Source organism: Monodelphis domestica, chromosome 1 (genome assembly GCF_027887165.1).
Source record: "Monodelphis domestica isolate mMonDom1 chromosome 1, mMonDom1.pri, whole genome shotgun sequence".
In the NCBI taxonomy this organism is placed as follows: Eukaryota; Metazoa; Chordata; class Mammalia; order Didelphimorphia; family Didelphidae; genus Monodelphis; species Monodelphis domestica.
In genome coordinates, this window is record NC_077227.1 from 116,243,260 (window position 1) to 116,315,348 (window position 72,089).

Below are 72,089 nucleotides of genomic sequence, written 5' to 3' on the forward strand. Positions count from 1 at the left end.
CATGGCTTCATCAGTGTGAGGGCTCCTGCCTTTTTTATGAACTAGTTTCATGAACTGCTCTGACCAAAAACAAATAAACAAAAAACATCATCTGCCTTAATCTTATGGTGATGAGATGTTCATTGTTATTATTGTTACTGGAGTTCAAGGCTCTCCTTCCCTTCTCACTGTTCTCCACCCCCACACCCCCAGGCAGCATAGATAGGATTTAGGAATGGATAGTCTGCAGTTTTTTGTTTTTTTTGTTTTTTTTTTTTTTGGAAACAGGATGATGACCTTTGATCCCCTGAATCCACTGTCTTTTTATTTTTAATAACAATTTTTTAAAAACTCCTTACCTTCTGTCTTAGAATTGATACTACTAAGTATCAGTTCCAAGATAGAAATGGAGTAAGGGCTGGGCAACTGGGATTAAATGACTTACCCAGGGTCACACAGCTAAAAAGTGTCTGAGGCCACATTTGAACCCAGGTCTTCCTGTCTCTACCCCTGGTTCTCTATCCACTGAGTGACTTAGCTGCCCTTTGAATCCACTGTCTTTTATTTTCTCAATTACATATACTAAAAAATTTCATCATTTATTTTCCAAAATTATAAAATCCAAACTGGAATCCACTGTCTTGCAGGCAGTATCTGGAGCAGAATGAAAACTCAATGGACATAAATTTAAGGGGAAAGAGCTATTTGGTCTTGGTCCCTTTATCACCTTTCAGTTGTTTCTTGTTATGTGTATGTTTGTGTTCCTTCATTCAACAAACCTTTTGCATCCCTAGAATATGGTAGACTATGTGTAGATCTAATTCCTGTCTGCACATACATGTAGTATGTTGGGCCATGAAAAGAAGAGTCTATAGAATGTCATGAGATCAGGAGAGGGACTAAATGTGGTGTTCCTGAACCCGGTCCATGTTTTTCTGACTTTAGGAGTGTTTAAAGGACAGGGATAGCTACTTTAAGGTAGGGAGTGATAGGAAATAAGGTCAGATTTGATGTAGATCCCAGTGGGACAAGGTAGGCTGGAGCCTGGCTGTGAGGGGCCTTAAATCCTAGGCTAGGAGGCTGTGTGGTTTTCTGGGTGCTCGGGGGAGATGAGTGTTTGCAATAAGTGTGTGGTGAGAACGATGGACGTGGAGGATTTGTCAAACGCCTTAGCCTGAGCCCGAGTGTGAGTGCAAATGAGCCTGTGTCTCTGCTTGGCCTCTGTCTGGATTCTGTAGAGTTCCCTCGGTGTCCCCCTGCCTTCAGCCCCGACAGGGTCTTCTGGGGCTGGGGGGGCGCGGGGGCGGGAGGGAAGGCTGCCGGCCTTCTGGCCTGGATGTGAACAGAGTAGTCCCAGGGAGTTGAAGGGGCCGGGGCTGGGGTTAGGCTGGGGAAGTTCCAGGGGGCAGCCGCTGAGAGTGGGGCTGGAAGGGAGGGGATCGAAGAAAGGATGGGGCGTGAGTGGGGGTGGAAAATGGAATTGCCAGCGAGGGTGGAATGAATGGATGGCGGGTTCTCTTTTGTAACCGCGAATAATTAAGATGGATGTGCGGATGGATTAGCTGTCCTGCAAGGTCAGGAGCGGATTGCCGGATCACTCTATTATTCCGCTGCGCTGCAGCCATCGGGCTAACGCCTTTTTCATGATATTTTGAACATCCGCACGGAAAAAACCGAGGAGTGCGCGAGCGATACAAATGGATCGTGCAGTGGAGAAATCCGTCTTCGTCACCGCCGCCGGGGGCCGCCGGGATTAATGCGGCTGAAGGCTCCTCTGGGCTCCGCCAGGGAGACGGGCGGAAAAGCAAGAGAAATTGGTTTGTACCCCTGGGGCTGCGATTGATGGGCCGGGCTGGGCTCGGCCTGGCGGGGCTGGGGCCTCAGTCAGGGGGAGGGGAGGGCGGCCCACAACCTAGAGGAAGAAGCGGGGCCTGGGCCAGACCCCAGAGTCTCCCACCTCCAACCCTGCCTGGAGCATGGAAAGGGAGAGGACCCTCGCCCTCTCCCCAGTCTCCTCTCCTGACCCACGGTGACAATTCACCCTAAAGTGAACCCCTCCCCTTTTGGGCTGGATCCTTGTTAAGGGGAGGGAGTACCCTAAGGCCCCAGGGGGAAATTGGCCAACAGGAAGGGAGGAGCAGTTAGCCACAAGGAATTCTCATTGGGATGGTGAGCCCACACTGACAAGTCAGAGAATAGGGGCCCAGATGTGTACAGGCCAAACCAGCTGTGAGACACACCTCGCGTGAAGAGAGCTCCAATGGGAGGGAAGGAGGAGATGCTACCAATAACTCCCCAAAGACCTTCCATTTTAAAGGAAAGTAAGCGACTTCAAGTCCTGGAGAGTTAGCCCAGTCCCCCAGAGCAGGGAGCTGTAAAGGAGGAGGTAACCATTGATTAGGGAATGCCAGGAGTTGAGGTTGGGGCTATTTTAAAGAAGAGAAAGTCAAACCAGTGGTGGAAGGGGGAGAGTCAGTTATGACAGGTACCAAAAGATGGGTGAGCAATTCCAAAGGGCTAACTTCCATTCCTGGCCAAGTCCCCCTCTCTCGGTTTTCTGGGGTCTTTTATAAGAGCTGCTTTGGGATCATCAGCAATCTGCTCTGGCAGGCTCTGCTTGAATCACTGGTGAAGATCTCTGGGAGGTTGCAGAAGGGGTAGCTTTATTTAACAGAGTGCCATCCAAGGGTAAAGGTTTATGAGGATTGCTCACTCACTTAGGTTAGTCTGTGGGAATGGCTGAGGGTCCATGCCTCTGGGGATGATGGTCTGTTGCCCAATATCTATAGGGATTGTCTGCTGTCTGACTTCTACGTGGATGGCCTGTTGCCTGAGGTAGCTTATTCCCAGTGAGGGTGTCCCTGAGGAGAGGGGTTGCAAATCTGGATAATTCTATCTCCCCGATATCTTACACTGGTCTCCTCTCCACTTATTTGACTATCACCCTAGTTCAGGACTTCATTATCCCTCCTTTGGACCATTGCAGTAGTCTCCCAACTGGTCTGCTTGTCTCCAGTCTCTCCCTTCTCTAATCCATCCTCCACACATGTTGATATTCCTAAAAGCACAGGTCTGACCATGTTATTCTCCTGCTCGAGAAACTCCTGTCTTGTCTATAAGATAAAATGTAGAATACATTTTATATAAATATGTGAAACTTTGATATTAAACAACCTTCACAATATGGTTACAACTTGTCGTCCCAATCCAATTACACATCACTCTCCTTCCAAGTTCTACATTTCATCCAAATCAACTTGCTTGCTCTTTCTGGAATATGACATTCAATCTTCCATACTTGTGTCTTTGTGTAGGCTGGAATGCATTCCCTCCTCATCTCTGCCTCCTAGAATTCCTAACTTCTTCAAAGCTGAGCTCAAGAGCCTCCTTCACCTAAATGAGGCCTTTTCTGATATCTTCAGCTGTTCATCACCCTCCCTACTCCCTAAATTCCTTTGTATATATTTTGTTGACTTACTTATCCTCCTGGTTGAATGTAAGATCCTTCAGGACAGGGTCTATCTTATGCCTGTCTATGTATCCCTAGCTGCTGTTGAACTTAGCAGGCACTTTTGTAAGTGACTGCTGAATGAATGTGGAAAGGGAGACATTGAATGAATGTAGGTGAAATGTGGGCCCAGAGGAGGGAAGGCTATCTCTGGGCTCTGAGCATTAAGATGGTGAAGGAAGGCTTTATAGAAGAGGTAGGACTTGAGTTGGGTCTTAAAGGATCAGAAGGATTTGGAAAAGGAAAGTAGAGGGTGGAATGAATGGCCTCATCCTGGCCCCCCACATCCTTCAAGAAGGCCAGTTAGTCTTCCCCTGAAAGGTAAAGAAAGAGAAGACCCCTGAATCCATATCTCATAGACTCAGCATTGTTAGCTCAGCTGCTGGACCCACAGAGATTTAGTAGCATCATGGTATATACTGTGTTAAACCAGGAGCCAGGAAGACTTAGATCTGGATAATACTCTCTGGCGATGCTTACTAGTTATGGGACCATAGCAAAGTCAGTGGACCTATTTGAGCCTCAGTTTCCTTATCTATAAAATGGAGACAATAGTATCTATAGTATGTACTATCTAAGGTTGTTATGAGGCTCACATGAGATGATATATATGAAGCTCTATATGGTTCCTGTAACTGAGCTCCACCATGAAACACCCAGCTAAATGCTTTGGTTCCTACTATTCTTATCTTGGTTCATAATTGCCCGTGATCTTCAGGAGGCATTTTGCCATTCCTCCTCCAAGCATGTTCCTTCCTTCCCTGATACACACAAACACATAGTGCCTTTTCTTTGAAATTATCTTTTATTTGTATTGTACTTATTTTGGTTGTACAGTCATTTGCATGTTGTCTTCTCCATTTGAGTTTGAATCTCTTAAAGGAAGTGATTTAATTTTTGCCTTTCTTTGTATATCCATCTCTTAGTAGCTAGATGGCACAGTGGATAGAGTGTCATCGGGCCTGGAGGTAGGAAGACTAATCTTCTTGAGTTCAAATCTGACCTTAGGCATTTACTAATTGGGTGACCCTGGACAAGTCACTTAATCCTGTTTGCCATTTGTAAAATGGACTGGAGAAGAAAATGGCAAATCACTCCAGTATTCATGCCCAGAAAACCCCAACAGGGTCATGAGGAGTCAGACATGACTGAACAACAACCCTTAGCATAGTGGCTGGCTTATATGCTAAATGCTCGTTGACCAATTGCATAAAAGGAACCTTAGAGACCATCTAGTCCAACCTAATTTTACAGATGAAGAAATCCAGAAGTAGGGAGGGGGGTTACATGACTTGCCCAAAATCACACAGGAAGTAATCACTGGAGGTAGAATGGGAGGCCAGGGCCTCTGACTCCAGAGGCAGTGCTCTGCCAAGAGGTTCTTAATGAACATCGACCTTGTCTGCCTCTCAAATGGAGTCCTGCTTTGAACCCAAACCACTATGCCTAGATCTTTATTACCTGTTGGTCCAATGTCCCTGACATCTGTGGTTGTCAGACTCCTCTGCTGATCCATCCGTCCATCCATCCATCCAGATAGTTTTCCAGTTACTTTTTGCCGAGTCTTTGTCAGGCATACTGCTCTCCCTTGGGAGATATGACCTTAGTGTCCAGATCCTGATCCTTGTTTGTGCAGAATCTGAACTGACCCATTGCCCTTGGAGCCCCCATACTGGAAGATGGAAGAACTACAGACAGGTGGTTTGCTATAGTAGACTCTTAGCTGGAACTTAAGGTACATAAATTAGTCACTTCCTCTGTCCAAGGAAGGAGGTGATCTCCAAGGTCTCCAGCTCTCAATCTGTGCTCTTTTGAGTCTATAATCAAGTATCTGTTATGTACCAGGCACTATGCTAGGATTCAGACATATGAAAACAAAAATGAAACAAGCCTTCCCTTCAAGCAGCTTATATTCCATGAAGTAAGAGAGCTTATATATAAATAAACATGTACAAAAATACACTCAAGATAAATGGGGGGGGGGTGAAAGGAAGAGAACTAACAGCTAGGAGGGCTTGAAATTGCTTTATGTAGAAGTGAGTGCTTGGACAGCTTTGAAAATAACCAGGGGTTCTAAGAGGTGAGGAGAGTATACCATATATGAGGGATAACTGGTACAAAGGCTCAGGGGTGGGAGAATATACCAGGGTCAACTAGGTGATACAGCAGATAGAGAACCAGACCTGAAGTTGGGAGGACCTGGGTTCAAATGTGATCTTAGACACTTCCTAGCTATGTGACCCTAGGCAAGTCACTTAACCCTGTTTGCCTATCCTTTGCTCTTCTGAATTAGAGTTGTTACTAGGATAGAAAGTAAAGGTTTTTTTTTTTTAATTAGGGAAAAACAAACAAGTAGGTCACTTTTGCAAGGTGAGGTTGGAACCTTTTAAGGCCAAATAGAAAAGCTCATATTCTAGAGCAACAGGGAACTCTTGAAGTTCATTGAGAAGCAGGGTGGCTGGTCACATCTTCACGTTAGGAAAAGTCATTTTGGCAACTGTGTGTGAGTGGTGGATTAGAGGGGGAATATTCTGGAAGTACAGAGAACAATTATCAAGCTATGACAATGGCTCAAAGGTGATGAAGGCCTGAATTAGAGTAGTGGTTGGGTGCATGGAGAAGGCAATGACTGTGAGTGATTTAGGAGTGGAAACAATAAGGTCTGGCCACCTGAGTAGACATGTCGGGTGAGTAAAAGTAAGGCGTCAAGACTAATGCTAAAATGGCCAGCTTGGGTGGCTGGAAGAACAGTGGTGCCTTTGACAGAAATAGGGACTTTGGAAATGAGTGGGCCTGGGGGGAAACCAATGAGATCTATTTTAGATAGGTTGAGACTGATATGTCTTTGGAACAACAAGTTGGGAATAGTCAGTAGGCAGTTGGAAATGCTTACTTGGACCTCAGGGAGAGAATCCAGTACCCAGCATGATAGACTCTAGACCTGAAAGAGACTTTCTAGGCAGATCCCCTCATTTTTCAGATGAGGAACCTGAGATCCAGAGAAAGGAAGTGATCTACCTAATGTCAGGTAGGTACCAGAGCTTGAGTCGTCTGACACCAAATCTAATGCTCCTTCTATTACACTCGGTCTCTAAGCTTGTAGAAGAATGATAGAGGAATAAAATTAGCAAAGATGATTGGTACCAGATTACTGAAGACTTTGGATAGCTGGAGAAGTAGATTTAATTTACCCCTCCAGGAAATGGTTCAGCAGTGGAAGCTTCTTAAATAGTTGAGTGATATAATGAAAACCATGTCTTTAGACAATTCATTCTGGAAGTGCAATCCTGAAGCTGGTGTACTAGAACATGTATGAAACAATTAGGGCCCAGATGAGGACAGTTTCAGTAGAAAAGAGGATGGATTTCAAAGTAAGACATGACAGGATTTGGAGAACTATCAATTCTTTTAAAAACATATTTATTGCATGTTTTGCATAATACACGTACAAACCAGATCAAATTGATTGCCAGCCCTGGGAGGGGGGAAGGGAAGGGAAAGAAGGAGGGAGATAAGTTTTATCATATAACTTAAGAAAACTTGGGTGGAAATTTAGTGCATGTAATTGGTTTAAAAAAAATAAAAGCTGAGTAGTTCAGTAGATTGGGAGCCAGGCCTAGAGATGGGAGGTCCTGGGTTCAAATATGGCCTCAGACACTTCCTAGCTAGCTGTGTGACCCTGGGCAAGTCACGTGACCTCCATTGCCTAACCCTCTTCTGCTTTGGAAACAATTCATAGTATTGATTCTAAGGTGGAAGGTAAGAGTTTTAAAAAATCAAAACTAAAATATACAAATTAAAACAAGAAAAATAAAATATTTATTTCAGGGACATCTTGGTGGCTCTGGGGATTGAGAGCCAAATCCAGAGATGGGAGGTCCTGGGTTCAAATTTGACTTCAGTTCGAGTGATATTATATAGATGAATAACACAAGAGAATTGCTTATGAACTCCAGGAGTGGGGAAGGAGAAAACATGAATCATAGAATCATGGAAAAAGTTTAAAAGTTAAAAATTTAATAGAAAAAAAAATCTGACCTCAGATACTTCCTAGCTGTGTGATCCTGGGCAAGTCTCTTAACCTCCACTGCCTAGCCCTTACCACTCTTCTGCCTTGGAACCAATACACAACTTGATTCTAAGACAGAAGGTAGGGTCTAAAAATATGTATTTATTGCTATCTTATATCGAGCAAGCAAGCAAGCATTTGTTAAGTACTTACTATGTGCCAGACATTGTGCCAAGCCCTAGGGATATTTTTTAAAAAAGTAAAAATAGTCTTTGCAGGGCAGCTGGGTGGCACTGTGGATTGAGGGGCCACACTGAAGTCAGGAGAACCTGGGTTCAAATCTGATCTCAGACACTTCCTATCATGACCCTGGGCAAGCTACCTAATCCTATTTGCCTAACTCTTGCCCTTCTGTCTTAGAGTTACTATGTTACTTAGAGTAACTATGTTACTAAAACAGAAAAGAATGGTTTAAAAAAGAAAAGAATCCTTGCCCTCAAGAAGTTTGTGCACTAAAGAGGACAACATGTAAATAACTAGGCATATGCAAGATATGTAGAATAGATGAGAGGCAATATCAGAGGAATTAATTTATATTTATATATAAATACATTTAAAATAATTTATATCATAATTGTGATATAAATATTTATCTATAATTTCTTCCCCTCTGATTGTACTCTCATCTACTTTGTGTGTATATATGTATATATAAAATCTCTCTCCTTTTCCCTACTGAGCAGGCATTCCTTGTAACAAAGAATGAGAGAAGAAAAAAAAGGTTTAATAAAATTAATATACACACATACACACACAAAGTTCAACACACTCATTGTTTTTTCACTGTACAAATAAGGGAAAGGAGCCAAATTTCCTTATCCTTTCTCTCTGGACAAGCTTGGTTATTTATAATTGTAAAGTGTTAGGTTTCATTTTTTTGTTCTTTCCCTTTACATTGTTGTAGTCATTATGTATATTTTTTTGGTACTGTTTATTTCATTCTGAATCAGTTCATGTAAATCTTCCTAAGATTCCCTGAATTTCCTTATTCTTTCATCCTTTCTTTGCAGTGTAACACTACCCTTATATTCAAGTACCACAATTTACACTCATCACTTTTTCCCTTTCTATTATACACACACCCCAAAACTGAATTTTACAGCCTATGTAAATGGGAGAATGGATGTATCATGGGGAAGACAGGGCATTCGGAAGGAGTAGTGGTTTCTGAGATAAGATGCTTGGTTTGGGGCATGTTAAGTTGGAGGAGTTAGTCAATGAAGAGGAAAAGAGAAGAGATGTTTGCTTGAGCAAGGAGTAGAGTTGAGACAGGCATTTTTAGAATAAGGGACATCTGGATATGGTTGTAAATAAAGGGAGGGCAAGGTTAGGAGGACAAGAGGAAGTAACTAATGAAAGGAACAAGATCTCAAAGGAGGGAGGAGGATGTGGGGTCACCTCAAGCACCTACTATCACTAGGCTAGGCATTGGGGTGGCATGGGATAGAAAAGAGATACAAAATTAGTTAAGAACAGGTAGAACTAAACACTATAAGGAGCAGCTAGTTGGTTTAGTAGAATGAGAGCTGGCCTAGATATAGGAGGTCCTGAGTTCAAAACTGACCTAAGATATTTCTAGCTGTCCAACTCTGGGCAAGTCACTTAATCCCCATTGCCCAGCCCTTAATACTTATGCCTTGGAACCAATACAGTGTTGATTCTAAGACAGAAGATAAGGGTTCAAAAAACAAACCACTGTAGTAATGGGGTGGGGAAGGGAATTAATACAGAGAAGTATAATATGCAATATTACATGACAAGTCTTGAAGATATGAAATACCAAGTGTTCAGTTTGGTTATTCTGAGGAGGAAGGTGACTACTCACTGGAGCATGGGGGAAAACTTTCTTTATAGAGGAGGCACAATTTGGGGAGGGGATTAAAAATGGTTAGGAATTCAGTCAGTGAAGAGAAGGAGGAAGGATCTTACATATCTTGAGAACAAAGACTAAAAGTACAAAGATAGGAAAGTATTATTCATGTTTAGGAAGGGCAAAAAGTCACCCAGTCTGGCTGGAGCAGAGAATGCATGTAGGAGGAAATGCCTGGAAAAGTGGGATGGTACCAAGTTGTAAAGATCAAGCAAACAAACAAACAAAAACCCAAATAATCTTCCAAAAGCACAGATAGCACCTTTTCATTTCTTGCTCAAGAAGCTTCAGCAGAGTCCTGGATTTTCTTTAGTCAAGTCACTTCATCTCTATGAGCCTCAGTTTCCCTTAACTTTAAAGTAGGGGTGGTAATCCCTCACCTACCTCCCTTCATGGGGATGTTGGGAGAATCAAATGCGGGGGTGTACAGGTTTGACAGTCTCCCTATAGGGGAAAAAACATACAGAGAGCAATTTAAAAAATTTAATCTGTATTATTAACATTTTATTAAGTCTAGAAATCAACAAAATAATAAACTAAACCCTGATTTGTAGCACTTGTCAATTCCCAAGATATAAATGCTCCAACAAGGGGGCAGGTAGGTGGCTCAGTGGACAGAGAGCCAGGCCCAGAGACTGAAGGCCCTAGGGTCAAATCTGGCCTCAGACATGTCCTAGCTGTGTGACCCTGAGCAAGTCACTTAACCTCAGGGCCTAGCCCTTGCGGCTCATTTGCCTTCTAAGACAGAAGGTAAGGGCTATCTTTTTAAAAAGAAATTTCAGTAGATCTCTCTAAATCCCTTCACAGCCTAGCTCTCATCTACATTTACAAATTTCTTTCCCATTATGCCCCTTCACAAACTATATATTTCAGCCAAACTAGCCTGCTTACTCTTCCCTCTAGATGCTGTTCTATGCCTTTGTGCTTCGGCAGAAGTTATTCTTCATGCCTGGGAAGTAATCTCTTCTCTATTCTATTTCTTAGATTCAGTTGTAGAAGTGGAAATGATATGGAAGTTGGTAGTTGTGGTGGTGGTGATGGTAGTAGTGGCAATAGGCAGCTGGATGGCACAATTTAATGGAGAGCCAGAAGCTCAAGGAAACATGTGTGACCCTGGGCAAGTCATTTAATCTCTGTCTGGCTCAGCTTCTTCATTTATAAAATAAGGATAATAACAACCTCTAACTCCCAGGGTTGCTCTGAGAATAAAATGAGATAATCTTTTTTTAAACTCTTTTAACTTCTGTCTTAGTGTTGAAATATTATACTGAAGCCCATTTCCCTATAACAGTATCAGTTCTAAGACAGAAGACTGGTAAGGACTAGGCAATGGGGATTAAGTGACTTGTCCAGGGTGACACATCAAGAAAGTGTCTGAAGTCAGATTTTAACCCAGTATCTCCTGTCTCTAAAGTTTATAAAGTTTCTTAGTCATTCTTGAATCTTATAGTTGCAAATTCTTTCTCCTTCCTCAAGTTACCTTGTATTCACTTTTCTGTATGTATGGTTGGGAATAGAATACTTGACTCAAACAGGATTACCTAGTTTTAAGATCACCTCTGATAGGAACTAGCTGTGTCAACTTGAACCAGTCACCTTATCTTAGTGTTTCTGATAACTTCTCAGATTTCTTGATTAGCAAAAAGTAAATCTGTATTGGTGGAAGAAATTCCCCCTCTAGGACCTCTTAGGTGCCCTCCCAACTGAATATTTTCCTTTGTGAATGTTTTATTCCCTTTTTTTTTGTCTTTGCATGCCCTTTGGCTGGAACATAAATTCCAGGTTAATTGAATTAAACATATAATTTCCCAGGGAGGCATCAAATCCCTCCTTCTGCCTTGAGTCCACACAGTTTGTGTCCCAGCCTGACCCATGAAGAGCCTGAATAACACATGCCTACTTGGAAGTTCTTCCTCCTTTCTAACCTCTGTCCCTCTTGCTGCCTTCAGCAGAGATGAGGAGTGGATTCTCTTCCTCTCTCTTACTAATGGAGCAGAGAAAACAGTCAGTCAATCAAAGGACAAGTCTCTCCTGACAATTGCCCCCTTCTAAGCCTGTATGATGAGACAGAGAAGGAGAAACCATGGCCCTTGCCCTCCAGGATTACACAGTCTAATTGTGAACTCATATGCCACAAAGCTGTGCCATGTTAAGTGCCAACCAAGTGGTACAAAAAGTAAAATCCATGGGAGCCCAGAGGAAGGCTGGGATGGTCCAAGAAGACTTCCTGGAGGTAGAGGTACTTGAACGGGGTTCTGAAAACTAGATAAGATTTGTTTGGACCCCCAAGGGGAGCATTCTGAGTGAGGAAGCATCTTGAATAAAGGCACAGTCAGGAACTGTCATGGTAGAGGGCAGGGAGCAGAGAGGAGGCCCTCCATGCAGGAGCAGAAAAGAGTAAAAGTAGGTTTAGAGTTCTCAGTCTCCTTTGGTCTTCAAAAAAGCCAGGGAAGGGAGTAGGTGGGGAGGGAATAGGCATTTCTATAGTGACTCCTCTGTGCCAGGCCCTGTACTGAGCACTTTTCCCAAATATTATCTCATCTGAGATAGTCAGGGAAATCTCTGATATTTCACTGTCTCTTGAGAATCCTCCTTCATCCCAAGCCTAGGAGTGTGGGAAGGCTGCTGATCATGGAAGCAGTCCTCAGGTGCCTTGAGCTCCCTCTCTGGCCACCCCCAGACCAGGCTAGCCTCACTGTGCCCCGGTGCTCCCCCAGCCAGAGACCCTGTGCACAAATCCCCATCCATCTGTCCTGGCTGCCCTGCGGGTCACCGCCTCCCCACTGCCGGGCAGCAGCGGCAGGCTCCTTCGATGATGGATGGCCCGCCCCAACGTACATATTATTATGAAATGGGTTTATTACACTCTAAATCTCCCGCTAATGTGCCGCTGTTTAATCCCCTTATCCAATTCTCAGTCTCTCAGGCTTGGCCGAAGCTCACTCCACCCAACTCTGGGCCTGAAGGGTTTATTGGATAATTCCTGACAAGGAGGGGAAGTAAGAGGAGGAAAGTTGGGGATCAGGGAGACCAGTAGGGGTGGGCAAATGGGTCACAGCAGTCCAGTACTGACATCCACTGTATGGGACTGGGGTTGAGGCTGAATCCAAAAGACAAAACTGAGGACCCTTGTGAATGTGGGGACTCCTGGGGCCTGGATCTCAGGAGCTCAAGGCCATTGGTTCTTTTTTTGGCCCCTAGTCTCTTACTTTTTGTTTCTGAGTGTACCTCTCTGTCTCTCTGTCTTTCTGTCTGTTCACCTCCTCCTTTTTCTTCCTAAGAAACTCCCTCTTAAATATAGACTATGGCCTGGATGAAGGGGTCTCATTCTACTAAACTGGGGTGGGGAGGATTGGTGACCCCTGATTCCCCCTCATCTTTAACCAAGTTCCCCACTCCCCTGGGGCTCATTTATCTATGGATGCCATTTTGTGTCATTTACAAGCACTAGGGCCCCACACCCCATTACCAGCTCCCCCTTACAATTCTCTTTTCCCAACTCCTGACTTCCTCCTCTGACACCAGCAGGTTTCCCCACTCCCTCTTTCCTCTACTTACCCATGCTATTTCTTTTATCTGATCTCTGCTCTCCTTGCCTGTCTCTGGCCTTTCCTCTCTTCTCTAGCATCTTCCCTCTCTTTGTCTCACAATCTCTTTCGATCTCCTTCCTTCTCTCTCTCTTTCTCTAGCCTTCGACGCCTTTTCCGGTCTCTCCCTCTCTTTTTTTCCTGGAACAGTCCCTCTCTCTCTTTCTCTCTGGCCCTCCTTCCTTCCCTTTGGCCCTCCCTCCCTCCCTCTCTGGGTGTCTCTCTCCCTCTGTCTCTCCCCTTGTCTCTCTGAGCAGTCCCTCTCCACTCTGACACACCAGCCTGTACCACATCCAAGGCTTCCTGCTGTCAGCTGGGGAATAGATAAAGATAAATGATATTATGTTAAATTCCACTTAATGACAAATTTTTAATTTTCTGAACATGGTCATTTTCTGGCTAGTGAATCAAGTGTAGGGAGCTAATTACATGAAGATCTGAACAAAAATAACTCCTAATTTTCAAGGATAATGGAAGAGAAATGTTGGAGATTAATGGCACTATTTATCTTTTTTAAATTTCTATCTTTCTCTGTGATAGCCGTGCTCCCCAAGGAAAATATTCATAAAATGAAATTGAAGTCGTAACTTAATAGGTTATTAAAATTTTTGAGTGCATATCACTTTCCTTCCGCAGCACTGTAAATTTAAATTGAAGTTTGCGGCTCCCCGAGTCACCAGCGGAGTTTTTTTTATGATGGCACAATAGAGGGAAACATGCATCTTTGTCAAGAGGTATTTGCTAGTCTAATTTTATGGCAGGCCGGATTATCAGACGGGAATGTCAGCGCCGGGGGAGGCTGACAAGCCCGCAGCCGCCAGCGATGTGTTTCCATTAGCGCCCGGAGCCGTCCGGGGTTTCTCCGGACTCTTATTTTCCATTTCAGTCTTTTATCTTGATTTAAAGTGAGGGCGCCCAATATTCAGGGCCTGTCATTTTTCTCCCTCTCCCTCTTCCTCACTTTCTCCCCTCCCACTCTCCTCTCTGCTTCCTTGCTCTCTGCCCCTCTCTCTTTCATCTCTGTCTCTCTCCTGTTATCTCTCCGTCTCTACTCCGCGCCCCCCCTCCCCCCCCCCACTCCCGGCCGACTCCTTTCTCCTGTTTGGGAGATTCACTGTGGGGATAGTGCCCCAAGGGGAAGGGGCGACAATAACAGGAGAAAGGGGGAAGAGAAAAAAGAAGGAGCACCATGAGAGTTGGTTATAAATTTGAGGACTGCGGCCCCCTCCCCTTGGGCCTATCAAATGGACACTCTAATGTGAGCCGCCTGTGTATTTGTTCGTGTGCCTGTGAGGGGCTCTGCAGACAAGAAGCCCATCAGGCCCCCTAATTGAGTGTTAATGGAGTTGGGGGGAGGGAGGGGAGCGCAGCTGGCGGCTCAGGGGACCTCGGGGCAGTGAGAATTATCACCATTCTCTGTCTCTGTCTCTATTTCTGTCTCTGACTATTTCCATCTCTCTCTCTGGGGCTGGCCCTCTCTCTCCATTCCCATCTCCATAGGGCTCTCTGTTGCTCCCTCTTTTTCCATCTGTCTCTCTCCATCTCGATTTCCATCTATCTCAGGGTCCCATCCCTTTCGGAACTTGCTTGGACTGTCTCTAGCCCACCCAGCACCCCCTTCTGAACTCCCTCACCTCTGTCAGTGACATCATCTCCCACTCACTAGGGCTCAAAGTTCTGAGTAGTCTTGCAATCAAGCACCCATTCTCATTGATTCTACTTGATTTCTCCCACCTGTCTGCTTCTCTCCTTTATCCAGGCCAGTCTGTTTCACCAACCTACCTGGTCTAGGGGGATACTCTAATCTTTGGTCTCCCTGATTCCAGCCTTTGTTATTCCCAGGATTTTAGAAATAATCCAGGCCAACCTCTCTTTCTGCATGGCAGGAAACTAAAGTCTGGAGAGGGGAACTGACAGCCGAGCCAAGATCTGAGTTCAGGTCCTCTGACTCCAAATCTACCTCTCTTTCTAGTGCTGCACATGAATACTGGCATTTCTGAATATATTGTCAGATTAACCTTTTTATTTTAATTTTTAGACTTTTTCCCCATGGTTCCATGATTCATGTTTTCTCCTTCTCATCCCTCCCCCCTCTCTGGGTTCACAAACAATTCCACTGGGTTATACATACACACATAAATACATTTAGATTAGCCTTCTTAGTATACTGCTTTGCTCATGTCATTTCTCTGCTTTAAAATGTTCAGTGGCTCCCTAGTAGATAAAGTTCACTTGTCTTAGGAGTGTCGAGTTCAAGGCTCTCTTCAATCTGATCCCAGTTCACCTCTTCTGCTGTTTCTTTGGCTCTCTTGTGTGCACTCAGCTCTAATTAGGTTCATGGACCACCATTCCCACAGAACATCAGCTTCATTACCACAACTGTTATGCCTTTACTCATACTTCACTTTCCTCTAACTTATACCCATGCTTCAAGGTCCAGATTAAGTTTCACCTCTTCCATAAAGCCTTCCCTGACCACTCGCACACACACTGATCTCTCCCCTTCCTTGGCTCCTAAGGCACTGAGAATCTATGCTATTTATTCTATATGATTTATCTATACTATATCTATACTAATTATTCAGTACTGGTCATATGCTATGTGATGCCTCATATTGTCAGATAAATGTTTTGTGGTGTTGGCCTTCTCTCTCCAATTAGATTGTGAGCTCTTTGGGGCCAGGAGTGAGGTCTTCAGAGGGGTCTATCTCCTCCTCTTCTTTCTTCTTCATATCACAACTGACCCCAAGGCTGGGCATACAGTAGGCATCAGAAAATATATGTTGAACTGAGTTAGCTTATGCCCATTCCCTCCAACTAGACAGACTGTGAGCTCCTTGGGACCAGGAATGGCATCTTCATAGAGGTCTATCTCCTTTCTTTCTCCCTTCTCTTTCCTTCTCTTATTTCTCTTCTATATCACAACCAAATACGAGGTTGGGCATACAGGAGATATCAGAAAATAACATGGACTACCGGTTATGCCCATCACCTCTAGAAAGTTTCATGAACTTAATCATGTGTGAAAGCCATTATCACATATCACATGAGTAATAACAATAATAGCCAGAACTTACATAGCACCTTAAAATTTTACTTTATATATGCTAACTCATTTGAATCTCACAACAATCTTAGGAGGTAGGTGCTATTGTTATCTATTTTACAGATGAGGAAACTGAGGCTGAACACAATTAAGTGACTTGTCCAGGAACACAGCCAGTATCCAAACTTGTGTCATCTTGATTCCTAGTCCACTACATCATCTACCTACCATGTGTTACTGCCATTCATGACTCAAGCACTGTATGTGGCATTTTGGTAGAACCTTGGAGTGGAAGTCAAAGCTCAAAAAATTGTAAAACCATAAACTATGAGGGCTGGAAGAAACTTTAGAGGTGGTGTTGGAGAGTCTTTTCAGTCATATCCAACTCTTCATGACCCCATTTGGGGGTTTTCTTGGCATACTCACTAGAATGGTTTGCCATTTCCTTCTTTGTGCTATTCCATTCTCCTCTTACTTTAAAGGTAATTTAGCCTGAGTACTTAAGTTTACAGAGGAGCTGGCAGTAAGTCATAAGACAAGTCATATGATGATAGTGTTGAGATTAGAATCCAGGTCTGTTGACTTTCAATTGAGAACTCTTCACTCTTCCATTTTGGCTTCTAGGCCTTGGTTCTTCTTCTGACTCTGCATGTCTCTTGGGGCTCATCATTTCCCCTCCCTTGCTGCCTCAGTTTTCACATATGTAAAATGAGGAGAGATGTCTATCTTCTATGTTTGACTTTGAGAGTTGTGTTGTTGAGTTGAGAGTTGAGAGAGTTGAGAGTACCTCCTTGAGCTTTTTAGGACTTTCTGGGTTTCTTGCTATTGCTAGCATCATAGGATCATGAGTCATAGCAAGTTGCCTGGCATATAATAGGCACATAATAAATACTTGTTAAAAATGTGTTTAAACCCAGACATTAATATTGAAATGGGAGCTTAGAAATAATTTGATCCACTTTGATCATTTTACATATGAAGAAACTGAGGCCCAAAGGGGAAGTATATGGTCATAGAGGTCATAAGTAAGAGTTGAGATTTGTAACCAGGGCCTCTGACTTCCTGCTGAATAACCCAAAGGCCTGCTGAGCTCTGTCCATTTATTGAACAGGGCACAGGGGCCACCCTAGGTGTGCCAGCTCTACCATATTGCTGACCCACTGTGACAGGTTGGCTCCTGTGTGGCAGTCTCTGTCATGCCCTGTGTCGTGGGCCTGTTGTTGGCTTATGCCATTTCCACTTGGCTGCACGTGCCACACAGGTCAGGTGGCTGTGGCCAAGACTGCCCCCACTTCGTGTTTAGCAGTGGAGCTGAGCAGAGTCTGTGTCTGGTTCCCCAGCCACAGTCTCTCGTTAGAAAGAAATTAAAAGCCACTCAATTTTGGCTAATATCCCTCTGAAGGCCTTTAACTCCACCTGTGACTAACCCATTCATAATCGCTCCCGTTTAGTGGCTCAGGCTGATGGAGCCGCAATTAATTTGGGAGGAGAGATAAACGGCCGTTCCTCTTTGTCTCCCTTTCCTTCCTCCGTCCCCTTCTTCCTCTCTACTGCAGTCAGCCCCTCTCACATGGGCTCTGTCTCAGTCTGTCTCTAACAGACACACTGTCTCTCCATCTCTTTTTTGTCTCTGTTGGTCCCTCTTCCCCCCCTACTCAATGTCTGCCTTTCTCTCTGTCCCTCTCTTTGTCTCTGCCTTTGACAGTCTCTTTTCATCTTGTCTCTTTCTCTCTTTTGATGTCTTTCTTTCTGTCCATTTATTTTACAAATACCTATCAAGTTCTTATTTTGTACAGTGCACCATGCTAGGCTCTGTGAGGTGACACAAAGATAAAAAAAAAGAAATGATTCCTGTTTTTCACAAAGCTTCTACCTCAGCTTCTGTGTGCTGGGTCTCCATCATTCTCTTGGTGTCCCACTTCATGTCCCTCTGTCTTTGCCTGAGCTGTTCTGTCTCTCTTCCATCCTAAGTCTCTTTCCTTCCATTTCTTTTCTTTTAGTTGCCTCCCTATTAATTCTACCTCTGCCTCCTCTGTCTTGGTTTATCTCTTTGTGTTTGTCTGTTCATCTCTGTGTCTGTCTTTCTGTCAGTTCTGTGTTTCTCACAGTCCTCTCTCCTCCCTTGTGACTATCCACTCTTCATCTCTTTTCTGGGTCCCTCAGGGCCCCCTTTTTTTCTAGACACATCTCCCTTCTCCTATATCCACCCCCACATCTACCCCTCTGTGCCCCAACAATACAGGTCCCTTTGTCTCCCCCTCCCCCCTGGATGATTATTAATGATAAAAGCTCAAACATCACATCAGTAATTTCTGAGTGAGTTTTGCAATGAAACTGGGGCCTCCTCAGCCCCTCCCGAGTCCCACAAATTCTACTTTTGCAATTTCACGCCTTTGGTTATCACCAGGCTGCTCCGTCCCTCTCTGCCTCCCCGCTCCCCGCCCCCCCTGGAGAGAGCACTTAAGCTTGTTTTCATTCCCTTCTTCTTTATTTTTTTAATGTCCACTCTCTCCGGAGTCAGTAATGTTCTCCCTCTCTTTCCTCTCCCATTTTCTGCTAATTCTGCGCCATCTGCCTCAGCATCTGTTAAAAATAAAATTTCACTCGCACACTGAGAAAGCCCTCCCTGCCCCTCTCCCCCCGCCCAGCCCCCCAGCTTTGGTACTGGGCCGTCAGATGCTGCCTCCTCTCCTGGGATCCACCCCCCAGTCCCTAGTCTGGACTGAAGAGAAGAGAACACCACAGGGGGTGAGCTGGTGGGTGGACCAGAGGGTGGGGTCAGCACCAGGAGGGAAGGAGATGGGGCAGGAGCCTTTACAGTCCCCACCCACTTACCTGTGCTTCATCTGGCTAGGCAGGACTCTAAATTGCAGCAACAGGATCACCTGGACAGGTGGGTGCCAACAGGTTGGGGTGGGAAGGGTGGCACAGCCAATGGGATGGCCCTGCCTTTTCCAGGACTGTCTTTTTGTGAAGGGGATGGGGTGGGTGGGCATGGATACACTTAGACTCCTTTTTACAGTGGTGTGGCCCAGAGATAGTCTGTTTCTGTGTTCATGACTTTAAGGAGGTTAGAGGTGAGTATATCCTTAGACTCCCCTTCCTCTGTGGATTGGGTTGGTTGTGGGACAAGATCTCTGTGTGTGACTATATAACTATATATGTCCCCAGACTCTTCCCCAGAGGGGCTTAGAGTTTGGCTGGGGTGCAGGGCTCTCTGTGCCCAGCTGTTCCTCTCTAGTTCCAGAGCTATTTGAGGTTCAGGAACCACGGGGAAGAGGGAGAAAGGATTTCTCATAACCCATGATTTTTAAGAGGTAGAAATCTCTGGATATGACAGAGCAGGCTCTCAGGTTTTAAAGGATTGCTGTGTCAAGTTATGTGTTGTATCTTTTGGTGATTGTGTACATGCCTAAAATTATATTAATTCCATATGACTCTGTGTATGTACCAATGAGGTTTTTATGACTGCACATATATTTGGGGGAGATATTTTTAATTTTTTTGGTGTATATTTTTTATGGTGGTGTGTACTGTTTCATGTAATCATATGAGTATATTGTTATATGTGTATATGTGTAAATGTGTATCTGATTCCTTCCTTGTATGTTTGTATGTCTGCGGCCATCATTGCCTGCATTACATATGAAAGAACATGTGAAAGAACACATCCAGGCAGCTAGGTGGCACAATGGAAAGAATGCTGGGCTTGGAGTTAAGCAGATGTGAATTTAAATTCTACCTCTCATACCTACTAGCTATGTAAACCTGGGTAAGTCATTTAACCTCCTTAAGCCTCAGTTTTCTCATCTGTATAATGGGAGAGGGCATACTCAATGGCCTCTAATTCAGCTCTTAATCTATGATCTCATGATCTATGTGCTATATTACATGAGCCTAGCTATGTACATAGTTTATTAGCTATAGAGAACATCTTCACAGTGTACATAGCTATGTATAGGCATGTCAAGAGAATTTCGCTTATTTACAGTCTTAGCAGGTTTATAGAGACCTTGTTATGGGTGTTTACAAATATGTTGGGCTTGTCCAAGCATATGAAGTATGTTGGAGGGGGTGGTTGTCAGACTTCAGAAACTAGAGCATCTCACTATAGAAAGAGTAGCTATATAACAACCTTATTTGATGTTTGTATTGATCTCAGAATGCTCCTCTAGCCCTTACTTCCTCACTTCAATCCCCTTCCAGTCATTTTTCAGCTTGGTCTGGCTCTTTGTGACCCCATTTGTTTTGGGGGGGGGGGGTTGGCAGAGATACTTCAGTAGTTTGCCATTTCTTTTTCCAGCTTATTTTACAGATGAGGAACGGAGGCCAATAGGTTTAAATGACACACCCAGGGTCACACAGCTAGAAAGTGTCTAAAGCCACATTTGAACTCTGGTCTTCCTGATTTCAGGCCCTGCTCCATATTCACCCAGTCACTTAGCTGCACTCACCACAAATCCTTTACTTTTATTTTCTATATTCTAACCTAAAAACTCCTGTAGTCCCTTCAACCCCAATCCCAATCCTAGGTCATCAAAGCACCTGATGTTGTCCTCCCAATACATCAGCACAGCCCTGATCCCCCACAAGAGTAATCTCCTGCCTCAGCCCTTAGTCTATTTCAGTTCTCTAAATAAGTGCCTGCCTATTACTCCTCCAGTTCTCTTTATTCCAACTGTACATCCATCCATCTCAGTGTACAGGCTCTCCCATTTTGGCCCCCAGTTCCTCCTATGGCCCTGCATTTCCTCAAGCCAGTCATTAAATCCCAGAATCCAAACTCCTAAAGCCCTCCACAGGCTCACAATTTCTCATCCTGTTTCATAATCCCTTCAACCACACCATCTCTCAGCTCTGTCCTTTAAATCAACCTCTAATTTCTCAGCTGGGCCCCCTAAAGAATTTACTTTTTGAGTTAGGCTGAAGGAGTCAGTAACAAAGGAGAAGGGGCCCAAGGAGGATACTCTTAAAGATGCTTGGAGACTCCCTGGGGACCACAAGTCTTCCCCACTGCTCATCTGGTTCGTAGAAAGTTTCACAAGTGTTTTATGTGAGACAAGGGAAAGAAACAGTTTCACTTCTCTTTCATTTTCCTTACTCCTAGTTTTGGAGTATCATGGAGGTGGCATTTTAACCACGCCCAACAATAGCCCTTTTTCTCTCAGCCGGTCTGAATTTCTTCCAGGCTCCCTCTCCCGATTCTTCCTTTGGAGCTTCATGGTAGGACGGAGGAGAAAGCTGCCACCGGGCTGAAGAAAAATCATCCATAAATGGGAAAATGATTTTCTGGCGCTTCCGAAGAAATTCAGACTAACCTTTTGGAGCCGGATAACCTGGGAGCCCCGGGCACGTGCCACGAGAGCCTATTGGATTATCCACTTTCCATCCCTTGCTCTACCCAGCTCCACTCTCTTTACACAAGCGTAATACTTGATGGACACGGAAGACACTGTAATCCCTTTATGCCCCGAGGGGAGCAGCCGCATTGGTGAGACAGATTTTTACAAAACGTTTTGACCCTGTCTCTCTCCCTCGCGTCTCCCATCCTGACCCCACCCCCTCGCATCAGTGTCAAGTAATTAAATCAGCCTCCGCGGGGCGGCGGGCTAGGCTCCAGGCGAATGGCTCAGATGGACCAGGCTTGGCCCCTAAGCCTGAACAGACGAGCCGTAAGGAGGGGCCTTTGGGGGACCACGAACCCAAGCTCCGGGGCTGCAGGAAACCACTGAATTCTGGCAGGGCCCAAGCCAGAGAAAAGCTTCACTTGCTGCTGACCCGTTTGACTCTTGATCCGGCCTCCCTCAGACCTTATTATTTCTTTCCGCCCCAACTACCTAACTCACTCCTCCCACCCCCGACCTATTCTTCAGACTGGAAGACTAATGTATGATTCCTTTTCCTCTGGTATCTTCAGTCCATCTTGCAGCCTGTAAAACTGAGGCTCAATAAACCCTATCCCCTCAAGTTCCTGCATGAGCTGGGGGCGAGCAGTGTGGTGGTTAGAGGAACGAGACAATTCTAGAGCGATTTCTCTGATTTAGGAGCTGAGTGAGAGCAGTTGTCTCTGAAAGTGCCTTGTGACTGCTCTGGGAGATCAGGAAGTAGGTAATTGGGGTTGAGGATGTAAATAATCCTTCCTCTCTCAAAGCCAGCCGCACCCCCGCCTCTGTCCAAGGTGCTGAGAGCCTTTAGCGGCACTACTCTCCAAATGTGTGTATCTGACATTTTTATCACTTTGATTCCTAAAAGTGAAATTCATTGCCCACAGTTAGACAAGCCCGTATGTGAATGTGTGTGCAGGGGGAAGGTGGGAGAGAGGGGAGAGAGGGGGGGAAAGAGAGAGAGAGAGTGTGAGAGAGAGAGAGAGAGAGAGAGAGAGAGAGAGAGAGAGAGAGAGATTGAGATTTACTTAGGCTTCCTTATTCCACTTCCTTTCCACTGAACCATGCTGTGTATGTGTATTTGTGTGGCACTGCCATCAGTTCTGGAGGATGGATGCCTTTATTTCCTCCTTGTTGTTTCTGGTCCAGGAGTCTACCCAGTGGAGTCCCACCTGAAAATACCAGAATATGGCAACACACAGAACCATCCCTTCAGCTGGTTGGATATTCTCAAACTCAGAGCCAATTCTTTCTGTTGATTGTTGGCCTTACAATGAAAATGGCTAAACAATGGGCCAGTTGCAATACAAACCCAAAGGTTAGAACCTCAGCAGTGGCTTACTGAAGGAAGGGAGTATTTAATAATACTAATTTTACATTTGATGGGATAAACCTAGGAATTAAAGCTAGAAAGGATTTTAGACAAGATCTAGTTCTGATCCCCCACACCTGCCTATTTTACAGATGAAGGAACTGAAGCTCAGGGAAGTCAATGTTTTGCCCAAGATTATAGAATCAGTAAGTGATATCATTGCTTTTTGCAATACAATTCTTTAAGTTTACAAAGCACTCAGGTTAACAAGGTCCATTGGCGAGGGTTTAGGAGCCTTAAGTGCAAGATTTTTTTTTGGAGGAAGGACTAGGATCACTGTGAGGATTAGGTGAAAGATTAAAGGTGGAGGTCTGTGAAGGTCCTAATTGAAGGTCTCAGAGCTGAGATTCTGACTTTGAGACTGTTGCCCCCATTTTACAGATGAGAATACTGAAGTACTGAAAGATTGAGTGGCTTGTTCAATGTTATTTAGTTAATAGTAAAAAGTGTAACTGACATTTGAACTCAGGTTTATGACTCCAAGATCAGGGCTTCTGGGATATTTGGTTGTGTCTAGATATGCTGTCCTCATGCTGATGCCTACTCTATACATTGTTTATTACTACAGGGTATTCAAAGAAGATTAGCAACTCTGGTGTGAGGACTCCTTGAGCCCTTTTCAAGGCAATTCCCTCTTTTGATGTCCATCCAGCTGCCACCCAGCTCTCATCTATGGCTTCAAGAAGCTTTAGCATGCACAGTGGCCACCCCCTGGTAAACCATCTCAGGAAGTGTGCTAAAACAACTTGAGGGCAACTGACAGCTTCAAACCTGTTGGTGAGTTAGGTGCATGTCTACCCCAGGCATGTGAGACCTCCCCTAGCAGAAGGAGTAGATAAGAACAATTTGTTCCAATGGCCATGAGGGCAGCCGAAACAGGCACTGTTTAGTACTTAGAGTTTCGTTAGACATTGAAGAAGCCATGGTCATCCCCTGCATCTCAAGCCATCACCAGTTGTCTTGATTTCTGTCTTGCTACTGGACTTCAATGACTGGAAGAGAGAGGCTGACAATTTTGTGCAACTCTGCCTCATTTAAAATCAATCTATGTTCAAATCAAGAGACATCACCAATGATGTAATTTGGGTCCTCGTGGAGTACAAAAGACAACCACCACCACAACATTCTGTCAAAAGGTATGAGACCTGAAATACTCTAATCAGACAGTGCTTCTATTATCCCCCCTTTTTCCTTTTCTCTACCCCATCAGACTTCATAGAAATTTCAAAGATTCTGTCCCTTCCCTGACACTCACTTTTCACCATATACATTCCCTTCTTTTCCCTAAACTCAATCCCTGAATCCTCTGGGCTCTTCCTTCAAGTCTCAGTGTTATCCAAATCCATCTTGATAACACTATACTAGTTGTTCTGCTTTCCAAGCTTGATCTGCATGTTTCTTTGTAAGCCAAAGTCTCATTCTCTCCCCTCTCTGAATGGCCAACACAAAGAAGCTGTTAAATCAATTTCCATCATGTCTTCCTGGCTACTGGCTTTACCATCACTTACTTCTGATGGTCTGATTCTGAGTGGTTCTGGAATCTCTACCCTGTCATCTTCATCTGTCTAGGTCTTAGTGGAGCAGCTAGGTGGCTTAGTGGATAAAGTCAAGAAGACCTGAGTTTAACTCCAGTCTCAGATGTTTACAAGCTGTGTGATCCTCTGCAAGTCATTTAACCCTGTTTGCCTCAGTTCCTCATCTGCAAAATGAATTGGAGAAGGAAATGGCAAACCCCTTCAGTATCTGTGCCAAGAAAACCCCAAATGAGGTCATAAAGAGTCAGACGCAACTAAAAAAGACTAAACAACAAGGTCTTAGTATCCTAATTTTTTAAATGTCAAGGTGGTGCTAGGTGATCTATGAGCTCTTCTAGTTCTAGTGCTCTATGATTTTGTGGCTATATGTATAAGTGTGCTTATCCATATGCATGGGTGTTTGTGGTAACAGGATTGAATTTAAAGACAGGTTTAACTACTAGTCCTAACATTACTTGTATGATGACCTTGGATAAGTCATTTAACTTCTCAGGTTTTCAATGTCCAAATCTGAAAAATTGAGGTAATATTTTTAAACTTACAAACTTATCTTACAGTGTTCTCATGAGCAAAGTACTTTATAAAGACATAAATATGACCTATTACTATTATGTTGTATTGTGATGTTATTGTTTCAAAGGGTTTGTAATAGTGCCTGCAACCATGTGTGACTGCTAAAGTGCATTGTGGGTGTGGATGTGTAATCATGTGTGAACAATGCAGTGTATATGTGATTATATATGACTAACAGCTACAGTGTACCTGTGGAAGTGTATGCATGTGACTGTTGGAGTGTGAGTGTGATAGAGTGTATATGTGCCCCTGAATGGGACTCTCTGATTGTGTGATTGGCTATGATTGTGGAAATGTCAGAGCATGTATATGCCTCAGATTGCTAGTGCATAACAGTATATATAAATCTATGTGTGTTCTAGTTTAGTAATGTCTAAATATTTGTGAAATTGGGGGAGAATTTATGTAATAGTTTGTATTCTCTTCTAGTAGGAAGGACAGGTTGATTTGAAACACAGTGGTAGAGGCAACTAGATGGCACAGTGGATAGAGAGTCAGGCTCCCCCCTTCAGACCTTCTTCCAAGGCTAATTTGAGAGTAGAATTATCCCATGGATTCCCTGTGTTTGAAGTATTTGGAAATATGCAAAAAGTATACCTATATATGTGTCCACATGTGTCTACGTATATGCATTCATATGCATATTTATAAATTTTGTATGAATGACTGGTGCTGAGGGGGAAAGAGAGGAATTGTTCTAAAGTTAAGCAAAGGAGAGGATAAAACTTAGGAGAATCTCTTTTGGAGTGCAGTTCTCTATGTTTAAAAGAGACCAGAGTTGGAAAGCAGGGGGCTTGAGTTCTAGGCCTTTTTTCACACTTAGAACAAATTAATTACCCTTTCTGGACCCCAACTTTTTCATATAAAATCAAGGGGCCATATGGTGGTCTCTGAGTTCTCTTCCAGCTCTGTTGGTATGAGTCTTAAGTTTCCATCAGGTTCCAGTTTGAGGCAGCTGCAGAATTAACTGGATAGATCTAGAGATGCCTCAGAGACCAAATAATTTTCTTTCTCTCTCTCTCTCTCTCTCTCTCTCTCTCTCTCTCTCTCTCTCTCTCTCTCTCTCTCTCTCTCTCTCTCTCTCTCTCGCTTTCTTTCTTTCTTTCTTTCTTTCTTTCTTTCTTTCTTTCTTTCTTTCTTCCTTTCTTCCTTCCTTCCTTCCTTCCTTCCTTCCTTCCTTCCTTCCTTCCTTCCTTCCTTCCTTCCTTCCTTCCTTCCTTCCTTCTTTCCTTCCTGTTGTATCTCTCCAAGTCCTGGCCTCTGGCTCCTCTGCCACAGGAAGTGATATTAACTATACTAGGGGAAAGTGTGAGTATCTATGTGGAAGAGAAAGTGCTCCTGAGTGACTATGTTTGACAGTGAATTGTGCAACTGACTGATTGAGCATGTGATTATACAGGTAAAAGTGTGCCTTCCTTGTGACTGTACAGCTGTGAGTATGTTAACATACAATTGGGTGGGTCTGTTTGCATGGATGTTGGTATGCCTGAGAGTGCCAATGGCCCTAGAGTGAGAAGTTCGTATGAGTGAAGCTGAGAGAGAGGAGGGAAGATACTGCCAGAGAAGTCTGAAATTGGAGAACTTTTCCTTCTTTGTCTCTTCTTTCTTCCCTCAGAACAAATTCCCTTCATTTCAGACCTTCTGGCTTTGGTTTGTGAAGAATGACTTTTCTGGATTCTCTTCACATTTAGCCCAGGCACACCTCAGTCTCTGGGAGATCCAGTGTAAACAGTCCCAATCCTCACCTGCTGCTGGGTCTGACAGAGTATAAAGAGACGATGTAGTGCTCACACAGACTCCATGGGCAAGGGAGACACTTGGGTGGAGAATGAGGAGAAGAGCTTGTGAGTAGGGTTTGAGAATTGTTCATTTTAGAGAGAGGGGGCTTCCATTTTAGGTTTGACTTAGTATTTATATGGAAGATATATGCAAAATCATATGTTCTGACAGTCACAAATATATATATGTATATATACTCACAATCATTGCAAAGTGTAGATACATTTAACCATATGCAAAATCACAATTGTACAAGAGAAATACACAGGACTATTCAAAGAGAACTATATAATCACTCACACATGCATACATATAGACTTACACATAGTTATATCACAATTACACAGTGACACATTCACACATACATAAATACATAAACACAGCAATATAATTATATAATTCATATAGATACAATGTTATGCCTACATGTTTGGAAACACTAGAGAAGCTACTTTTTTATAGGAGTAGCTAAAGATTATAATAAATAACAGTAGCATTTGCAAAATTCTTGCACATGTTATTCTATTGGAAGGCCTCACACAGAAAGTATTAGAAGGAGACATCATAGCTGAAGTCTGGACACTGGCAGCATTGAAATGACAAAAGCCCATCTTGCTCATCACTCCTATAGGAAATGACCTTCTTTCTACTTCCTCCTCCTTAAGATCCTGACAGCTTCTAAGAAGCTTCCAGGAAAACCAGGGAGAAAATATTTGAAAGACTCTCTGGGTTTATGAATGGAGATTGGGAGAGGGGGGACAGATAGGTAACTGAGTCAGGCCTAGAGATAGAAGGTTCCAGGGTTCAAATCTAGTCTCAGATATTTCCTAAACTGTGTGACCCTGGGCAAGTTACTTAATCTCCATTTCCTGTCTAACACTTACTGCTCTTCTGCCTTGGAACCAATACTCTGTGTTGATTCTAAGATGGAAAGTAAGGGTTTTGCTTTGTTTTTTTTAATGGAGATGGGAAGAAAATGGGAAAACCTGAGAGGCATAGGCAAGGTGATAGGGCATATTCTCAGGCAAAGCTGGCCTGACTTTCAAGGTAGCCCTTGACCAAAATATCTTCCACACAATGTTTTTCCTTCTCTTTGTTAAGGTTTTGTGGGGCTCACAGTCTCTTTCTCTGGAAAAATTTAGATGCCTCTGGAAAACTTAAAAAAGATGATACCAACCACCCATACTGTAGTTAGGATTAATTTAATCAGATTCCTTCCTTCTGGCACTAGCTGAGATCAGCTGTCCTGATAGAATACAGAGGTTTTAGAAGTGGAAGAAAAGCCTTGGCACCCTTTGGGAGTGATAGTGAAGGTTTAAGGTACCCTGAGGATACTGGGAGTGAGGTCAGAGAAGAGGGAAACTGGAAATGGGAGAGAAGGGCAGAAAGGGACATAGAAGGTAGTCAAAACAATCTGCCCATTTAGGAATTTTGCTATTAGCTGCCCAGAAAAAGGAAACTTTTTCCTTTCCTCTCTCTTTCTTACCACCCTCCCCACTCCTTTCCTTTTTCTTATTATCCTCATCCCTTCTCTCCATCTTCTTCCTTTTCCTTTTCTTCTCCACTTCTCTCCTCTCTCCTCCATCTCAGTTGCTGTCTCTGTGTGTCTCTCTCACTTATTGAAGGGGCCCCAACACTTGGATTGTTTCCTGTGTAAGTCTCTTGGGGTCTGAACCCATTCTTATGTCTCAGCATCCTTGCAGAATTGCTTACCATTTAGGTGGGTAATCCACAAGTGTCCAAAGGGACTTAGTCACTGGTTCTTTGTGTGTGTGTGTGTGTGTGTGTGTGATGGACAGACAGACAGAGACAGAGACAGAGAAAGAGAAACTAACTGAGAGAGACAGAGAAACAGAAACAGATGGATACTTTACCTCTCTGTCACTCTATCTCCTCATCTGTGGGTGTGAGTGTGTGTCCAAAAGTTATGCCAATGGCAATCTCAGGAGGATTTAAGGAGTAGGCCAAGTCTCAGTCTCTCTGGATCTCTGTTTCTCTCACCATTTCTCTGTGTCTCTCTCTTACAGCCTTGCCCCGGGCGGTCTCGTCAGGAATAAATAGAAGCTGACACAGTCATTTGCTTAAATCTTCTACGCATTTTCACCGCATTTCCCTCCCGAGGATTCTCTAGAAACAGCCTGGGTCTGAAATGTCCCTGAGGGCGACCCAGACCACCGCAGGAGCATCAAACCATTACCGGCCAGGAATCACGTGTTTAGTCTGCAGAGAGATGCTGTGAGAGCTGAGGACTCTGAGACAGAGAGACGGTGTGAGTACAGTGGATTTGGAGTTACCCTTAGTCCTGGGGAAACAGAGACTGAAAGCGGGGGCGGAGAGCTGGGAGGGAGAGAAAGAAACAATATAAGCAGCAGATACAGTACCCTAGACACAGACACAAAGAGACAGAGGCAGTGAAAGTCGGAGAAAAAGAGAAAGACTCAATGAGAAATGGGGGAGATCAGGAATAAGCAGGTGCTTTAATAATCTATCCCTGATCAGAAAAAAAAAATCTCCCTTGGGGTGGGGGGTGGTGGAAGGCAGTATTTCAACTCAGTGACTTGAATCTTCCTTTCCAGAGCCTGTCGGGACCCACAGAATAGACTTTTCAGCAGGGCACAAGAGAGCTCCTATTCCGAGGCTAAGGTCCCTGGAGTAAGATGAAATGGGGATGGACTAATAGTAGGGAGGCAGGACAGATGGTATTGGGGACTGAGTGGAGACCCCAAGTTTATCCTTGTTCTGGTACCTCAGTTTCTCCATCCAATATAATTGGGTATCAGACCAGCATTTGTTCTCCTTCTCTGTCCCAACTCCCTGCTTTTTATGATTCACCTCGAGTGGGCTTATGATGGGACACTAGAATGAAGAGCTTCTATGGTGAATATGGATAATTTGTCTGTGCTGTCAGAAATTCAAGGAAACTGACTTTTCTTGGATTGAGTATATGTGGGTGTGTGCATGTATGTATTTAAGTATGTATGTATATTGGAGAAGGAAATGGCAAATCACTCCACTATCTTTGCCAGTAAAACATTCCAAATGAGGTTAGAGTCAGACACAACTGAAAGAATGACTGAACAACAACGATATGTATGCACATGAGGGGCAGATCATGACAGCTTTGCATGGGGCAGGGCAATTCTGCAAGGGAGCTTTTTGATCAGTTAATAAGGTTACTGTGTAGGGAGCAGATGTGTACACGGCTCAGTGGATTGAGAGCCAGGTCTAGAGATGGGAGGTCCTGGGTTCAAATCCGACCTCAAACACTTCCTAGCTAGGTAATCCTGGGCAAATCACTTAAACCCCATTGCCTAGCCCTTGTTGCTCTTCTGCCTTGGAACCAGTACATAGTATTGATTCTAAGGCAGAAAGTAAGGCTTTAAAAATAATAGTTACTTTGTCCTCTATAGTTTGATGGGCCTCAGCAACAGATGCAGCCTCAGTCAGAACCAAGGACTGAAGAAGTCACTGAGGAGGATGAAGAGAGATGATTTGGAGAAGAAAGTCATTAAGAAAGGTGGATAAGAAAGGGCTAGTGAGGGGTGAGCAGTAGAAGCGCTCAGTGAGAAATGACAAAGGCTTCCAAATGACAACCACTGATGGGAGCATCAGTGAAGGGACTCAGTTAGGGGGTTGATGAGGAGGATCTAGGGAGAGCAGCATTTTGGGTAGTGGGACTTACTTAGAATAACAGGGACTGAGAACAAATTCCAAGCCTTCTACTTACTTCACAGTTGTGTGATGACTCTCTGGGCTTCAATTCCTTCATCTGCAAAAAAGAGGAATTGAGTCATTAAGGTCAAACTCAGCTCTAAATCCTATGATCTGGGAGGTGTCAATGAGGAGGAGATTGCAGCTGCAGACCAAGGTTGTGTGTGCATCAGTGATCAGTGGCCTGAAAGGAAGGGCTCCCTGGGACATCCACCGGGGTGATATAATGTACATTTGATGAGCTCAGAGACTCACATACAGGAGCACTGGGGTTTTTAGAAGGTTGGGTAAGGCACAGGCACAGGCACACATTCATGCACACCCAGAACAGTGTCTGGGGGGTAGTGGTTGTTCCCTGTTTGTCCTTCTCTTCTTCTGTCCCAGCCCCTAAAGGGCCTCAGGGTTTGGTCACCATTGGGATTCTCTCCTCTCTCTAGTTCCTCCCCATCTCTTCCCCCTACCCTTTGAGACCAGGCAAAGCAAGGAAGGGACGGAACTGGCTCACACTTGCAGTAAAGGGTTTCCATGAGGAAGGTAGGCTCACACTCTTGACCACGATGCGGAGCAAACAACCATCTGGGTACGAGATCATAGGCACATACGCTTGTGAAAACACACATCAATCACCCCAACACCCGTACAAACATTCCCAGTCTTTAATACCTGCTCTAATTCTACCACTTTTGTTTTGCACGTTTGCGGGGTATTGGAACTCAGGAAAAGCCATGTTCAGACACAGTCTCCAAGCTGGGGATCCATTCCCTAAAAGGCTCCCTCCTTAAGAGCAGAGTGATGAGTATATAGACTAGGTGAAGAGAAGATCACCATAGACATGGGAATGAATGGGTCTGCCACTATGACTTTGAGGTGCTATATGTAACGTTGACAATATTTTTCTATGCCTGCATGATTGTGATGAGTGTATGTGGGACTGTGGGAATAGGGAGAGGGGAGGTGGGACTGCAGGTGTCTATGACTATGTAGAAAGTAGCTTATTTCTAATTGTGACTGTATATAAGGAGAATTTCCTGAAAAATCAGTAGGTTTGTATGGGGCATTCACTTTACAAAACTTGGAGGGGTGCGGTAACTGTGGGTCTGCGTGACTGATGGTATACCTGTTTATTATTGTGCAGAACTGAGATAACTGTGGGGATTATCTAAATGTGTATGCTGAAGGGTAACCTGTATGAGACTGTGTCCTGGGGTGGGGATATTTGGGTGCCAGCTAGGTAGCACGCTGGATAGAGAGCCAGGTATGGAGTCAGGAGAAGCTGGGTTCAAATCTGACCTCTGACACTTCCTAGCTGTGTGACCCTGAGCAAGTCACTTAACCCCATTACCTTACCCTTGCCACTCCTCTGTCTTAGAATTGATATTAAGACAAAAGGTAAGGGTTAAATAAAATAATAATAATAACAACCACAATAAAGAACCTGAGGTGAGGGTAGGGGAACTAACTGTATGACTGTGGAAGGGATTAATTACATATATAGAAGTTGTCTGATTGTGTCTATGTGTGACTGTGGTAGGAGTGGCTATTTGGTTTAACATTGAGGGACTGCATCTGAATATGGGAGATGTGTGGCTGTGAAACTACTGGTTCTCGGTTTGGGAGCAGTTGTGTGTATGTGTATGTTTTTGTGTTTAGGGGAACATTTATGACCTTGTAATGATGTGTGTGGACTGTTGGAGTAAGGTAGTTTTTTTATGCTGGGGATGGTGGTGGTGAAAATGGTGTGTGTGTGTGTGTGTGTGACGACACATCTAGACCTGACTCTAAGTGGGAGCTGTATAAACATCCTGGAGAGCCTGTGTGGATTTGATTGTGTATGCCTTTTTGACATGACTGAGAGAGTTGTGTGACTGTAAGTATGTGTGTGGGTGTTGTGTGACTGTGTGGGTGCAGTGTAACTGAATTTTGGGGTTACTGTGTATGTGTGTGACAGGGGGGAGGGTGTAGAACAGTGAGAATGGATATGGTTGGGGCTGTGTGTGACTGGGGGAGGGGAGGTGGGACTATGTGATGGCAAGAAGCATGGGGGGTGTTGTTTTTTCGTGTGACAATTGTGGGGGGCTAAGGGGACTCTGCCCATGTGAATGACCCTGTGTCTCCTCTGTGTGTGACTGGGGGGGCAGGCTGTGTGTGACTGTGTGTGTGTGAGGGGGGTGACAGTGTGTCTGTGTGTGACTGTGTCTGGGGGGGGGCTGTGCTATTTAAATAAAAAAGGAAGGAAGTGAATCAGGGTCGTTTCCATTTTAATTGTAAAACAGATAAGCACTAAACACTTTGAAAAAGTAAATGACTTGAGAATAATTACTCTCTATTACCCGGCGTCCCAGGGGGGCAGTTGGAGGAGCCCAGATGGCTACAAAAATGGGATTTAGCAGAAAATTGAAGACATTATTCACCGTAACACATTATCAATTACCTTCGTATCAATTACAATAACCTTACATTAGGGAGCGGCCTGGACCCTCCAGCCCTGGGTCTGAGGGGGGAGGGAAGGGGTGGATTCTTCAGGGGCAGGAAAGAGGGGGGCCAGAGATGGGGGGAGAAGCCAGGAGAGAGAGGGGAGGGGAGAAGGGGGAGGCTGGCAGGGTAGGTCCTTAGTCACTCTCTCCAACAAAGATGTGACCTGAGCAAATCACCTCTTCCCTCTCTCCCCAGCCTCCTCAAAATTCTGGACCACTTCCCAAAGGAAGCAAAGCTCTTAGCTCCCTTATACTTAAGAGGACTGAAGGAAATAGGAGGCAGAAGGACAGGAAGAGTGAGAGTCTGAGAGAACTAGGGCTTGAGAGACAGGGACTGAAGAAATGATGGAGTAGAGAGCTGAGAGCACTTAAGGGATGAAGGAGTGAGGCAATAAACGGTTGAGGGATTTGAGGAGAATAAGGGGGTCTGAGACTCTCAGGGACTGTAAGGCTGAAAGCACTAAAGGGATTAGAAGAGCTGAGGGCTTAGGGGAGAGAGGGACTGAGGAAGCTGAGGAGCTAAGGACTTAAAGGAGTCACAAGGTTCGAGGGGACTTGGTGACTAAAGGAATAAGACAATAAAGAGCTGAGGTACTTTGGGTCTGAATTAAGGAATGGTGAGAAGAGAGATTCCAAGACTGGGGCTCAGAGTCTTAAGGGAGAGATGCCCTTGGTCCAAGAGAGGGGAAGAGTGTCAAGAGCATGAGGATCTCAAGATGCTCCCCAGACCCAAGGTGCCTGGATTACCCATGGGGAGATGAGCTGAGAAGTAGGGGAACGCTACCCTTAGAGTTTGATATAAGGGACTGAGAGGCCCAAGGGGATGGCCAACACTCTTCTCTCCCATCTTTCGCCCTCCCCATGCAGGCAGTTGTGTTGGGATCAGTGGATGAGTCCCAGCTGTGGGGGAAGCTGGTCAAAGGTTGCCATGGTGAGTTGTAGCTAGAGGATGGGACTGTGAGTGATGAAGACAGGCTGACCAGGATGAAGAGAGCAGAATGGGGCCATTCTTCATGTCCCCAGAGAGAGCAGCTAGGACCAGTGGGTGGAAAATAAGGAGAGAGAGATTTTGGTTCATTGTAAGGAAGAATTTTTTAAAAGCTGTCCAATAATGTCATGAGATCCTTTTTCTGCTTGAGAATCACTCAAGCTGAACAACTGTGTGGTTACTCGTATTGTCCAAAGATTTTTTTTTCTGTCCTCTGATAACATCTCTAACGATTCTACTACACATGGTGGTATAAAAACACTCACCAATCCAGAAAGTCTCCGAGTGCATGCTCATCAGTGGTTTATATATATATCTGTCATCCAAAAACTAGCCCAGCTAAATTCAGAAATGGTTTACCATCAGAAGGCTGACCATTAGGTAATGACTTATTTTTTTTTCAATTGTAACAACTAACAAAGACCATCTATTAAGGCAGAGAGAGCTGCAAAAGGAATGAGAACTGGACACAGACTCCCTCCCCAGGCCTCACTCCTTTGTCAAATTAGATTTAAATGGCAGGATTAACATGATCTTGGGGTGCGATTTTTGTGTTTTTGTTTTTTATTTGGCCAGTTCCTTAGCAAAACTTCTTTTGGAAAACCTACTTTGTATCTAGGGTGAACCAGGGGGAAAGGGTTTCCTTCCTCTGTAGCCCTAAGGGGTGGAAGGTGGGACACATTCAGAAGGGGTTTGGGTGGCATGCAGGATTACTGCAAGGAGCCTCCTGGAGGCCAGAGGTGGTACCAGCCATCACAGTGATGCTGATGGAGCCACCTGGATGTCTCACCACAGATAGGGAAGCTTTTGGGAGGAGAGCCTTAGGTAGGGTGCAGAAGACTCCGCTCCGAATGCAATGCTATTTCTTCTTAACTGGAGTGTTTGACCATACACCAGGGCTCCTTTCAGGGATGGTGGAGGGACTATTCTGGGCATGGTTCAGCACCAGAGCCTAGGATTTTTTTGGAGAGCTTGGAGACCCCAATCCCAAAGGGAGATTACTTTAAAGATAGAGCTTGGTTTTTAGTTTTTTTCCTCTTTGGAGGCAGCTGGACATTTTTGAGTAGATATTTGTGTGTTTAAACGTTTGGGTAGGGGGAGCAGCTATGGATTGGACAGCCAAGAGGGGTCCTTTGGGTTTGCGTGGGATCTCTGTCTTCGGGGAAGTAACAAGGAGAACAATAATCTCACTGCAGCTAGGTGGCCTTGAATGAGCATATTCTTGCTCTGTCTCTGGCAAAGGAGATATTAGGAATATCTTGGGATCCTGGAATAGTAGGAAAATGAGGAAGGGAGAGAGCTGATATCTTTATTGCTCCTTAGGACTGGATTAGCCCTACAAGCCCTTACCTCCACATCCTGGCAACCTGACTCTCCTACTTCAGGGATCAGTTAAAAGGGGCAGGGATAGAGATAGGGAGAGGGAAAGTGGTGGTTTGAGAACGAGGAAAGGGCAGGAATAGAGAAAGAGTAGGAAGGGGGGGCTGACTCAGGGGCAGGTGGAGGGGCAGGGACTGAAGCAGAGGGAGGGACAAGGGCAGGGGTGGGACCAAGAGGTTTCCAAACTGTTTATGATGCAAATATGTGTAAAAGCTGCACATTGACTCCCCTGAGAAAAAGAGCTTAAAATTGAAGTCTAATGATAACAAATGATCGTTAATGAGTTGTCTAAACATAATAGATGGAAAGAATTAAAAGCCCAGAATAAACAGTGTTTCATTAACGCACAATAAAGAACCACACGTGTTCCAAAGCAGGGCAGACAGACACTCCACCCCACCCCCAACCCTCCACCCCTATGAGAGGGTCAGACAGGCCACAAGAGTTAGGTGTGTGAGGGTCAGAGGGCATTGGTCATCTGGGGGCCTACCTGTGGAGTATATGTCTTTCTTTATACCTTTGTGTGCTCAGGGCATGCATCTATCTATGGTCTTCCTAGGCAGGGCTCCTTGGCATTGGGGGGCTTGGCCAATAGAATCATGAGCTCATGGAATTGAGAGCTGGAATGGTCCTTGAGATCACTCATTCACTGGGCAAGCATTTATCAAATACCTACTGTGTGATGGGCACAATGCTTGGCCCAAGGTACCCAAAGACAAAAATGAAAGACCCTGTCTTAAGGGACTTACATTCTATTGGGAGGGTATAATATGAACACAGATAAGTACAAACAAGATATATACAAAATAAATACTTGGTGAGGAAGGGTGGGGATCCTCTTGTAGGAGGGGTATTAGAGATGAACCAAGAAGAACGTCAGATTCTAAGAGTTGGAATTGAGGAGGGAGGCATTCCAAGTCTGGGAAACATACATGTTCAAAGACACGGAGAAGGCAGGAAAGTCTTCTGGCCTACTGTGAATGGCTGGAAAGTAGGTCGTAGAAAGGGAAGTAATGTGCAATAAACCTGGGAAAGTGGGCTGGAATCAGACTGTGAGAGGTTTGAAATGCCAAATGGAGTTTTTATTTTCTCTTTGGGCAAAAAGGAGACATTGGAGTTTCTTGAATGGGAAATGACATGGTTAGATCATCCATTTAGAAATATCAATTTGGCATCTGTGTGGAGGATGGATTAGAGAGGGGAAATACTGGAGTTAGGAAGACATATTTGGATTAATTCGTAACAGTCTAGGATAGAAGTGATGAGGGCCTGAATTAGAGGTAATGAGGACAGTGACTATTTGGGTGAAGAGAAGAAGATTTGAGAGATGTTGTGAAGCCTAGAACAAAACTTGATGGTAACATATGAGGGTCAAGTGAGAGAAAAGAAATAAGTTTGAGTCCAAAAGTATGAATCTGGGACTGGAAGGATGATGGTTCCCTTCAAAAGAAATATGGAGGGGGCAGCTGGGTAGCTCAGTGGATTGAGAGTCAGGCCTAGAGGCGGGAGGTCCTAGGTTCAAATCTGGCTTCAGACACTTCCCAGCTGTGTGACCCTGGGCAAGTCACTTGACCCCCAATTGCCTAGCCCTTACCACCCTTCTGCCTTGGAGCCAATACACAGTATTGACTCCAAGATGGAAGGTAAGGGTTTAAAAAAAAAAGAAATATGGAAATTAGAAAGAGAAGTGGGTTTTTGTTTTTGTTTTTGAGAAAAGTTCTGTTTTAGATATGTGGAGTTTGTTATACCTATGAATGGACAATCCAATTAGAAATGCCTATTAGACAGCTGATATTTAGATTGGAGCTCAGGCAAGTCTAGACCTGGATACATAGATCTGGGAGTAATCTGCATAGAAATTATTACTGAAGCTATGGTGATTGAGGAGTTCATGAGAGTCTCAGAGACAGAGACAGAAAAAGAGAGGATGGAATTCTATTATATACAGCACTCTCATTTGGAGCATGATGGTCCAATAAGGGACATGAGAATCAGGAGAATGAAATAGCACAAAATACCCTAGGGAAGAGTATCCTGGAAAGAGATGGTCAGCAGTATCAAAGGCCAATAGCAGAAGGCAAAAGAAGGATGAGGTCTGACAAAAGGGGCATTGGATCTGATGATTAAGAGATCTCTGGTTACTTTGAAGAGAGCTGTCTCAGTTGAAGAATGACTTTGGAAGTCAGATCGAAAGGGTTGAGAGGTAAGTGACTGGCAAAAAAGTGGAGACAACCAGTGTGGACAGCTTTTTCTAGATCATCTAATCAAACTTCTTCATTTTACATATTAAAAACAAAAGAAAACAACTGAGGCCAGAGAGGTGAATGACTTGAATCAGACAGTAAATAACAGATAGAGCTTGAGTCTTTGTGTTCTGACATCAAATCCGGGGAACCATCTACTGAAGATGTGTGTTTGTGTATTGTACGTGAGTATGAATGGTATTATATTAAATGACTTCAAATTTAACATGTCTCAAATCTCTCCCTTTTTCTCTACTCATACAGCTACTACTCTCTTCAAGCTCTCATGACCTCTGGTGTAGATATCTTCGTCAACTTTCTCCTAATCGGTCTTCACGTATGTTGTCTCTCCCTTTTTCAATACAAAACTCTACATAGCCGCCATTGTGATATTTCTAAAGCACAGGTTTGATCATGTCATTCAATGGCTTGCTTCTACCTCTAGGATTAAATATAAACTGCCCAATTTGGCATTCAAAGCCTTTCAGAATCCAATCAGCCTACCCTTGAAGATTTATTCTGAGTTAATCCCTTTCATGCACTCTACTTTCAGCCAAGCTGGTTTACCAGCTGTCCCCAACATCAAAAGTTTAATGACAGATGTGTTAAGTTCAACCTAATTCATTTTTTTTTAATGATTACATTTCTACCATATACCAAAAAAATCTGGGACAGCTGGGTGGCTCAGTGGATAGCCAATCAGGCCTGGAGGCAGGAGGTCCTAGATTCAAATATGACCTCAGACACTTCCTAGCTGTGTGACCCTAGGCAAGTCACTTGACCCCCAATTGCCTAGCACTTACCACTCTTTTGCTTTAGAACTGATATTTAGTAACAATTCGAAGAGAAGGTAAGGGCTTTAAAAAATAAGAACCATGCTAAATACTGCAGCACATACAAAGGTGGATATGATACAGAACCTGCTTCCAAAAAGTCTACAGTCTAATAGAGGGGGGAAACTTGCCCACAAAGGCCTGCCTGGGAGCTTTTATATAAGCTTTGCCCTTATGTATGAGCTGTACTCTCTCCTCAGTTCCCCTTTTTAGAATTCTTTTGTTTCCTTTAAGGTACAACCCAGTTTCCAGATCCTACTAGATGCTTTGTCTGGTCTTCCCTCCTTGTTAATGTTCTCTGTCTCCTCAAATTACCTATATTTACTGCCCAATTTAGTTAGATTTCCTAGAAGAAGGTAAGTTCCTTGAGGACAGAGACCAGTTTTCACTTAGGTTTTTGTTTCCATTGTTTAGTATGGTGCTTGGCCCACAATAGATGTCTAATAGATGCTGGTTGGAATGAATCAAATTGTATGTGGCAGGCAGGAAAGAACACTAGCCTAGTGGCCAGAAGACCTAGGTTGCAATTATATTAGACTCTGTCATGAGATTTCCCTTCTCTGGGTCTGTTTTCTCACCTGTAAAATGAGATTAGCCTAAAGGATCTCTAAATTCTGTCTGAGTCTGAGTATGTGACTGGATCTTTGGCTCTGTGGGTAAATGTGAGCATGTGTAAGTAATGTATTGGGGATCTGGGGTGTCAGGTGTCCCAAATAGAAACTAGAGTAACTTGAGAACCCAAGAAAGTGAAAAGGGGAGAATACTAAGTATGGCTGCAGAATTACTGTGCACCCACACATTTTCAATTCAATGCACCCAGACAATAACAATAAAAAATTATCATCGTGTCTATATACATCACTTTACCATTGGTAAAACACTTTCCCTTATAAGGTCACTAGAAAGTAATTGATACAAGTGCTATTATCTCTGTTTTACAATTGAGAAAATGAAGGCTCAGAGAATTTAAATAATTTGAGTCTACTGGATTTCTAGTCCAAAGAACTAGGTTTGAATTCTGGTTGCTTTGTGACTTTCAAAACTCTGGGACTCAGTCTCCTCATCTTTGAATGGATAAGATGCTCTCCAAGGTCACTTCTAGCTTTTAATATATGGTCCCATAATTTGTCCAAAGTTACACAGCTAGAAAGTGTCAGTCAGTTCTCAATCCCAGGTTTTTTATTCCAAGTTCTTTCCAGTATTTCACACATGCATGGATACAGGCTGTTGGAGGACAGAGAAAAGGGAGAGTGAATCGAGGGCTTTTGATTGACAGCTTAATGAAGTCATTTATAAGAATGATGGAACTAAGGAAGCTGCCTAGACACAGAGATACACTGACCAAATCTCATAACCCACAGTAAGAATGTTCCATGAAGAAGTTTAATGATGGAGATGTTAAATTCAACCCAATTCAATTTTTAAAAAATTATTACATTTCCACTATATATAAAACAACTTACTCAAGTGCAGTGAAGAAGAGAGGACATAGGCCCTGCTTGCAAAGAGTCTACAATCAAAGAGAGAGGGAAAATAAAGGTAGAAAGGAGGTAGAGAAAAGCAAGTTTAGAAGATTATTACAACAGTCAATATAAGAATAGAGGAGAGTATGAATTGGAGTAGTGGCAATAAAAGAGAAAGGAAAGGAACCAAAAATAAATACATTTGGTGACTGATAAGATGTGAGTGGCAAAGAAAAGAGAAATCAAAGACTTTTCAAAGAATTGGGGGGAAATGACAAAAGATTGGAATAGTCAATGCTGGAAGTCATAATCGATGCCATGGAAATAGAAGATATTGATAAAAGAGTAGCCAGTAATGCATAATACAAGGAAATGATGGTATCAAGAAAAGAGAGTGTGGTGATAAAAAGGGAGAACGAAGAGGACAAAGCTGAAAATAAGGCCTACATTTTGGGAACTAAAGGTTCTAGTAGATTAGTGGTTACAGAAAGTAGATTCCAAGGAACTGAGGAATGAAAGGATGGTAAGGCAGGTTAATCATTACAGGGGAGGGAGAGGTAAAGCCATAGCAGGGTCAAGGAAATTAACTTTTAGGGAAGATAAAGTGGCATTGCAGAGATTTAAGCATATTTTTTAGACTGAGAGGAAGAGCCAGTAGAAAGGGAAATTGGAGATATATGAAAGGGGATAATTGGTAAGCAAGGTAATGGAGATAAAGGAAAGAATGGGTCCAGGATGTGGGTACTGGGGTTAATGTTGACAAGGAAGGTGGTAATCTTTTTTTCTTTTTTTTTAGCTTGTTTGTTGGTTACATGAAAATTCCCAGATATCTCCCTCCCCTTTTCACCCTAGAGAAGGCATCATTTGGCAAAAAAATATACATACATATAAACTATGTCTTTCGTGTTTCTATTTATCATTCTTTCTCTGGAGGTGGACATTCACAAGTTATTTTTCAAACATTAATTCTGGAGCTGTATTTAATATTTTCTTGGTTCTACTTGTTTTACTTTTCATAATTTCATGTTTCAGGTTCTCTTTCCATGTTTAAAATAAAATTATAAATCTTTATGTTCTGTCTTAGAGTTGATCTTAAGTATGGGTTCCAAAGCAGAAGAGAGGTAAGCGCTAGGCAATTGGGATTAAGTGACTTGCCCAGGGTCACACAGCTAGGAAGTGTCAGGTCAGATTTGAACCCATTTCCTTCCTACTCTAGGTCTGGCTCTCAATCTACGGAGCCACCTAGGTGCCCCTTTCTATGGTTTTATTTGTTTCTTTTTAATTAACCTGTTTATTGTTCCTTACTGTGCAATTTAGTATTCCATCCCAATCATATGCCACAACTTGTTCAGCCACTTCCCAATTTATGGGCGTTCTCTCAGTTCTCTCAGTTGCCAATTCTTTGCAACCACAGAGAATTGCTATAAATATTTTAGACTATAGAGGTTCTTTTCCCTTTTTCCTGATCTACCTGGGAAACAGACCCAGCACGTATTGCTGAGTCTAAGGGTAGATACAGTTTTATAATTCTGGGCATAATTCCAGATTGTTCTCTAAAATGGCTGGATCAGTTCACAATTCTACCAGCAGTGTATTAATTGTCCCCATTTGCGCTGGGCCCTCTCATCATTTGTCATTTTACCTGTTATTATTTTAGTCAATCTGATAGGTGTGAAAGGATATCTCTGAGTTGTTTTGACATTTTTCTAATGATTAAGAGCATTTTTTCATATGACTATATATGGCTTTAATTTCTTCATCCAAAAAATCTGTCTCTTTATCTTTTGACCATTTATCAATTGGGGAATGGCTCATATTCTTATAAAGGTAATCTTTTCTTCAGAGACTGCAAAGAAGGAAACCTGGATGAAAACATTAAAAGATGAATTTTCCATTTTCTCAGATTTTGCACTCACCCCTTTGTGCATGGCCTTGAAAGTGCTCATCTGGGATACAGTGTGAGTGCAGACGTGATTGCAACTGCAAGCATTTTGTGCCCATGCCCTGGGCATCCAAGCCTCTCCATATCCCATATATTGGACAGGAAGACAGAGGACAGTCTCTTTGAAGTCACCAAATACCTCAGCGACTGCAGGTCCTGGGCGGGATCTCCTGCCACCCCTAAAAACCTGACACGTGAATCTGGGACCTCTGGACCTTCTACTCTGATTGAGGTGGAGAGGTTCGGTGGAAAGAGGGCTTAGCCATCGTGGCCCACTAATCAATTCAGGTACAGTCAGGAAGGTACATACCACCATCACCAACTCACACTCTTGCACACTGCCCGGCTTCACTCACAGCGCCCTTCCTGTGACCCCTCCCTCTTGGAGCCCACCCTGATTGGCTGCAGCGCAAGCCGCTTTGGCCAACCAGCCCCCTCAGCGCCAAGAAAGTTAATTTGGAGTTCTGGTCTCCTCCCAGGATGCATTTGGGCGGCCGCCCGTAATGAGATGCATAATTGCGGAGGCCTGCCAACAAAAGCAGGCTGGATGTAATTGAGTCAACGCGCGGCCATTAATAATCTGACAGTACCCCCCCCTCCCCACGTAGTAGAGGCGCCCCCTCCTATTAATGGTTCCCCACTCCCACACACACCAGTTTTACCTGCCTCTCCTTTCTCCATCCCCACTTGCCTCTACCTGGCGGAATATTGCCCTGCCTGCTCCAACTCCTTAACGTCCTCCCCTGCACTGCCCACTGCATCGCCTGGTAGCTCCACGTCCACTATCCTCCCAAAGGGACTGGGATAAGGGGGGGCGGGATATACTTGTCTGGGACATCTGCCCCCTTATTCCTGTCCCCATGCACTCTGGTCCTTCCTTGCTCCACTCCCGTCCCTATTCACCGAGGCTCCCAAGCACTTACTTTCCCATACTACACACACACCTGCCTCCCACTTTTGTCTATGCTCATATACTTAGTTCCCCTCTCTAGTCACTCCAGAAAGTGTCCTCCAAAAACTTGCCCTTATAACAGCAACCTGCCCAAATCCATTTATCTATGTGTCCCCCACACCCCTGCCCCCCCCAGGGGCAGCAGTAACTGCTCTACCAGATTTGTGGTCAATTCCTCTCCATCTCCCGGTCTCCTCCTCATTGGTCCACCTCCCATCCCCCAAGCTTCCCAACTGGACTGAGGAGGATCCATGACAATCCTCGGGGCTTGGCCTCGGGACTTACACTGTGTTGGTGGGATTTCCAGCTAGTGCTCCTGGGAGGTCCCCTCCCCCCCCCACTTCCTGCCTAAAATAAGTGTGGAGGGGGCAGGAGTCGTTCATTGCTTTTATGAGGAGATGATTCCTGCCTGGCTGCCTCCTCCATCTTCGGTTTGGAACCCTGGCCTTTGGTGCAAAGGGAAGGAGGGGGAGCAGAAGAGATTGAATCTTTCTCAGGGCCCTTCCACTGTCTCCACTTCACAGATAGGCAAAAAAAGGTGTGTCTAAAGACTAGCAGGGCCTAGGGGAAGGCTCCCTCTCGTTTCTCCTAGGGATCTCCAAAGGGTCCTGGAGAAAAAAGGGGAAGGAGCTTCCAATGAGGCCCAGGGGATAAGAGAAGCTGACTTCCCTAGGGGGCATGGGGGGAAGGGGAACCCTAGATCCGGGTTTCCCTTTAGGAAACAGCTGCAACTTCATTCCTGAAGGTGGGAGGAGACTGCCCCTCCTCCAGTCCTAAATGTCTCCCCTGGGGGAAAACATCTGTGGAGGTAAAATGGGAATAAGCTTCTCGTCCCTCCCTCTCCCTCCACCAAGGTCTCCTCCAGGCCTGTGGGCTTCCTGGAGGAGATGCTCAGCGCCCTCTCTCGTGCTCTGAAGAGGGAAGGCGGGCGCGCAGCTCCTTGGAGAATCCCCATCACCGCAGAAATCGCCGAAATTGGCTGCAGCCAGTGAAGACGCCAGGAATTTGCACCTTGCTCTGTGACCTAAAGCAGAAATGACATGAACATTGACAAATTTGACAAGGAAATTTGTGCAAAAAACAACTTCTGTTTGGCTGGCCAAGCGGCAAATATGTCGGATGATACGCTTTATTAAGCAATCCATTTCTCAGCAATAGCGGCGCCATCTGCAAAGGTTACCGCGCATCAGGCGCCGCACAGAATTTCATCTGCGTCTGCAGTCGGGGCCGCACGCGGACACATTTTTCATGTACATGCGATTCCGGATGCAAATAGAATTCGTGATGAAGGAGGTGACCTTCCAGGCCGAGCCTGGCACACTAAAGTCACTAGTGAAGCCAAAGCCCACCCGATTTGGGACTGCCTGGGAGGAGGGGGGGCCAGGAGAGAGGTAGGTGGACCGTGGGGAAGGGCCAACTGGACACTGTTCAAGGGGAGCGGAGAAGGGGAGGGAGTACACCTCCCCCTCCTGACCTGTTCTCCCGTCTTCTTCTTGGGGGCTGGGCAGGAGGGGGAGAGCAGAGACCCTCTGGTGATGAGAGGGGGAAGTGAGGCTTAGAGGAGATGTCTTCTTCCCTTCCTCAAGGGGGAGGGAGGTTCGGGAAGCTCACTGCTCCCTCCTCTCCCACAGGAGTTCTGGTTTCCCTTCTCTCCAACTCTTCTCCATCACCCTGCCTTTTCTACCTGTCTCTAGCCATACCTTCATATACAGAGAATCAATCACTCAACTAAATATTTATTAAGACCTTGCAGTGGGGGCAGCTGGGTGGCTCAGTGCATTGAGAGCCAAGCCTAGAGATGGGAAGTCCTAGGTTTAGATGTGGCTGGCATTAGACACCTCCTAGCTGTGTGACCCTGGGCAAGTCACTTAACCCTCATTGGCTAGCCTTTACCACTCTTCCACCTTGGTACCAAAACATAATATTGATTCTAAGGTGGAAGGTAAGGGTTAAAAAAAAAAGTTTGCAGTGGACATGGGTTCAAATCTCACCTCAGATATTTCCTAGCTATGTGACCCTGGGCAAGTCTCCTAACCCCCATTACCTAGCTGATAGGGTCAGCTTGACCCAGGGAGAAAGGAGCCACAAATAATTCTTTCTGAGGCATCTCTTAACTCTCCATACCTATTTAGTTCACTAACAAATTACATTTCTCCTTCCACTCTTCAATCCAGTCATACAGACTTCTAGGTAGGGGTAAAGAAGGGTCTCTGTGAGATTTATTCATGGCTCCTTTCTCCCTGAGTCAAACTGACCCTATCACCTAGCCCTTACCACCCTACTGCCTTGGAACCAATACATAGTATCACTTCTAAGGTGGAAGGTAAGGGTTGGTGGTTATTTTTTTTTTAATAAGTTTGTAGTGAACATGAGTTCAAATTCAACCCCTGGCACTTCCTAGCTATGTGATCCTGGACAAACTACTTAACCTCATTAGCCTAGCCCTTGCTCTTCTGTCTTAGATTTGTTACTAAGACAGAAAGTAAGAGGTTTTTTTTTTTTTTTTAAAGTTTACAGTGTTGTTCCCAGGCACTGTGGTAAGGGCTGGAGATTCAGAAACAAAGTGAAACCTTGCCCTTAAGGAGTTTTCTTTCTAATGGGGGAGAAGACAGAAAGATCAACATATTCATAATGTATGAGTAGTGTAAGCATGACTGGATTGAGAGATAACCTCAAAACCAGAAGATCTGAGTTCATGTCCTGCCTCTGACACTATAAAGCAGGACACAGTCCCTTTGCAGTCTAGGAGATTCTCCAGCACTAGAAATTACAGAAAAATTGCATTGATCAAGGCAGCTTCCTCAACTATATCAATATCACTGGTCCCCTCCCTATTCCAAGCTCCTACATAGTGAATAGGGAGGAAGTAAAGGGGGAAGGGAGAATCAAGAAGGCCTCTTGGAGAAGGTAGTGATTCTAAGAGGCAGAAGTGGGGAGAAGGGAGTACATTCTGGGCATGGGGGACAGCTAATGCAAAGGTAACAAGATGCGGGGGCAGCTGGGTAGCTCAGTGGATTGAGAGCCAGTCCTAGAGATGGGAGGTCCTAGGTTCAAATCTGGCCTCAGACACTTCCCAGCTGTGTAACTCTGGGCAAGTCACTTGACCCCCATTGCCTAGCCCTTACCACTCTTCTGCCTTGGAGCCAATACACAGTATTGACTCCAAGACGGAAGGTAAGGGTTTAAAAAAAAAAGGTAACAAGATGGGAAATGAAGTGTCTTACTGGTGGAACTGTACCTAGAGGTCTGTTTGACAGAAGGAGAAATATAATTTGTTAGTGAGCTAAGACAGTACTGAGGGGCAAACTTGCAAAGAGCATTATGTTTCATACAAAGAAATTTATATTTGAGCCTATTGGCAACAGGGGGTCATGGGAGTTTTTACTGAACAGAGAGGATGAGATACTCAGACATACATGTAGGAAAACCACTTTGGCAGCTGTTTGGAGGTAGATGGACATGGAGAAAGGCTAGGAAACCATATAGGAGACTGTTTCAAGTCTAGTTGGGAGTTAATGAAAGCCTGAACCAGAATCCGGGCTGTTAGAGTAGAGAAGGGCTGTGAATGAGATAGTGCATAAAGAAGCAACAAGTTTTGGCAACTGACTGGATATGTGGTAGGGCAGCTAGGTGTTGAAACAGTGAATGAAGGGCCAGGCCTGAAGTCAGGAAGACTCATCTTCCTAAATTCCAATCTGGCCTCAGGCACTTATTAGCTGTGTGAGCCTGGGCAAGTCACTTAAAAAACTTGTTTGCCTCAGTTTCCTCATTTGTCCAATGAGCTGGAGAAGGAAATGGCAAACTACTCCAGTATCTCTGCCAAGAAAACCCCCAATGGGATCACAAAGAGTTAGATATGTCTGAACAAAAGTATCAGGGCATAGTTTGAGAAGTCAAAGATGATGACACAAAAGTTGCATCTAGTATCTGTAAGGCTTGTGATGCTCTCAACAGTTATAATAGTGATGAGTTTGGAGGGAAAGACGAGTTTGGTTTGGGGCTTAAAAAGTACTTGAGAGTCAGCTAGGCAGGTTTTGATAACGGGACTCTAGCTCATGAGAGATATAAGGCTGGATATATAGATCTGTGAATCATCTGCATAGAGATGATAACTAAACCCATGGGAGCTGATGATGGATCCACCAAGAGTGAGAGTATAGAAAGAAAAGAGAAGAGGACCTCGGTGGGTAAACCTGTAGTTAATAGGCCTATAGTGAATCAACAAAGGAGACTGAAGAGTTTTCTGTACAGGAAGGAGACCAGTAGAAAAACAACCATACCCCCCCCCAAAAAAAACAAATCAAAAACAGAAGAATACATCTATGAGGAAATGTTGGCCAACAGTGGCAGATATTGCTGAGAGGTCAAGGAAGATAGAATTAAGAAAGAACATCTACTTTGGGCCAGAGAAACTAGGCATTTCTAGAACAAATGGACATGCTATCCATTAAAAAAAACTTATTTTCAATCTTAAAATCAATATTGTGTATTGGTTTCAAGGTAGAAGAGCAGTAAGAGTTAGGCAATAAGGGTTAAGTGATTTGCTCAGGGTAGCACATCTAGGACATGTTTAAATCCAGATCTGAATCCAGAACTTCCTTTCTCTAGGACAGGCTCCCAATCTACTGAGCCACTCAGCTGCTCTCTATACTATCACTTTTTAATTATTTTCCTGGACTTCTCTATCCCCATTCTCTGATAATCATTAATTTGTCTACTTTAAAAATACCATTCTTAGGGTTATTCCAATTCTGTTTGTGGTTCACTGGTAATTTGTCTCTGTTCAGTCCATGTTCAGTTTGAGTCTCCATTAACAGCCACTCATCAGGGCTTGAGCACTGCCTCTCGAAGGTTCCATTTTACTTTGAAACCAGGAGTGACCTCACCTCCATGCCAAGGAAAACCTGAGAAACTGGCCAAGGGTATCTCTGCTCACATTGTTGGCAGAACTCAGCTATAATTAGTATTGTGTATGTATAAAACATTTTTATACTGTGAAATTGTAGTAGTCGGTCTGTGAAAAATTCTGAAGTGGAGTGAAGTACTCTAGGGAGTCCTTTAAGAGGACTTTGGGAAGTAGGTGGGGCTGGAAGCCCAAGCCAGAATGGGTTTAATCAATCATTGGACTAAAGACCTGTCAGTCATATCTGCTCTGAAAGTTGTTGATAACTAGGAAGTGTTCCTCAAATAGGGAGCAGGAAGTCCCAGAAAGTTGGGGGTAGGGTTTAATGTTTGAAAAGAGAAACAAAGAGACTTCAGGGATGATGACACATGGTACTCAGATCCCTAATGAGAGCCTCATACTAGAGATCTTACCTTGTTCAAATGGAAGGATTAGCATGGAGTGTAGGTTCCAGGCAGGACACAATCCATATCAAGAAAGCAAAATAGGGAGCAGCTGGGTGGCTCAATAGATTGAAAGTCAGGCCTAGAGATGGGAGGTCCTGGGATCAAATCTTGCCTCAGACACTTCCTAGCTGTGTGACCCTGGGCAATGCCTAGCCCTTACTATTCTTCTGCCTTAGAAAACAATACACAGTATTGATTCTAAGATGGAAGGTAAAGGTAAAGGAAAAAAGAAAAGAAGAGGAAAAGAGAAGAGAAGAGAAGAGAAGAGAAGAGAAGAGAAGAGAAGAGAAGAGAAGAGAAGAGAAAGCAAAATTAATCAAGAAAGCCTAGACTGATGCCAGTGTTCTAAGCAGAACCTAGGTGCTAAGGGACCAAAAGTTCACTCCAGTTTGAAGTTTGGAGTATGAAGTTTGACTGAGGTCCCAACTGTAGTCCTGTTCCAGTCTTCATAGTGCCATAAAGCTTACTGCTCATAAAGTAAGCAATCTCTCTTTGCCCCTCATTCTAGGTTCATAGTTGGAATTAATCCTACTATTTGTCATGGGGCAATAGTGCATCCCATCTTAGCACCTAGGTCAGTCAAAATATAGAGTGCTGGATCTGGAGTCAGGAAGACCTAGGTTTAAATATGGCCTTAGATACTTACTAGCTGTGTGACCCTGGGCAAGTCATTTGATGTTTGCTTCAGTTTTGCCATCTGTAAAATGGGGATAATAGCATTACATCTATCTTTCAGAATTGTCATGAGGATAAAATGAAATAATATTTGTAAAGTGCTTTGCAAACCTTACAATACTACATAAACATTATTGTTGTTATCAATTCCATCCTCATTCTTAAAGGACTGGGCTCACCAATTGCCACTTCCTCCTTTCTTTCTCTGCAAACCTTTTCACTTCCAGAAGGAAGCCAATTGCTCTTCTCTATTTTCAAGACATTGGCTTTTGTTCTAAGTTCCCGTTTCCTGTTTGACAGATACTACCAGCTATCAGCTAATTTGCAGAACATAGATGATTGACAGGATAGCAGCCAAGTGACTTTTTGAGGTTTTTCCTGGCTCATTGGCCTGCTTCCATAGGTTTTCTCTGATAACTCAGGTGCCCTCCTCCCCCTACTTCTCCTCTTCAATGACCTTTGAGAACCCCATCACTGAAGGTTTAGAGTAGAAAAACACATTAGACCATAATAATAGCAAATAATTACCACCTACATGATGAAAAAAGGCTACCTAAGGAGAAACTAGTGAATACAGTTCAGATCAAATGACTTAAGGAGAAATCAGGGGAGTAGGACCTTCCAATAACTGCAATCAGAGACTATCGATCTATAAACATTTATAAAGCACTTACTATGTGCCAGACACTATGCTAAGCATAGGGGGTTTAAAAAGAAAAAAAGAAGTCAAAAGACAGCCCTTGCCTTCAAAGAGCTTATGATCTAAAGAGGGGGACATCCAAACAAATATATGTATATATATACATATATATATATTCAAAGCAAGTTATATACAGAATAAATAGGGAAAAAATGAACAGAGAAAAGGCACTAGGAAGGTCAGTAGATAGATCAGAGGAGGGAAGAGTGTTTGTGGTATGGGAGACAGCCAGAGAGATGAGTGTTTAGTTCCTGGAACCACCAAGAGGTCAGTATCACTTCTCAAAGTGCATGGATTTTACTTCAAAGTCATATAAAGTCAATTTGATATGGTGGTATCCCCAGGGAGGGCTTTCCATTAGAACATAATGTCCTTGACAGCTGGTATTATTTTGTTTTTATCTTTGTATCCTCAGCACAATGCCTAGCACATAGTAGGTAATCAATAAATGTTTGCTGGATTAAATGAGAAGAACCATGGTGATGGAGTTGGGAAGAAGAGACCTGCCTTCTTCTTCAAGGTCCTTCTGATGTCCCTGTTCTGATGACAAAGGGAGGATAGTATCCTGTTCTTCCCTTCCTCAAATGTACTCATATCAGAACCCAGGCCCTTGGCTTACCAGTCCCCTCATTGTTTGTTTGTTTTGTTACCACTCTGATAATGTATATTGAAAATTCAACAAAGTCTCATTCTAGGTCCTTTTCACATAGTACTCATGGAAGGGGACATAGTATCTCAACTTATCGGCTTTGATTTCTGTAAAATAACTCCATTGGCCTCCTTTAGGGCTTCGAATTGTACCACTGTGTTTGCGATTGGTGTTTAAAACAATTAACAGAAGGGGGAAATCAAATAGAAATCTTCAAAGTAAACCCTAGTCTTTCAAGCTAAAGAAGAGATCTAGACAGATCTTTTTTTTGTGGTTCTATGAAGCTGTTGGCCTCAATTCTGCCTAGGTTAGATGCTAAGTCAAATTCCTAGTCTTCTAGCCTGAAGTAAACTCAGTGTAGCAAGATTCCTAAATTTCCCAGCTTGTTTAGAACCTGCTTGCCAATTTTACCACCAGGTATGCACCTCCCAACTTTGTAGCTAGCTCCTATTCCTGGGGCTTCCAGCAGGTCATCCTTGGAACACTTGGAAGTTTCATCTTCTACACCTGGCCAGAGTCTGTCTCCCATCCCTAGAAATCCTACCCTCAACCCAAACCCATTCTTCTCAATCCAAACTTGTACTGGACTTGGAATCAGCATGGTGTACTCATTTCCTGCCTCACTTATTAGCTGTTACTTAGCTTTCTTTGGCCTCATTTTCTTCCTATGAAAAATGCTTCTGGGCATATTACTTCTAATTAATAATAGTACATGTGTCCCAGGATTATTTCATGAAGATCAAATGAGAAAATAGAAATGAAACAAACCTTTGCTATACTAACAATAATAATTATTGTTAAAATATATTCACCAGCCAGGTATTAGACCTTTTTCTTCCCCTCTGCTTCTGCCTTCAGGACCTAGTTCCTCCCCTCTGGCCTTGTAGGTAAGAATTAGCACCTTCCCATTGCTAAGGCTACCTATATATAGATTAAATTCTTTCAGTTTTTAACTGGTCTCCTTGTTACACCTCCCACTGTGGGTCTATTTCCTGTCTGAAAGCCACTGGGACTCAATCTCTCAGCTCATTTTCAGAGCAGTGGTAATAGACAGGACCTGAACCCAATGACTAATGGCCCAGGTAAATTGCTCCACCCACTTCCCAGGTTCTCTTTGATGACTCATTCCTCAGATGTTCTCCCCCCCCCCCCCACTTCCCTGGGAGTGGTCCTTTCTGGAATCCAGGTTCACAGCAGAACAATACTTTACACACGGTAATAACCACTGACAATTTCCACCAAAGGGAAGGGAGGGGTCATTTTTCCATAGTTTCTTAGATAGGACTCTGGTGAGTAGAAACTGAAGTACTTTTTAGCATAGCAGCCCAACACACCTGGGGCTAGAACCGAGTTCCATCAGGAGGAGAAATCTGTCTTCCTTAAACGTCTTTCAAGGTTTTAAAATTTTGCTCTCTCCTCCCTCTTCCCAGCTCCCCCTCTTCCCACTTAGTAGTTGCTTAGCAAAGCTCTTCTGGAAAAATCCCAACCTTATCTCTGCTGAACAAGGATAAAAGTGTTTGGACCTCCCTGGGCCAAGAGAGAGGATTAGAGCCCCCTAGAGGCTCAGTGTAGTGATGGCAGTGCTTCTCCTATTTGGTGGATCAAACTTGGGGAGGCCAGGCTGGTAGAAAGGAGAAAAATGAGGATGGGAACAGGCAACTGTGATTAGGTGCTCCCTCTCTGGACTTTTCCTTCAAATATCTCTCCACTGATCTTCTTCCCCAACCTTTCCCCACTGACCTCTCCCTACTGGTTTTCCTACTGTACCCCCACCACCCTTGCTGAACCCCCTTACAAATCCTCTGAGTAATCCTCCAGCTAACTCCCCTAGTGTTCCCTCTCATGGATTAATTTCTCACTGATCTTCTCTCACTGACCCTAACCTCAAACACTGACTCCCTCACTCTTCCCTTGAACCTTCATAACAGATTTCCCCCACTGATCCTTCCAATTAATTCACTGACTCCCTTCTAATCCTCCCTCACTGATCCCTCCTTTAAATCTTCTTGTTTCACCCTGTCTCATTGATCCCCCTCAATTAACAAGTTCCCACCTCCCCTTAAGCCCCTAACATATTTACTCTATAGTAGTGGTTTCCTTATTGTAATATAAAATAGGACAGGAGGCAGAATGGTTTCATTTACTCCTAGCTTTGCTACTTACTACCTATGTGACTTTGATCATGTCACTTAACCTCTATGGGCCTCAGTTTCCCCATATGTAAATAAGAGTTGGACTAGATGACCTCCAAGATATGGCCCTATAAATTCTCTGATTCTCTGAACTCAGAGATCTCAAACTTGTAGTAACATCAGAGGCTAATGTTGGGCAGGGTCTGATTCCTTCTCCTTGCTGAGTTCCTAGCCTTTCTTTGGCCCTTCTTCCCTCTGCTTGAGGCTTGAAGAGCTGGGTTCCCTCAGAGGAGGTCCCTCCAATACTCAAGTGATGGAAGTTTCAGAACAAATGAAACATCATCCTTAACAATCATCCTTAATCTGACCCATATCCAAAAGGCAGAAAGTCGTCTGGAGTAGCCCTGAGTCAACCCTGGACTAGGCCAGTGTATGCTCCAGTGCACTCAGTGTTCCCTGAACCCCTCAATATTTTGGCTTCCCTATGTATCCGCCCCACTTCCCCACATTTCCAAGTTACCCCATATGAACCCCTCCACAGTTTTCTGGGTCCAGGCCTTGCCAGGCCTGCCACCTTCTGGCAGGATAAGAAGCTGCCACAACTTTCCAACTCTCCAGATAACTGGTGGGGGTTGGGGGCATGGGGCGGGAGTGTGGGAGAGAGGACTAAGAAGAAAATGAAGTGAGTCAGGAGTCGCTCTCTTTCCTCCCTTCTTCCCTTACAGGGGTAAGTATGGGTTCACTTATCAGAAGCCCCTACTCCCAAAGTAGGTCTTCCTGAGGGCTTGGACCCCAAATAATAATCAGAGAGATGGGCTGGGCGCTGAGGAAGAGTCTGGATCCCATAGACAGTTCCCTAGGACCTGGCCCCTGCCTTGACTACGGGCCTTCCTTCGACCCTGCATAATTCCCTCCCCACCCCCTCTTCTTGTCCCTCTTCCCTCCTCCCGCTCCAGGCTTCCTGTGGCGCCTCGGGCAGGGCGGGAGCGGGGGCATTCCGGGGGGGCTGTGATCCCTGACCGACCGAGGCCAGAGCCCAGTGGAAGCTTGGGGTGGGGGTGGTAACCAGGCCATGAGGGGATGGGGTAGAGATGCCCCAGACCGTGCTGGGTGACAGGAATTGTGGCCCAGTTATAAAGCGCTCCTTCTATGGAGCACTCACGGATTCCACGAGGTTCAAACCCTTTTCATAAAAGGGGGGACCTCGGAGGGTGTTTGTCAGCAGAGGGTATGGAAGACATCTTTCAATCCTGAGGTTGGCATGGCTACTGATGGGGATGGGGGAACGAGAGAAGTCCCTGGCAGCTGTATTTTCGGCCCTAGATCTCACCCTTATCCCTGATATCCCCATGGAGCATGAGATAGAGGCAGGAAGATGGAGTCCTTGGAGACCCCTTTTCCAAGAACCTTGTCCCCAACCCCACCCCTTTGCTCCTTTGTCAGCTCCCCAACCGCAGCACCCTTCTTCTTACTCTTCTCAACTCGCTTTAGCCCTCCTTCCATCCCCCATGTCTGGATCCCCCTCCTCTGGCCAGGCGAACCCCCTTCCCCCACCCTGTGGCCAGGCGGGCGGGCACGCTCCGCTCCAGGAAGCCAGAATGTGTATTTCTGCAGATGATTAAATCAATGCGCCCTGACAGGACTTGTTGGAACACGCTTCTTTATTTTGCGCAATTCCTTCCCCGCGTCGCGGGCATTTATCACCCGCGCTGCTGTCAGCGGCGAGATTGTGCGGGCGGGGGCGGGGGCGCTGGGGGGCGCTGAGGGGCGCTGAGGGGGCGGGGGCAGGGGCACAGGGAGGCGGAGCAAGGTCTAGACGCAGGGGAGGGGAGCGAGGGTTAGGAGTGCTGGGGTCTAGCTATGTAGGGGGGCCTGGGAGTAGGCGTTGGGGATAGGGATAGGGAGCTCTAGAGGTCGGGGTCTGTGAACTCAGGCGGAATTACCCCGGCAAAGGGCATTGGGGGATGACAGCTCAGAGTTCTGAGGGTTAGGGAAGATGGGGCACATGGGTGGAGGATGAGTAGGATATTCTCGGGTATCGAGAGTTCAGGAGAAAAGGGCAGAAACCTCAAGTCGGAGGCGTCGAGTCGGGGGCTCTAGGATGTGGGAGGGGTATATTGGAGGCGAGAGCCCAGGTTGTGAGGCAAGCCACCGAACACTTGGACTGAGGACTCCTTCCCCTGCCCCCCCCAACCCCACCAACATTGCAGAAACTGAAATAAACAAACAAGTAGAAATCATAGTCCCAATTCCATCTCCAACCATTCTAGACTCTTCTGAGTATTAAAGGAAAAAGGAGGTGGGGTGGGGGAGGAAAGGGAAATGAAGGTTACCCCCAACACAGAAAACCGAACACATATGGATATAAAGTGATACTTCACAATATGTATATAATGTACACACAATATATGTATACACCTACACAAACACACACACCGAATGGGGGCGCCCAAAGAGGCATGGATCTGCCATACCCAAGAGTTTATTCTGCCAATTGGAGATGGTCAACTAGTGACCTTCAGTGATCCTAGGTGGGAATCTTGTCTTTACTGTATTGGGGATTGGTCTCTCTGGGCGTTCCCCACTCCTGGCAGGGAGAGAGAACCAGAGAGTGAGAAGAAGAGTAGGAAGGGGATCAAAGAGGAAGTGGAAGCAGGAGAGGGAAGGAGGAGAAAGGAGGAAGATGAGGAAAAAGAAAGAAGAAAGAGGAGGAGCAGCAGGAGAGAAGGAGGAGAGGAGGAGGAGAAGGGATAGCAAGGGGACGAGGAGAAGGAAGGGGACCAGGAGGAGGAGGAGGAGGAAGGGGCGGAGGCGGCGCCAGGAGGGAGGCCGGTGACAGGTGCGCTGTACACGGTCTCTCCGAAGCGCCGTAGCCGCCGCGGCTCCGCCCGAGCGTGACTTTACAACTAATCCTGTTTGTAAGTTATTATTTATCTTCAGGAAAGTTTGTCAAACTTGGGCTTTGATTTTTCGCCCTGATTTCCCTCTTGTGGCGCGCTCTCGCACGCGCTCCCATATAATTTATGACTGCCTCTGGTCCTGATGACAGATTATTAAAAGTAGAATTAGTTTTTCGCGCAGAATTTTTCCACTGGGAATTGGGAAGGCAGCGCTCTCCGCGGAAGGTCTCCGGCGAGGTCTCCATTACTAATAGAAGTTTTTTGATGGGGTGAGGAGACTAATGATTTGAATTTACTGTGGCAGCAGTCACGTGGGCTGGAAGGCATCAGCCGAAGAGACAAGAGGTTAACTTTCTCCCTGTGGAGAGGTTTATTGGATTGTTTAGCACCAGAAGGATAATGTTTTTGTCATAGACTGCTGGTGCCGCGCGCGCTGCAGAGCTGTGGCCGCCAGCGCCGGGGAAAGAGAGGGGGAGGGGGCGGGGGGGAGGGAGAGGGGGAGAGGGACTGGGGAGAGAGGAAGAGAAGGGTTCTGGAAAGCGGGAGGGAATGGGAGAAGGGAAGGAAAATGGGGGGCATAGGGGAAGCAGAAACGAAGGGTGATGGGGAAAGAGGAAGCATGGTGGGGAGGACTGGGGGGAAGAGAAGGGGAGTGAGAGAGGGAGACAGTAGGGGGAGGGAGGGAAGAGAGGAAAAGAGACTGCAAGAGAGGAGAGGAGGGGGCTAGGGTTGGGGAGGGGGGGGGAAGGAGAATCTAAAAGACCAAGAGAAAGGGACAGAGAGGAACAGAAAAAATAGGAAGGAGTGGGGGCGTATTAGGGGAGAGCAAAGGAAGAAGCCCTAAATGCAGTAACCCCGGCCTGGGGTGGGGGTGGCGGGGGTGTTCTGTGTGTTTTGTTTGTGTAAATCCGAGGCGGCCCCTTGCAGAGGGCAGCGAACGGAGGAGGGAGGGCCCAGACGGGCGCATGACGCCCAGAGTCAGGCAGGGGCCATGGAGCCGGGCCGGGCCAAGCTGGGCCGGGCCAGCAGAGAGGCCGGCTGGGGGGGGGGGGTGCGGCGGCTAGTTCACCTGGCCGTCCGCTCGCTCGGAACTTGTACTCCCAGCAGCCTCTACAACATGGGAACCGGAGGGGAGTCGCTGCGCAGCTGAGAGTCTCGGCTTAATCTTATGCACCATTAAGCACTCAGCAGCAAGCCCGTCCTGTTCATATACATCATCCACGCTTAATAAACATAATGATGACATAAGATGTAATTCTAGATGAATTTTCATTTTATAGGGAAATGGAGAATTCCTGTAGAAGGGAAAAAAAGTAAATTATCTGGGAAGTGCAAAATAAATGATGTTGCTCCCAGAGATGAATAGAGGTGTTAGAGAGAGAGAGAAAGAGACAAGAGAGCAGAGATACACAGAGACTCAGAGAGACGCAGAGGCAGGGAGCAGAGCTAGGGAGCGGGTGTGTTTGGGGTGAAAGGCTCTGGAGGTGGTGAAGGAAGGGGCTCGGAAAGAGCAGTAGGACATAGGGTTGGCGGAGGCGGTGCGGGCGCCTATGAGAAGCTCTGCAGGGGGCCGCGCCAGGCCAGGCCCCAGGCTCATCCATCCCGGGAAGGATACAGGGCTTCAGAGACACTTAGAAGCGGAAATTGAATCTGATGGGGGCGGGGGGAGGGTCGGAAGGAGGAAACTGGAGTGGGCCGAGTTCCCATGCTTGAAGTGGGGTGGGTGAGAGCGGCGCGGGGGCTCTCCCAGACTAACGCCCTTCTTTCCCCTCCCTCTCACCCCCTCCCAGCTGGGCCACCAAGGGGAATTAGGTGTTTGGTTGAAATCCTGGATGGGCAGCATCTGGGGCTGCTCCGCCCCTTAATCCTGAATGTCCCGTGGGGGTTTTCTAGGGTATTTTGTCTGCAGGGAGTCTGACTAGCCACTATCAGGCCTGTGCTGAGAGAGACAGACAGAGACAGAGAGACCGAGAGAGATAGTCAATCAGTCTGTCAATCAGGAACCAGGGAAAGAAGATTAGTGTTGGAAGGTCCATTTAGAGGGGTCATTAGGGGGTTGTCAATGAATGGTTAATGGGTGGGTCAGTGAGATGAGCCAATGGGAAGTATGGGGGCATCAGTGAAGGAGGATTTAGGAAGGTGCAGTTCATGTGGAGGGGTCGTTTTGGAGGTCAGTGGGTAGTGAGGTAAGAAGGGGGGGTTAATGAGATATGGAGGGAAAACTCAGGAAAGGAGGGATTATTAAAGTATTCAGAAAAAGCTGGTCAGTGACTAGTAGTGAGTGGGAAGGGGACCGTGTTTGGGGGATATAAGTGAGGGTTTAGTAGGAGATGTAAGTGAGGAATGCATGAAAAGTACAAGAGGGAGAGTGTTGAAGGGTAATGTTTCAATATTAATCTTTCTACATGTCCCATTATTTAGAGGGCCTGTGCTCTCTGGGAAGCCTGGATAGAAAGGTTCTCTGAGACTAGAAGGAGGGAAAGGTTGGGGGGGGGGTTCCCACCCACCCCACCCCCCACTCCCACCCAGCAAATATCCAGAAGACATATCCGGAAAGAACAGAGCATTCAGTTTCACTGTCTCCCTTGAGGCTCCCTTTCCTTCCAAGGCAAATTTGGGAGGGTGCTATCTCTAGGGGACAAAGTGATGGAGAAAAAGAATAAATCACCAAGAGTCTTGTCATGGGGAGACCACCAGCACTCTTAAATAGTTTCTTTGAGTTTTGCAAGGGCTCCCAGAGTCCTGTGGAGTGGTGACCATACACAGGTTTATACACAATGCTGAATTTATCACATCATGTTTACAGAAAGTGTCACACTTACACATTCATCTATTCATTAAACAAACATTGAGAAGATGCTAGCTAAGTACAGGGTCTAGTGCTAGGCAAGGTGAGGGTTTTGAGGACTAGGAACAATAAGATGATGACTCTACCCCCAGGAAACTTACAATCCAGTAGTAGAGAATATAAGATAAATATACAGACACTTCAAATTCATATCAGAGTGGGATAAGTGAGATGCATACCTAAATGCTATGACTTTTCCTGGGAGGGAAAAATCAATTCCAAGGGTTCAGAGAAGGTTATAGACAAAGTGCCACTTGAACTGGGTCTTGATCTATGCTTAAAATTTATTGGCTATGGAAGCCATTTCAGGCTCAAGAGATGACATAAGCAAAAGCCAAGCAGCAAGAAAACATGGGAGTAGGGTCAGTTAGGTGGCTCGAGAGAATGGATCGAGAGCCAGGCCTGGAGATAGGAGGTCCTGGGTTCAAATGTGACCTCAGACACTTCCTAGCTAATGTGACCTGGGCAAGTCACTTAACCCCAATTGCCTAGCCCTTACTGATCTTCTACCTTGGAACAGAGGAGAGAGAGAGAGAGAGAGAGAGAGAGAGAGAGAGAGAGAGAGAAGAGAGAGAGAGAGAGAGAGAGAGAGAGAGAGAGAGAGAGAGCGAGAGCACAGGAATTTGAGGGGAAAGTGAGTTTTCAATATGGGTAAAAAAAAATCCGTGATGACTAGAAAAGGTAAGATTGTGGAGAACCCTGAATGCCAGACTAAGAAATTTAGACTATTTTTATGATGTGCCACTCTCTAAGCTTTGAGCTCTGCTTTAGGGAGAGAATTCTAGCACCTTGTGAAAGATGAATTAGGGGCAGGAGACACAGAATCTCATCTAGAGTACAGAGCCCTAAAGTCAGAAGAGCTGGATTTAAAAATCCCTATTCTGAAACTTATTCATTGTGCGATGTTCCACAAGTCATTTAACACTTTGATCTGTTCTCCAGTCTCTTTTGAGCCTGACCTGTGATTTCATCAGTGTAGACAACAGCCCTCATGTGGTAGATTGGCTATTCATCTGTAATTTATGGTGTTAGAGAGTTTTGTAGGATACTAAGTTTAAAGGGCTTGCCTATACTTACATAGCTAGAAGTCAGGATTTGAAACCAAGCAGATCGTCTTGATTAGAGTTGGCTAGGTGGCACAAGGGATAGAGGCTGGGCCAGGAGTCAGGAAAACCCGAGTTGAAATATAGTTTCAAATATTTATTACTGTATGACCCTAAACAAGTCATTTAACTTCTGTCTGCCTCAGTTTCCTTAATTATAAATAAAATGGTGATAATAATTGCAACTACCTTGCAGGGTTTTAAGGTAAATATCTGTAAAGTCTCTGGCTTATTTCCTCCCTTCCTACAAGGTCAGATTTTTATGCCTGGTTTTGTTTTTTTTAATGCTATCTCTCCCTCTCTTCTTTATCTGCAAAATGGGGGTACTAATACTTGTAACACCTACCTCACAGGGTTGTTGTGAGGAAATAAATGTAATTATTATACAACATTCAGTCTCTGTAAAGGACAGGATGTAAGAAGCAAAGGCCTCTCTGCTGATAGAAGGCTGTTCCCCACACACTATGCTACCCATCCTCACACACACACACACACACACACACACACACGCATTCTTCACTTACATCACCCTGCTTCTGTCTTTCTTATCCTGGGAATGACAACCCTTGACTTATTGATTGAAAATGAAGAGGTGATTCTTGCACCCTCGGATGAGCCAAATCTTAGGCAATTTCTGTCCATATGCCAAGCCACTAGACTATTATAAAGTCTTCACTGCACATGTGTACACACATGTAACAGGTACCTAGATTTAGGGGAATGTATTTTTCATTCTATGCCCTTTATAGTATTTCTATTAAAAGGAGATGATTACAAGTATGATCACTGTAAGCATCTAGACACATGAAGGACACAAAATCACACACCAGGGACATACAATCTCTCTCATACACATCGTTTACACTGGAAAAATCACCCATAAAGTCACCGCCAAACAGCCACAGGCAGTGGTCATCCTCGAGCACACAAGTACCCTCTCCAAATCTCATACCCACAGCCCCAAGCTCGCTTACATTAACACCCTCCCAACACATTACCGCAGGGTGCACTTCCAGGGTTGACCGCCCAGGGGAAGAGAGTAGAAAGTTGGATCCAGCAGAGAAACTGACTAGGGGCACAATAGAGAGATTAGGACAGTCCTCGGGTTCTAGGCGGGGGCGGGGATTGCGGTTAGGCGATCTGGAGTTTATAGGGGGCTGGGGTGAAGAGAGACTACACGAGACTTTCTCTCTTAAATTGAGGGCGGGGGAAGGGGGGAGGACGCACAGATATTGACTGCGCGGCTAATGGAAGTCAAAAGGCCTCCCGGCCAGGGCCCCCGCCGCGAGCATAAACGCACACACGTGCGTAGACGCACACACTCATACATGCAGGGGAGGGAAAAGGAGGGGAGGGTCTCTGCCCGCGGCCCCCGCGCCTCCCCCGGAGCCGGAGTTTTAATTTGGGGCGTAATTTCGGTGCGAACGGTCGGGCGCCTTTCGCTGGGAAATTGGGAGGAAGGCAAACAAGAGCTCACTTCATTAAACAGGGGCAAACAGCGGAGAAATTGCACTTACTTATGGAAATGAGTTTTAAACATGCAAAGCATTTACTGGGGCCGCCCGCCCGCGCTCCCGGAGACTCGGTGCCTTCCTTAGATGCGGGAATAATTCACTGCGGGCCAATTAGGGCAACACCCTGCCCCGCCCCGTCTCGCCCCTACCCCTCTCATACTGACCTGGGCACCCACACCGTGTCACCCACTGACACCTCCATCCAAGGGCGCACGGGTGTGGCAAACTGTGACCCCTGCCTGAGAACATAGTCAACGTGCGGCACATAGACCCTGGGGCACACACAGATACGCATATTGGCACGAATATGCCTTGCCACGGACCTACTCTGACGCTCACCGTCCCCGACATTTTCCCATGAGCCTAGACTTGTCTCAGGGCTCCCAGCCTGGCTGAGACCTAGGGGACAAAATGGATGTTTTTCCCAAGTTCGAGTTCACCTGAAGGATAAGCCATAGTGATGCCTCAGCCCTTGGAGACCCTCTAAGCTGGATTGGTCCCATCCTCACTTTCCTTCTTTCTTCTGATGGTTAGGGAGAAAACTTCCCTCCTTCCTCTTCAGTCAGGCTTCAATTAATAGTTGTTCCCCATTGAACCAATCTAAGTCACTCAAGAGCAGGCTCTTACCCTAGGTATTTTGATTCCCCTCCCCTTTCCTAATCCCCCTCCCTTACATACATACACGTACACACACCCCAAGGATCACTAGACTGACTATTCTTCAGCTCCGGGAGCTTCCCTCCCTGCATCTCTACCTACACATTCTGGATCTGTCCAAGTAGATCAGTCTATCTCTCCTTACTCAGCCCCAATGGGAATCCCTTCTCCAAACCTCCCTGGGAAGCAGACCACTCTGTCTCCCCTAAGACCCAGGGACTCATTCCACTAGTGACAGCAGGCAGAATAAAGGTTAGACTGAGAGGTCTAGTTCTTCCTCTCAGGAATTTTTTTTAAACCCTTACCTTCCATCTTAGAATCAATATTGTGTATTGGTTCCAAGGCAGATGGGCAATAGGGGCTAGGCAAACAGGGTTACAGAGCAAAGAGGTTTCTAAGGTCAAATTTGAACCCAGAACCTCCCATTTCCAGGCTTGGCTCTCTATCACCTGAGCCACTTAGCTGCCCTCAACTCTCAGGATTTTTTTTTTAAACTCTTACCTTCCATCTTGGAGCCAATACCAGATAGGGTCCTTTTCAATTTTTTAAAACTCCTGAGAAAAGATGTTACTGTGTATTGGTTCCAAGGCAGAAAGAGTGGTAAGGGCTAGGCAATAGGGGTTAAATGACTTGCCCAGGGTCACACAACTGGGAAGTGTCTGAGGCCAGATTTGAACCTAGGACCTCCCATCTCTAGGCCTGGCTCTCAATCCACTGAGCTACCTAGCTGCCCCCAGGAATTTTTTAAACAGAAGACTCACTATCTGAGCTTGCAGGAATGGGAGTGGGATGATAGATTACCAGACAGGGTCCTTTTCAATTCTTTAAAACTCCTGAGAAAAGATGTTACTTCAAGATGGTTCTCATAGTCTAGTCTGTATCCTGGCCACAATGGATGCAACTTGTTCAAGGTCATACCAAGGGAGTCTAAAGCAGAACCTTGAGACCCAGTAGTTCTATCTGCAGGACTACAGGGTTCCAAGGACATGAAAACTAGGGTTGCATCAAACCTGGCGTCTTCAGGGACTTTCTTCTCCCATTGCACGTTCCATTCATCCTTCTTCCTCCTCTCCTTCCCCACACCAGCGCTTAGGTACCACGTTTGCCCCCTCCACCCCCAATCCAGAGGACACTCTCTTCCCTCCTCCTGTCCTTTTCTGTCTGTCTGTCTGTCTTTCTGTCTGTGTCTTTCTGTGTCCCCCTCTCTCTAACGGGCACACGTCAGAGAACATTATGTGCTCTGCAGATTTGCATAATTCAAGAAGCATCAAATTAAATTTGCATAATTCCTTTGATTACACTTGTTATTAAATGTAAGTGACATTGATTTACAAAACGGCCACGGATAAGGTTAATAGGGAATGTCACCTTCGGAAGGGTGAGTGCAGGGTGAGGGGGGGGGCCAGCTGCAGGTCCCTCCTCCCTACTCTGCCCTGCCCTGCACCTGCTGTGGATGGGGGGAGGGGTTGCCTGCTAGGATGCCCTTCCCCAGATCATCCAGTTGATATTTTCTCTTTCCTTTGGAGGGACTGTGGGGTCAGGGGGCTATAGATTTGAGGGAAGGTGTTGTGGATTGTGGGGATGTGGGGTTAGGGAGATATATAGTTGGGGGGTGATACTCACTCAAGAATAAGTGGAAGTGTAGGTGATGGAGTCAAGAGCTGTAGGCTCATGGAGCTATTGGGGTTAGTGGGATCTGAGCTGTGAGATCAAGGGTTCACAGGATATAGTATGGAAGGTATCTAAGAGATCACCTAGTTCAGCAATGGCAAACCTTTTAGAGACCAATTGCCTAAACTGCAACCCTTACACACATGTGAGTTGCCCCCTTACCCCAGACAGGGAAGTGAGGAAGTACTCCCATTGGGCCACTGGGCAGGGGGGTGAGTGATGTGAAAAATGTCCTCAGGTGAGGTGGAGAGGGGGAGGAGAGCAGCCCCCTCCAGTATACACACCATAGGGTCACTAACATGAACCTAGTCCATTTGGGTGTTGTGGAGCCAGAGGACTGTGGCCTTGGGAGTAGTTGAGTTAAGGGCCAATGGGTCAAGAGCCTTGGGGCTGGGGGGTTACATGGGTTCTGGGGTAATACCAATGGCCTCATGCATTTCTTATTTGGGGTATCCTTCTACTCTCAAAAGAGAAGGGAAACTGGGAATGGACAATGTTGGGCAATGTAGACTCAGGCTCCAGGGCATCATTAAGTAGTTGCCCTTATGTGGGATTGAGGTAGGGACTGAATATTTCTCAGTCACTGGAGGCTCAGTATGTATGTACAAAGCATAAAATCATACCTTTCTAGGACTTAAAACTGGGTAGGACCTTAGAGAACACCTAATCCAACCTCCTCATTTTACAGATGTTCTATGGTCACTCTCATGCATCATATATTATGCTGAATGGAGCCTCTGAGCAAAGGGAAGGTCCAGGGCAGGCACTGAGGCTGGGACAGGAGGTATTGAAGCACTAAGAGAGCTTGGAGAAACAGTAGGGAGGGGTTCGGGGGCATCTTCCAAACCACTTCCCCTATTGCAGGGCATCTGGGAAGGAGAGTGGATAGTCCATTGGATTAACTCTTTCAAAAGGAAAGACAGGCAGCTAAACACCTCTGGACAGTTTGGGAAGATAAGTACATACAAATGGACATCGCATACACATCATCCCAGATCCAGAGATGGAAGTAGAGACATACAGCCAGAGAGCCACAAACATAGTAATGATATCATACGGTACATGCCGTACAAGAACATGGCTACAATATCACTGAATGCATGCAGGAACATGGATACGATATCACTCAATACATTCTTGAACATGGATATACAAATGGACAGAAACACATATTCAGACAATATACTCATTTACACAAGACACAAATACACACATAGATCCAGATATATATCCATCTTCACGTATGGATATGAATAACACAGTAGACAGAAGTACCCAATGGACATAACATGGAGATGCATGAATGCAGACACTCAAGGAAAGGGAGATGCACATAGACAGATGCACATATATATTTGTGAATATGGATGTCTTTTGACCCAAAGAGCATTAAAAGAGCTCCCATTTATATGGTGCTTTAAAGTTTGCAAGGTGCTTTATATGCATTATCTCATTTGATACTCTACAACTCTCTGAAGTCGCTGCTGTTATTATCCTCATTTTTCAGATAAAAAGTCTGAGACTCAAAGAGGCCTTAGGACAGTGAAGGCGAACCTTTTAGAGATGGAGTGTAGGGCCCTCCTGGACCCTTACCCTACACAGGGGAGGGAGAAAGCACTCCCATTGGCTGCTAGACAGAGGGGCAGGTGAAGTATAGAGTGTTCTCAGCAAGTGTCGAGAGGGGGAAAGAAATTGTCCAAGCACCCTGCTCCCCTCCAGCTCTGTTGCCTGTGAGCCTCCAACCTTACCCCCATGCGTTCCCATGGGGCTTCTGGGAAGAGGGTCAGGGGATGTAAAAAAATATTATCAGACCTGGTGGAGAGGGGGAGGAGAGCAGCTCCACCCAAGACCTTCTGAGTTTCTAGTAACAAACTCTGGGGGTGGGAGTGGGGGGGTAGGGAGGGAGGGTAGCTATGTGCCCACAGAAAGTGATCTGTGTGCCATCTTTGGCACCTGTGCCATAGGGTCAACATCACTGCCCTAGGGTCACATGTAGTAAGTGTCAGAGACAGGGTTCCTGATTTCAAGTCCAGAACTCAATATACAACCCTCTGCACATAGACCAATAAACATAGATAAATAAATACATGGTCAAAGCAGGGTATATTACTTGCTTAGCTGAAGTCAAGAAGATCCCAATCTGAGCTCCAATGTTTTGAAAAAGTGTTAACATTCTTTTTTTCATATAATTGTGGGGGGAAATAAAATATTATTAAAAGAAGACCCTACTTTAACTCCACCTTCTAGTTTTGTGACCATAGGCAAGTCATTTAACCTCTCTAAGCTTTGATTTCCTTGTCTGTAAAATGGGTATGATAATACCTCACAGGGTCATTCTGAGAATCAAATTAAATAATAATAATAATATCTGTAAAACACTTTGGAAATTTTTAAATTCAATGAGTGTCAGTCAGTTCTAATAGACCTGGGTCTTGTTACTCAAATGAAGATTGACACACACAATCTACACAGACATATAAGCATATAGATGTGTACATGAAGGACACATGTAAGATATGAGAATGTTTTTGGATATCTACAGGCTCCTTGAGGGCAATACATCTTCACATGGATCTGTCTCTGTATCTATACTTATGCCAACAAAGCAAAGAGCATATCTTATGAAAACGGGACCCAGAGCAGCAGCAGGAGGTTTTGTTGAAGGAGGGCTAGGTTTGGGATGGGGATACAGTAGGAACGCCTGGTGGTACAAAGTTGAGGAGTGGAGCTAGGCATAGTGGAGAAAGCAGCAGTAAAAAGCACTCGGCACAGTCCCTGGCATATAGTGGGTACTATCTAAATGCTCATTCCCTTTCCCTATTTCCCCCTTCTCTCTTCCTATTTGGCCTTTCCCCACAGATCTTGCTCCCAGTCCCTTTTCTCCCTCTATACCATCACTTTCTCAGGAACAATATTGACAAGGCAGTAACTAGTCATTAAAGCCACTGGGCCCTTTAAACAGGAAGGAGAGTTATAGGCTGGCTGTATGGGGGATGGGGACCCTGTCTTGGTCTAATGACAGGGTAAAGATCCAAGCCCTGGGCTCTGAAGAACTGGCCCCCAGCTTTGCAGGTTAGGTAGGAGCACACCCAGGAACCTGAGCCATAGGTAAGAAGTGCAACATAGACATGGTGTCTGTGGGACCAAAAGAGGCTCCCAAGAAGGTAAAAGCACACAGCATGGATGGAAACATGGATGGACACATGCACTGAGCTGAACTGAAATGGACACACAGCATTCCTGAACACAGTTAGCTAAGACATGCTAAGGCTGGTAGGGAGCTGGCAGGGGGCATAGAGAAAGCAATCCCTGTATAGAATTGGGCACTGCCAAGGCTGTCTTGTAAAAAAAAGTCACTGTGGGGATACAAGTCCAAAGACTGGAGCAATCTTACCCCAGACCCCAAGCTGGTGGTTTGTCCCTTGAAAAATATCAGTTTCCTCTATGACAACCCTTATTCCCAGCCCCATAAAAATTTCTTCCTGGTTCCTTTGTCTCGAGGCAGGAGGGGCTCACAAGCTTTGATCTCCCAAACCTGGAGTCTGAATTGGGTTGTTTGGTTTGGGTTTGTTTGTTTTTCCTCATTAGGAAGTCTCAGCAGGTCCATTCATCCCAAAAGAATGAAGTGAGAGTCTCAGCCCACTCTGCTCAGGAGAGATAGACATTGCTTAGCTGGGGATTGTGGGATTGAGGGGTGGTGAAGCCCACTGTCATGGGAGGGGGTGTTAATAAAGGAGGGAATCGAGGAGACAGGCTATAGAATTAGTGATGATGGCCCTGGAGTATCATAGAGCTATAGGGATAATAGCTGAGTGACACAGAATTGGGGGACACAGAGTGGGGAGATCACATAACTAGGGGCTCATAAATCAAGCTAAGAGGCCAGCAGGGCCAGGCTCTGAGAGCATGTCAAACCCATTGATCATCTTTATCCATAGTTCAAACACTTAGGTAGAGAAATGGTTAGGAAATATTCCTGGGAGTTATTTGAATAAGCAAATAACAAACTGCAGTGTGTGTGTGTGTGTGTGTGTGTGTGTGTGTGTGTGTGTGTGTGTGCACGTGCTTGCTTCATTGGTGAGCTGATGCCCTGTGCCCATCACTGAAGAGTAGCAGAATGTCACAACTCACCCATATATATACAAACAGATTGCACATGGTTACATGTATATTTGTACAATGTATGTTCTCAGTTGTGTGCCACACACTGCACTTACATAGGCATTTCTATAACACATGTGGCACCTTTTTCTGCTCTCCTGCCCTTCTACTCCACCCCACTGAAAAAAGATACAGGATCAATATATACTCAGCCCTGAGGGGTTATAATTATTTGTCAGATCAGGTGTGTCTGTGTCTGTGTGCAGGCAGGCACACATGTGAACCTGGTACATGATATGGGTAGGGAAAGTACACTTAAGGTTATAGGACAGCTGGGTAGCTCAGTGGACAGAGAGCCAGGTCTGGAGACAGGAGGTCCTGGGTTCAAATTTGACCTTAGACACTTTCTAATTGCCCATCTCTTATTGCTCTTCTGCCTTGGAACCAATACTTAGTATCGATTAATTTTTTAAAAGTATAAAAACCCTTCCCTTCCATCTTAGAATCAATAGCGTGTATTGGTTCCAAGGGAGAAGAGCGGCAAAGGCTAGGCAGTGGGGGTGAAGTGACTTGCCCAAGGTGCACAGCTAGGAGGTGTCTCCATTTCTTTTTTCTTCTTTCTTGCCGTGGATGTCTGGATGGGTACAGAAGGGTATTTGGAGTTGAAGGTCCTGTAAAAAGAAGAGGAGCAGCCAAGTATGCAGGATCCCTTCAGCTCATTGGCACTGTGGATGTGGACGCGTCTGGCTCCAGGTCTAGGAGTGCGTCTGTTCTTGCGTATATCCGCGTAGGTGTCTCTGCATCTCCCTCTGGTGCCTCTGTGCCCCCCTGTGTCTCCGAGTCTCCGAATGTGTGTCTCCCTCCATGTGTTCACTGAACTCTCTCCAAGCCTCTCAGTGTCTCTGGGAGGCACTTCCTGGCGAGATGCTGGAGACAATGGTCCTGCTTTGAGCCTCGGGCTCCTTCCTCGCACCGCACCGGGACACGCTGCTCGGCTTCTGCCTCCCGCCTAGGAACAAGAGCCCCCCCGGCGGTCACCTCTCTCTGCTGTCAGAGTCGCTGCCTAGAACAGCCCTGGCCTCTCGATGGAGGGGGGCAGGTGGGGGGCGGCTCCGTCTGCTCCCCATATGGGGACGTTGTCTGTCCCTGCCCGAGGCACACGGACACACACAGACACACACGGCATCCGCCTCCCCATTCATTAGCCTCCACATGGGGGCTGATTGGGGAGGAGGGCAGCTGAGTTTCTTTCAGATTGAAGCCTCCAGGCCCCCTTCCCTTGTCCCCCATTCCTGTGTGAGTCTGCCAGCCTCAACCAAATGTGTACACAAAGGAATGGCGTGAGTGGGCATGTAGTGAGCACATGTCACGGGGGACTCTTGGGCGTAAGTCTATATAAGGAAATGGGAACTGTATGATCCATGCAAAAAGCCAGGGGGACATGGATGCCTACCAGAGGATATCCAGGAGCAGAGGGGCACCTGGGAGCAGGGCTACCTCTGATCTCAGGGATGTAGGAGTGGGGATGGATGTATACTAATGTTTTGGTCACAGTACAGGATAATGTTAGGTAGAACTAGCCCTGTTTGGAGGTAGGGGAAGGGAGAACACAAATTTTAATTAAAGAATGGGAAGGAAGACAAGAGTGGCAGTTTTTCTAGTTCTTATAAAGGCCTAAGAGTGGTGCCAGCTTTCCTCTTCCAGGACATGACCATTCCAGGGAACCCATGACCTCAAGTTTTGACATCATTCCAGATCTTTCCTTTTCATCATCTAAGAATCCCCCTTAGCCAGCCTATTGCTGAATATCCCTCAACATGCCTGTCCTGGGTAGTTCAGTGGATAGAGTTCCAGGTCTGGAGATGGGAGATCCGATTTCAGTCACCTCTTAGCTGTGGGACCCTGAGCAAGTCACTTAACTCAATTGCCTAGCCCTTCATGCTCTTCTGCCTTGGAACCAATACTTAGTATTGATTCTAAGATGGAAGGGAAGGGTTTTTTGTTTTTTTTTAATACTAGTCTTGCCTGACTCCATCCTTTTCTTCTCCTTTTCCTATCCCTCTTCATCTGGCCAGATTCAAGGTTCTATCCCAATTCTTCCTCCCTCAGGAAAACTTCTTGACCATCTTAGTCCACAGATATCTCCTCTCCTAGACTTCTACATAACTTTTGGAGACAATGTCCTAGAGTGAGTCTAGACTGTGGGGCCCTATTAATTGTAAAGAGCAGACCTGTCACTAGTCCAAGGTATGGCCTGTAAGGACAGATGGAATTTTATGGAACTCCTTCCATAGAAAAGAACATTTCCTTTTGAACAGTCCCCCCACCTTTTCCCTTAGTATCAGTTCCAAGAAAGAATGGCAAGGTTAGGCAATTGGGGTAAAGTGACTTGACCAGCATCTGAGATCAGATTTGAACCCAGGTCCTCCCAACTCCAGACCTGGCTCATTATTCACTGTACCACCTAGCTGCCCCAATAGTAAACTCTTATTAAACATTTGTTCATTTTAGTTGAATTTAATGGGGACCAACACTTAGCCAAGCAGGGGGCGGCAATGGTGGTGAATCTTGATTAGTTGACAATGTGGTGGGATTCTTAAAAACTAATAATAGTATAATATCTGACATTTATGTAGCACTTTAAGATTTGTAAAACCCATCACATACTTTATGTCAAATGAGTCTCAAAATAACTAGATGAGACAGATATCACAGGCATCATTATCCTCATCTAACATATGAGGAAACTGAGGCTCAGAGACCAAAGGTCTCCCTAGGGTCACACAGCTAATATTAGATGCCATATTTGATCCCAAGTGCAGCCCTTTATGCCCTAGTCAATGTTGTCACTTAAAGAAGAGTATGACAAACTAAGAAGCTAGAAATTGGTTGGCCCCAACTCAGCCTCAAGACAGTACTGGGTTTTCCCAGAAAGGTGCTAAGAAAATCTGAATATTTTACATATAGCCCATAGCTTTTTTCTTTTTACATCTTTGTCTTCCCCTCGGTATATATGTTGTATATTCTGTCTCTGTCCTCTGATACAGAGAGAGAGAGAGGCAGAGGCAAAGACAGAGATAGACAGAGACAGAGAGAGAGAGAGAGAGACAGAGAGAGAGGGAGGGAGAGAGGGAGAGAGAAACAGAGAGAGAGAGAGAGAGAGAGAGAGAGAGAGAGAGAGAGAGAGAGAGAGAGAGAGAACCTAGGCACAGTGCTAAGAACTTTACAAATAAGTAGAGAGAGGAGGGTCAGAGTCAGCCTGGTTTCAGGGGGTAGTAGAAGAAGTAGGACTTGGAAGGCCTCACATTTATACACTTGTCAATACATGTCACCTCCTTTCCCAGCTTAAGGCTAAGGAGAAGGACAAACAGGGATAGGGGAAAGGAGAAAGGGTAAGTACAATCACACTTGAAATAATCCATCTAATTCAGGGGTTCTTAGCCTTTTTTGTGTGTCGTGGGTCCATTCAGCAGTCTGGTGAAGTCTATGGACCTCTTCCTAGGATAAGAAGTTGGTTTTCTTAAAAATTCATAATTAGTGGAAACATTATATTTCAGTTAGATGTTAATGAAAATAAAGATGCAACACCCCCCCATCCAAGTTTATGAGCCCCTGAAATCTAGATTAAGAACTTCTGCTCTAAACTTGTACAGACTTACATTAACTGATGCAAAGTGAAGTGAGTAGAACCAAGAGACTATCATACACAGAAACAGCAATATTTTTTGGTCCCCAGGGAATGATTTAGCTGTTCTCAGCAATCCAAAGAGCCAAGACAATTCAAAAGGACTTAGGGTGAAAATATATCCACCTCCTCCAATGAATGAAGATCCAAACATACTATTGTTTTACTTTCTTATTTTTTTCATGTTTTTCTTTTTTTATTATTTTCTTTCACAGCATGACTAATACAGAAATATGTTTTGCATGAATGCACATGGATAACCTATATGAAATTACTTGTAGGGTGGGGAGGGAGAGAATTTATAACTCGAACATTTTTTAAATGAATGTTAAAAATTGTTTTTCAGACACATTCTAGCTGTGTGATGCTGGGCAAGTCACTTAACCCCAATTGCCTGGTCCTTAACATTCATTGGCCTTGGAACTGATACTTACTATCAATTCTAAGACAGAAGGAAAGGGTTTACAAATTGTTTTTATATGTAATTGGAAAAAATAAATAAAATATTAAAATTAAACTTAAAAAACATGACAAAAAACTCCTGCTTTAATCTAATCCCCTCATTTTACATTTGAGGAAACTGAGGCTCATTGAGATGATGTGACTTCTCCAAGATCACACAATTAGTGCTAGCTCCCTTACTACTGGTCCTTTATTGTTTCTACTACAGTTAATAAATCAGTAAATATTTGCAAAGCACCTACTATGTGCTAGGCACTGTGCTGAGCACTTGTCTCCACCAAGCTGAGGTCATGCATGGCTCTAATTTAGTGCCTAGTATCATCAGTTCATGTCCAACAGAGTTTGAAATCAGATGGCAGGTTAAACTATAAGTCTTGCTAACCAGATCTCCTAAGTTATTTCTACCCCACTATGCTTGCCCTTCAGCAATGGATAGAGCCTTGGTCCTGAAATCAGGAAGACCTCAGTTCAAATTTGGCTTCAGATATTTACTAGCTATATGGTCCTGAACAAATCACTTAACCCCTGTCTGCCTCAGTTTCCTCAACTGTAAAATGGAGGTAATAATTACCCCCAGGTTTGTTGTTGAGGATCAAATGAAATAATATCTGTAAAAGGCTTACTACAGTAACTGGCATGTAGTAAATACCTAATAAGTATTTGTTCATTTTCCCTCTTTCTTGGTGCTGAATCATACACTCTCTCTGTAGTTTATATGCCTAAAGGGATATTTTCTCAGGGTGATTTTGTAACTCCTGAAGACTACAAATCACAGAATCTTTGAGCTGAAAGGAGCCTTCAAAGGCATTTATTGACATTGATCCTTGAGTGGGAATCTCAATGACTTCCTACCCAAAGTGATCATCCATCCTTTACCTGAAGACCTCCAAAGAGAGGGGAAGCCCACTACTCCATACAAAAGTCCATTCCAATTTTTGAGAGTTCTACTTGGGAA

General features: G+C 45.0%; 1 long non-coding RNA gene across 2 annotated transcripts; it reads left to right on the forward strand.

The window, feature by feature from the left end:
• The first annotated feature begins 1,436 nt into the window (after nucleotides 1-1,436).
• Nucleotides 1,437-40,030, forward strand: LOC103093333 (uncharacterized). Of its 2 annotated transcripts, XR_008913525.1 has the most exons (6): nucleotides 1,437-1,796; nucleotides 19,712-19,831; nucleotides 21,248-21,550; nucleotides 23,384-23,951; nucleotides 28,730-28,971; nucleotides 37,763-40,030. It is a non-coding gene; the product is annotated as an uncharacterized LOC103093333 (long non-coding RNA). The 2 variants fall into 2 exon arrangements; XR_001626793.2 differs by lacking the exon at nucleotides 1,437-1,796 and having other exon boundaries at nucleotides 19,069-19,831.
• Nucleotides 40,031-72,089: the final 32,059 nt, after the last annotated feature.